This window comes from Saccopteryx leptura, chromosome 1 (genome assembly GCF_036850995.1).
Source record: "Saccopteryx leptura isolate mSacLep1 chromosome 1, mSacLep1_pri_phased_curated, whole genome shotgun sequence".
Lineage (NCBI taxonomy): Eukaryota > Metazoa > Chordata > Mammalia > Chiroptera > Emballonuridae > Saccopteryx > Saccopteryx leptura.
This window is the reverse complement of record NC_089503.1, coordinates 143,673,261-143,745,349: the sequence shown is the minus strand read 5'-3', so window position 1 is coordinate 143,745,349 and position 72,089 is coordinate 143,673,261. Positions and strand designations below refer to the sequence as shown.

Genomic DNA, 72,089 nt, shown 5'->3' with positions numbered 1-72,089 from the left:
ACAGCACTCTGGAGGAACTGAAGCCCTGAGAAGCTTTAGGTGACTATCGCAAGATCACAAATTAGTTACATGGGGACTAAATATACTTTTATTATTATTTTTTTTTTGAGGGGGGTGGTTGAGATCCGTGGTTTTTCTACAACAATATATCATAAAAATATTGTCTATTTCTTCCCCCCCCCTTTTTTTTTTTGTATTTTTCCTAAATGAGAAGCAGAGGAGAGGCAGACAGACTCCACATGCGCCCGACCGGGTCCACCCGGCATGCCCACCAGGGGGCGATGCTCTGCTCATCTGGGGCGTTGCTCTGTTGCAACCAGAGCCATTCTAGCGCCTGAGGCAGAGGCCACAGAGCCATCCTCAGTGCCTGGGCCAACTTTTGCTCCAGTGGAGCCTTGGCTGCGGGAGGGGAAGAGAGAAAGGAGAGTGGGAAGGATGGAGAAGCAGATGGGTGCTTCTCCTGTGTGCCCTGGCCGGGAATCGATCCCAGGACTTCCATATGCCGGGCTGATGCTCTACCACTGAGCCAACCCACCAGGGCCTTGTCTATTTCTTAACCTGGCAGGTTACCTCAGTCAAATTTGTTTTTTTCAAATCCAACCTTTTTGTTTTTAGCTTTTTGAGAATCATTTCAAACTGGTAAAAAAGAGCAAACAAAAAAATATATAAACACATGTATACCCTTTACCCAGATTCAACTATCCTTACCATTTTACCCCATTTACTTCATCATTTACTTAATCTCTATGTAGAAACTGTATTAAAAATTAAAACGAGAGAGAGAGAAACATTGATGTTCCATTTATTTATGCATTCATTGGATGATTCTTGTATGTGCCCAGACTGGGGATCAAACCTGCAACCTTGCATTTTGGGAGGACACTAACTGAGCAACCTAGCCAGGGCTATATATATTTTTACCAGGAACATTTGAGGATAAGATATATATGTATATATATTGTGGCCTTTTATCCTTTAATTCTGCAATGTGTATTTCCTAAGAAAAAGAGATGTTCTGTTAATATCTTCAAAATTTTACTATATTTTATTCAACTTAGTTTATATTCCATTTTATCAGTTGACCTAATAATATTTTTTAGAGCATTTCCCCTTCTCCGCACATGATCCAGTTAAGGGTCAGATGTTATATTTAGTTATCTTGTCTCTTTAGCCTCCTTTAATCTGGAACAGTTGCAAAGCTTTTCTTTGTCTTTTGTAACATTGATGATTTCAAAGAATACAGTACCCCCTGCTACTTTTCAAAAATAGACCTTTTTTTTTTTTTTTTAATTTAAGTAGAGGTTTGTGTCCTGACCTGTGGTGGTGCAGTAGATAAAGTGCCAATCAGGAATGCTGAGGTCACTGGTTTGAAACCCCTGTGACTTTGCTGGGTCAAGGGACATTCAGGAAGCAACTACTACAAGTTGGTGCTTCCTGTTCCTCCCCACTGCCTTTCTCTCTCTCTCTCTCTCTCTCTCTCTCTCTCTTTCTCTATTCATTTTCTAAAATAAATTTAAAAAATAAACAAATAGAGGGTGTGTGTTCTTAGCTGTTATACTGTGACACAGGTGACAGCATGTTCTTGTTAGGGGATCAACTCTGCAGACATCTGATGTTCATCTGTTCACCATAAATTAGATTAAATTTGGTCACTTGGTTAAGATGTCTGATTTCTTCACTGTACATTTACTGTTTATTTAATTGCAGCTAATTAATTGTCTGCTAATAAATTTAAGACCATGCTCCTCATCAAATCTCTCTCTGGATTTCACATTCCCTCACATAGCACTTGCTTAGGAGTTGTTGAAACTGGTGTTTCATTGCCATGGGATCCAACTAGGTGAAGCTGATAAAAAAACAAAATTTGAATGACCCTAGGATTTCATGCCTTTACCAGAGTAAGTTGAAGACCCCTTCCTGACCATTGCACAGTGGATATTCTTTTAACCTAGTAATTCTCAACTGTGGGACATTTGGCAGTCTGGAGGCACTTTTGATTGTCACAGCTGGGAAGGTGCTAGTGCATCGACTGGGAAAATTCCAGAGATGCTGCTAAACATCCTACGGTGCACAAGACAGCCCCCCACCCCTAAAGAATTCTCCAGCCCATGGAGAATATTAATAGTTTGATAATGTGTAGCTTAAGAAATCTTGCCAACTATGTACAACTATATACATAGACTCATTTCTATTCAGAATGCTAGTTATGCTTAACTAGCATAAGTATCATGGATCATCTTTTAAAAAAATTTTATTGATTTTTAAATAGAGAAACATGGATTGTTGTTCCACTTATTTATGCATTCATTTGTTGATTATTGTATGTGCCTTCATGCGGGATTGAACTGGCAACCTTAGCATGTCAGGTCAGTGCTCTAACCAACTGAGCTATGCAGCCAGGGCCACCTCCTTTCTTTATAACATTTAAAAACTTCTGACTTTTCTCCTCAGTGAGCTACTCAGTGTTATCTCCCTTAGCCAAGTTAGTAGTGTCAACAGTATGTACCAGGCGCTATTTTAGGAGCTAGGATTACAGCTCTGAACAAAACAGACAAGATTCCTGTTCTCATAAAGCTTATATTCCAGTAAGAGTAAGAGAAAGAGAGACTAAACAAGTAAATAAGTAAAGTGGAAAAAAAAATCAGCCTCCTAAGTGGTAGGCAGAGAATGAAAAGTGATAAAGTAGAGTAACTTGGTAGCTACTTTAGATGTGGTCGTGAGGGATAGTCTGGGAAGGTAATATTTAAGCTTATGCTTAAATGACAAAAAGAACATTTCAGAGAGAGAAAATAGCCTGTGAAAACCCAATGATAGGAATGAGCTTGTCATGTTCAGAAAAGCCAGTGTGGCTAGAGTTTGAGGGAGGGGCAGAGCACAGGAGATTAAAGAATTTGGAAGGGGTAAAATTATATAGCTCTTTTAACTAAGATAAAGAGTCTGGGCTATATGTGAAGTGGAAGCCTTTGGAGCAGGGTTCCCCAAACTTTTTACACAGGGGGCCAGTTCACTGTCCTTCAGACCGTTGGAGGGCCAGACTATAAAAAAAACTATGAACAAATCCCTATGCACACTGCACATATCTTATTTTAAAGTAAAAAAACAAAACAGGAAAAAATACAATATTTAAAATAAATAACAAGTAAATTTAAATCAAGAAACTGACCAATATTTCAATGGGAACTATGCTCCTCTCACTGACCACCAATGAAAGAGGTGCCCCTTCTGGAAGTGCAGTGGGGGCCGGATAAATGGCCTCAGGGGGCTGCATGCAGCCCGTGGGCCATAGTTTGGGGACCCCTGCTTTGGAGGGTTTTAAACCAAGGTATGGCATAATCTATCTTTCAAAGAAATAATCTTGCCTGACCTGTGGTGGAACACTGAGGCCATTGGTATAAAACCCTGTGCTTGCCCAGTCAACCCACATACAACAAGCAAGCAATGAACAAGTAGAGTGAAACAACTATGAGTTGCTACTTCTTGCTGCCTGCCCCTTTGTAAAATCAATAAATCAAATCTTTAAAAAATTTTTTTTAAGTGAAAGAAGGAGAGAGATGAGACTCAATTATGAGAAGCCTCAACTCATAGTTGTGGTACCTAGTTGTTCATTGGTTGCCTTTTCCTAAGTTCCTTAACTTGGATGCTCCAGCTGAGTTAGACTCCTTGCTCAAGCCAGCGACCGGCTTCAAGCCAGTGACCTTTGGGCTCAAGCCAGCGACCCTGGGGTCATGTCTATGATCCCACGCTCAAGCCAGCGACCCTGGGGTCATGTCTATGATCCCACACTCAAGCCTGCAACCCTGTGCTCAAGCTGGATGAGCCTGCACTCAATCCAGCCACCTCGGGGTTTTTGACCTGGGTCCTATGCATCCCAGGCAGATGCTCTATCCACTGCACCACTGCCTGGTCAGTCATAAAGATAATCTAAATCTCTGTGGAGATTATGCATGTATGTGAGAAGGAGGAGGGGGAAATAGAGGGGAAAATGAAGCAAGGGGAGCCATGAAGAGGCTATTACAGGAGGCCAGGCAAAAGATGATGGTTTGGATGGTTCTGGTAGTGATAGACAGAAAGGGGTGGGTTCTAGAAATATTTTGGAAGTAGACTTGCTGGGTCTTGATAGATAGCATGTTTAGAGTGAAGAGAAAAGGAATCAAGGATGACTCAGGGTTTGGCTTGAGAAACTGAAACGGAGAAGACAAAGTGATGAGGACTTTTAAGGGGTAGGAGATCAAGAATTCTGCTATACTTGGAATGCTTAGAGATACATAAGAGATGAGGCCCACTAGGCAGAGGTCAGGGTAGGAGCTAAAGTCCCCCTTGCTGTAGATACCATTTAAACCCTGACAGGTGAGGTCATCAGAGAAGGAATATAAAGAGTAGATGCCCAGGAGCAAATCCCAGGTCCCTCTTCATTTAAACATTGAACAGAGGGAGAGAAGTCAGTGAAGAAAACTGGGCAGGAACACCAGAGAGGTAGGAGACCAAATAGTAGTGGGTGGGAAGGGAAGGGAGGAGGGGTTTAACATGGCAGATGAATATACACATTTAATTGTTTCTTCCTGAAGTAGTAAAGGGATTATTTTATTAAATGCATAAATTCTCAAAGATGGGTGAGGGGACAATAATGACACCACTTTGGAAGCAGGAAAGCACATTGAAGAGTAGTAATGGAAGTATCAAACTAAGATAGTTGCAATCTAAGCTGACAGTGGAAAGCCAAGAAGCAAACTGGTTCATGCTACAGACTTCAGCAAGTCTCAGGAATTGGAGCCACCAGGAGCCCATAAAATAAGTGGTATAGGTGGAGCTGAAAACAGGGTTGGTTGATTCCCTTTTGTAAACCTGAGCACAGTGAGAGCACAACCTCTACCTGATCCTGGTGGATAATTGGAGGTTTATGTTCTGGAGAGGCTGAACTAAAGGAACTCTGGACTTCATACACCAGGCAAGCATACGGAGATGAAGTGAAATTCTTCATACCAAATGGTGGGACCTTTAGTTCTCTTTTTCTACTCAGTCCCCTAAATGCAGGCAGCTGGGCTTGTACCCTCATAAATGAGGTTAAAGCATGCTTCTCTGGCAAATGGACCAGCCCAAGAGAAATGTCATAAAAATATAGATGGTTAGGAAGAGTGCCCAATGAAATGGCTGGGTCATCTTAAAGTTTTGCTTACTGGCCTGGGCTGGTGTCTCAGTGGATAGAGCATTGGCCTGGCATATGGATGTTCCAGGTTTCTTCCTATCAGGGCACACAGGAGGAGTGACCATCTGCTTCTCTCCTGTCCCTCTCACCCTTCTCTCCTTCTTGTCCCTCAGCCAGTGGCTCAGTTGGTTTGAGCATTGGGTGGGCGCTGAGGATAGCTTGGTTGATCTGAGCATATTGACCTCAGGTGCTAAATAAAGCTTGGTTGATTTGAACATCGGCCCCAGAGGGGTTGCTGGGTGGATCCTGGTTGGGAAGCATTGGGAGTCTGTCTCACTATCTTCCCCCCTCACTCAAAAAAAAGTTTTGCTTACCACTTGATGTGCTTGCACACTAACACATAGCTTCTAATCAATATTTTAATGTCCTATTATTTTTTCTTTTTACTGTTTTTCTTTTTATTAAAGTTTATTTATTTATTCATTTTAGAGAGGAGAGAGAGAGAGAGAGAGAGAGAGAGAGAAAGAGAAAAGAGGAGGAGCAGGAAGCATCAACTCCCATATGTGCCTTGACCAGACAAGTGCAGGGTTTTGAACCGGTGACCTCAGCGTTCCAGGTCGACGCTTTATCCACTATGCCACCACAGGTCAGGCTAATGTCCTATTCTTTAAAAAAATTTTATTTGTTGATTTTAGAGGGAGAGGAAGGGAGAGAGAGAGAGAGAGAGAAACAGAAACATCAATCTGTTTCTGTATGTGCCCTGACTGGGAGTTGAACCAGCAACCTTTGCATATTGGGACAATGCTCAACCAAGCTACCCAGCTAGGACATAATGTCCTATTCTTAACTATTAATAGCCATCCAAAGAGCACCAGATATTTGAGGAAATCACCAACTTGAAAAAAAAATAGACCTACAAAAACAAACATAAAAAGGAAGCTCCAAGTGAATAGGCAATTCAAGTAGAAGAAAGCTAACAATTAAAAAAAAAATTATTTAGCCTGACCAGGTGGTGGCGCAGTGGATAGAGCATCACACTGGGATGCGGAAGGACCCAGGTTTGAGACCCCGAGGTCGCCAGCTTGAGCGCGGGCTCATCTGGCTTGAGCAAAATGCTCACCAGCTTGGACCCAAGGTTGCTGGCTTGAGCATGGGGTTACTTGGTCTGCTGAAGGCCCACGGTCAAGGCACATATGAGAAAGCAATCAATGAACAACTAAGGTGTTGCAACAAAAAACTGATGATTGATGCTTCTCATCTCTCTCCATTCCTGTCTGTCCCTATCTATCCCTCTCTCTGTCCCTGTAAAAAAAAAAAAAAGTATTTATATCATCAGTGACATAAAAAATAATGCATCCACAGGCAGGTTTTTAAAAAAATTTGTGTATGTGTGTGTATGAAAGAGAGACAGACAGACAGGGACAGGAAGGGAGAGAGATGAGAAGCATCAACTCATAGTTCCGGCAACTTTGTTGTTCACTGATTGCTTTTTCATGTGTGCCTTGAATGGGGACTCCAGCTAAGCCAGTAGACCCTTGCTCAAGCTAGCAACCTTGGGCTCAAGCCAGTGACCATGAGGTCATCATGTCTATGATCCTATGATCCCACATTCAAGCCGGCAACCCCACGCTCAAGTCGGTGAGCCTGCGCTTAGACCGGATGAGCTTGCACTCAAGCAGTTGACCTTGGGTTTTGAAACTGGGTCCTCAGTGTCCCAGGACGACGCTCTATTTACTGTGCCACTGCCTGGTCAGGCTCCACAGCAGGTTTAGAAAAGTTTTTTGGAGCCCTTTGCAGGGTAGCTTAGTTGGTTCAAGTGTTGTACAAATGGGCCAAGGTTGCAGGGTTGATGCTGGATCAGTGCACATACAAGAATCAACCGAAGAGGCATCAGCCTCAGGTGCTAAAAATAGCTCAGTTGATTTGAGCATCGGCCCCAGATGGGGGTTACTGGGTGGGTCCCAGTCCGGGTGCATGCAGGAGTCTGTCTCACTATCTCTTCTCCTCTCACTTAAATAAAAATTTTATTTATTGATTTTAAAGAGGGGAGGAGGAGCAAGAAATATCAACTCATAGTTGCTTCACTTTAGTTGTTCATTGCTGGCTTGTTGCTTGTTGGATGTGCATTGACCCAGCAAGCCCAGGGCTTTTTTAAAATTTTATTTATTTTTAAAATTAATTTTAATGGGGTGACATTGATAAATCAGGGTACATATATTCAGAGAAAACATCTCCAGATTATTTTGACATTTGATTATGTTGCAGCAAGCCCAGGGCTTTGAACTGGCAACCTCAGCATTCCAGGTTGAAGCTCTACCCACTGCACTACCACAGGCCAGGTATTATATTTGTAAATTAAAAAAGTTTTTTTTTACTGTTTTATTTTTTTAGTGAGAGTGAGAAATAGGCAGACAGACAGGAAGGGAGATGAGAAGCATCAAGTTGTTGCATCACCTTTGTTCACTGATTGCTTCTCATATGTGTCTTGGGCTTCAAACCAGTGATCATGGGATCATATCAATGACTCTACACTCAAGCTGGTGACCCCATGCTCAAGCTGGCAAGCTTGCACGCAAGCCAGATGAGCCTGTGCTCAAGCTAGTGACCTCAGGGTTTTGAACCTGGGGCCTCAAGTTCCAGGTTAATGCTCTATCCACTGCACCATCACTGGTCAGGTCGTTGGTTGATTCTTGTATGTGCCCTGACTGGGGATTAAACTTGCAACCTTATTGTACTGGACGATGCTCTAACCAACTGAATGAGCTACCTGTCCAGAATAATAATTACTTAAAATGTAAATGGATTAGTTGCTCCAATCAAAAGTCATAGGGTGGTTGAATGAATAAGAAATCAAGACCCATACATATGCTGCCTTCAAGAGACTCATTTCGGCTAGAAAGACACACATAGACTGAAAGTAAAGGAATGGAAAAAGATATTTCATGCAAATGGTAACAATAACAACAAAAAAAGCAATACTTATATCATCAAAAAACTTTAAAACAAAAACTATAACAAGAGACAAAGAAGGTCCCAGCAATTCCACTTCTGTGTATTTATCTGAAGAAACCCAAAACACTCACTCAAAAAGCCATATGCATCCCTGTGTTCATTGAAGCATAATTTACAATAGCTAAGATATGGAAGCAACCCAAGGGTCCATCTTCCATTGATAGTCAAATGGATAAAGAAGATGTATTATATATGTGTACATACATAATGGAATATTAAAAATCCATAAAAAGAATGGAATCTTGCCATCTGTGACAAGATGGATGGACCTAGAGGGTATTTTGCTAAGTGAAATAAATCAGGTAGAGAAAGACAAATACCATATGCTTTCATTTATATGTGGAATCTAAAAAAACCCCCACAACACCACAAAATAAATGAACAAACAAAATAGGAACAAATTTACAGGTGTAGTGAACAAACTGATGGTTGCCAGATGGGGGGCGGAGTTGATGGGAAGTGAAATAGGGGAAGGGATTAAGAGGTACAAGTTGCCAGTTATAAAAATGTCATGGAGCTGCAAAATGCAGAATAGGGAATATAGTCAATAATATTTTAATAATTATGTATGGTGTCAGATGGGTAATTACTTTGCAAGTATATAAATGTCTAGTCACTATGTGTGCAACTGAAACTAATATAGTATTGTATGTCAGCTGTAGTTGAAAAAAAGTTAAGGAAAAAAAAAAGAAAAAGAAAAAAATACCAGAGAAAATGCAAGGAGAAATTATTATAGAAATAATACAAGTTTCATGAATTCATGTCTGCGTGCCCTGTATAATAAGTGAACAAAGACATCCAACCACACTATGCTGGCATATAAAATTAAGAATAAAGGGAAGACCCTAAAAGGAACCCAAAACACATAGCATACAAAGAATTAAGAATCAGATTGGAATTGGCCTTTCAACAGCAGTGTTGAAATCTAAAAGATTATCAGGAAAATGATTTTCAACCTACAATTCTGTACATAGGCTGGCACTTTTCAGTAGGCCTAGAGAGCAGTCAGTGGGATAGTAATTATATACATATTTATATACTGCTTATAACAGTACCTATTTGACACATGGTAAGGGTTCAATAAGTTTTTTTCTTAAGTGAGAAGTGGGGAGGCAGAGAGACAAACTCCCACATGTTCCCCAACCAGGATCCAGCTGGCAAGTCCCCTATGGGGCCAGGGTTCAATAAGTTATTTTCAGGTTGTCATAAGACATTTTTACATGTCAGCCTGTCTTGTTCCCTAGAAAGTAAGCTCCATTAGAGCAGGACTTTATTGATGACTTTATCGCTAGCTCCTGAGGTAGTGTCTTGGTATAAAAGACTTCAATAAATTTTTTTTTTTTTTTAACAGAGACAGAGTCAGAAAGAGGGATAGATAGGGACAGACAGGAATGGTGAGAGATGAGAAGCATCAATCATCAGTTTTTTCGTTGCGACACCTTAGTTGTCCATTGATTGCTTTCTCATGTGTGCCTTGAACGTGGGCTTTCAGCCACTGCGCCACTGCCTGATCAGGCCCATATGGATTTCTGACCCCCAGAACTGTAAGACGTTTGTGTTAGGACACTAAGTTTGTGGTAATTTGTTATGACAGCAACAGAAAATTATAAACCACTTTCTGTGCTGTCACTCTAGTCTTCTCTGTTCTTGGATTTCATATACATGGAATCATACAGTAGGAATTCTTATGTCTGGCTTCTTTCACTTAACATAGTTTTTGAGATTCACCTATCTTGTTGGTAACAGTAATTTTTAAAACTGCTGAGTAGCATTCCATTATGAAAATACCACAATTTATCCATTCCCCCAGTGGCCATTTTGGTTGTTTTCAGTTTTGGGCCATCATGAATACATACATTCTTGTACATGTGTTTTATGGACACACTTTTCCATTTCTCTTGGGAGGGGAACTGCTAGGTCACCAAGTGGATGTATGTGTAACTTTAAAAGAAATTGCCAAACAGTTCTCCAAAGTGGCTGTGCTATTTTACACTCTAATACTTTGTGAATTCTAGTTGCTTCAAACTCCCACTTTGAACTAAGCATGTCATATCTGTGTATTTTATTGTATGTTAAGCATACCTCAATAAAAATATCACAAAAGAGGCCCTGGCTGGGTGGCTCAATGGATAAACCATTGTAGTTGCATGCCAGAGATGATGGGTTCCACACCCAGTCAGGGCATGTACCATAAGTGACCAATGAATACGCAATTAAGTGGGACAATGAAGTGAAATGAGTTGATACTTCTCACTCACGCTCTCTCTCTCTTCCCTACTCCTCAAATGAAAGAAAAAATTTCTTTTTACTTATTTATTTACTTATTTTTTTTACAGAGACAGAGAGAGGGATAGACAGGGACAGACAGACAGGAACGGAGAGATGGGAAGCATGAATCATTAGTTTTTTGTTGCACGTTGTGACACCTTAGTTCATTGATTGCTTTCTCATATGTGCCTTGACCGCGGGCCTTCAGCAGACCAAGTAGCCCCTTGCTCGAGCCAGCAACTTTGGGTCCAAGCTGGTGAGCTTTTGCTCAAACCAGATGAGCCAGCGCTCAAGTTGGCGACCTTGGGGTCTCGAACCTAGGTCCTTCTGCATCCCAGTCCGACGCTCTATCCACTGCGCCACTGCCTGGTCAGGCAGAAAAAATTTTCTTAAAAAAATCACAATATAAAAAAAATGTAATTGTTAAAAAAAGACACTGTTAGTATATGTATAAAATATAATAACCATCTTTGACTATCTTTGTCAAACTGGACTGTGAATAGAAGGAACAAGATGTAGGAAAACTGGTGATTAAAAAATCCAACTTTACTCTTCTGTTTCATACATTATTTACTAAAACATTTTACTTTTGAAAAACCACTCTAAAATGTAATAATCATTAGTAGTTTTAAAATTGAACTCAGTTTGGCATCTGTATATAAACCTCTCTGCACATTTAACTTTCGTACAAATTAAGGCCATAAGAAATGTTCACCTTAAAGTTTCTATTTTAAGACATCTAACATTGCTGATGGGATGGTAAACTGTGACAATCTCTATGGAGTGCATTTTTAGCAGTATTTTTGAGATTTGTAAATGCTATAAACTTGTTTCCTCTGAAATCCTGCTTGTCAGAAATTATTCCACATATTTATTTGCATATATGCAAAATAATGTTTGTACAAAGCTATTTGTATCAGCATCATAATAGCAAAAGATTGGAGCCAACCTAAAGAAATCCAGCAATAGGGTTACTCTACAGCTGAAAAAGAGAATGAGGATGCTTTTCAATGTTTCAACTATGGAATAATTTCTAAGTGAAATGTAATACATGTGTATTTGCTTGTATATTCATAAAATATACATATGTATACTAAGAAACTAACAAATGTGATAATTTTTAGAGAGGAGAGTTGTGTATCTGAGTGACAGAATTGGCTTTTGCTATTTACTCTTTTGAATTTGACTATGTGACCATTAACTAGTTTTTTTTTTAATTTTTTGTTTTCTTTTTTTACAGAGACAGAGAGAGAGTCAGAGAGAGGGATAGATAGGGACAGACAGGAACTGAGAGAGAGATGAGAAGCATCAATCATCAGTTTTTCGTTGTGACACTTTAGTTGTTCATTGATTGCTTTCTCATATGTGCCTTGACTGTGGGGCTACAGCAGACCGAGTAACCCCTTATCAGCGACCTTGGGTCCAAGCTGGTGAGCTTTTTGCTCAAGCCAGATGAACCTGCGCTCAAACTGGCGACCTCGGGGTCTCGAACCTCAGTCCTCCGCATCCCATTCCGACGCTCTATCCACTGCACCACCGCCTGGTCAGGCTGACCATTAACTAGTTACCATGCATCTCTGCATTAATATAGTGGGTATTTTAGGGGACAATCATAGTCTAAATTTAAAATAAAATCAGAATCCTTTAGAGATATCTAATTATATATAGCTTCATTATTCTGCTGTAATTAGAAAAGTTTAAAGTTTGATCAATTATCATGTAATAAGAACAATAAATCTGTATCATAAAATATGTAAAGTTTATTCTAAGAGGAAATTATGAGCGGCTGATTGGTAATAAGAGAAAACAATAGTTGGAAATAAAGGGAAGGAAGAGAAATTAATAGGTGTGTTAAGCAACCACTACCACCCTTCTTGGGCAAATGAACTATAGTCTTCTGTTTTGGGTATTATTTTAAGCTTATTTGTTCACTTAATACCTAATTAATCTTAGATGCTGATTACAATAAAAAGAAGAGAGACAAATAAAAGCTACCCCTGAAGTCAAGTTTAAAATAGCAATTCTTTAACATTATTTAGCTCTTTCCAACTTTCAAATCATTTTTACATGTGTTATTCCTTTTGCTCCTCATAACCCTGTGAATTTGAGATTTTATTGATTTTTTTTGGGGGGGGTTGTTTTATTATTCTGATTTTATGTATGAGAAAAAAAAATTACTCAGAGTGGCTGATTTGTTTAAAGTCACATATGTATGAGCTGGAACCAGTACCCAGGTGCTCTTGAATGCTGGAGTTTCCCTACTTTCCATCTGCAATCACATTAATTTCATTTTCCTGTTGTTTATATGTCTTCTAAGAGAAATAATGTTTTAATAATGGTGCTATATTCATTATACCTATCTACTTAAACTTTTTAATGTACAAAAATTGCATTGAAACATAAAATATGCATTTATTTTCCCACCACTCAAAAAATTTTAATATGTATTGAAGATTCTGGACCAGATAATGTGTCAAGAGAAGACAAGGAATACCCAAATAACTTATAACAAATTTCTAAACTTATCACAAATTAGTAAGACAAAAATATGATTTACAGTTCACATTCGCCATTATGTTATAGATAAGAAAACAGTACCCATACTAAAATTAATTCATCCTACTTATCAAAATTTCTAGTATAAGAATGAAAATATTCAGATTCTTATAAATAGACAGGTATTCAAAAATTTCTTTTGGACAACATTCTTTGGTGTTTATAAAACTGCATATATTATATATCTATCATACAGTCTTTTCAGACTGTACATTTAGTTTAAATTGGAAACTAAAAAATATAAATTACATATTACTATAGAAAATAGTTATAGGGTATTTGATTTTATAGTGCCTCAGTATTTACGGGCAAGATTTACTTATTAAACTTTAAAATAACAACCTATTCTTTGATACTTCTTACACAGCTCATGTACCAGAAATTAAAAAAAATATATATACATTTATAGACAGGAAATTCAACTGAATTGCCAATTTTATGATTCTTTCAAACTGGCTATTCCACAACATATGGAGCTAAATGAAAAGATGAAAAGCCTAGCACTGCTTGGATACCAGCTTGATAAGCAACGAGGACTGCCAGATGCATAAAAAGAAATGGAATATTCTACTTTAGAGGCAGAAGACAAGTGAATGAATAACATAGACACAATTTAGTGTAAGTTCTTTACCCTAATAATTATTCATCTGCAAATATTAACAAAAGTAAAAAAATTTATTTTACAGAGTGGTTGTTCTTTTTTTAATACATCAAAAACTATAACGCTATACTTCTCTATTCTCACTGCTTGTCTCATATCAGTGGTTGAAGTTTCTCCCCCAAAATTTACATTTAAAGTGGCAATACAGATTTTACTTAATGGATTTAAGTTATAATTAGAAACCAGTTTTATATACAGATAATCCATAAATATAGAACTTTTATTCCTACTTTACCATGGGGATATGCAAAAAAAAAAATAGACTAAAAAGTTTTTCATTTGGGTGTTTGTAATAAACCTGTAAATACATTATTTACAATGGAGATGCTTTCTGACAGAAAGTAAATACAGAAGAAATTTTGATCTTCACTTGATTCCATCATATGTACATTTTCAAAGATGTGATACATCACATTTACTCAAATTTTAAGATTCTTGTTGTAGACATAATTCAAATAATGATTTCACATGAATAATGAAGGCTTCATTCTGTATTTATATTTAAGGAAGATTCCTTGAACCAAGAGTAGGGGACTTTAAACCTTTTTTCAAATATGGCAAAATGTTTCTGTACAGCCGTGCGCAATTTTCTTCCTTCTGGCAATATTAAAATAACTTAAGTCATTTAATCTTCATTGTTCACACCCCAGGAGTAATTCCCAGGTTATCTCACATGATATAAGTACCATCTTTGTAGTATTTCATGGACTCCATTTGTTTTGTTATAGCCAGGACATCATGAAATCCAGTACTTAGTCCAGACATATGTTGAAAATATGCCTCTTTTTCCACTTGAATTGTTAAATTGTTTACTCCAGCATCTTTAAGTATTCCCGTAACCTGTTATAAAAATCCATACATTTTAAAGCATATTAATGCATTTAATGCATACATGTCTTAAATAACTGATATACCATTTTTTTTACATCTACAGATAATCAAAGATAAATCCTCAAAATAATGTTTATTACTTATTTGGCTAAATGTTAGATAGGATTTTAGACAACCTAAATTCTGATCTCTTATTCAAAGTAGCAAAAGAAAACAGCTATTGTCTCCAATTCAGTATGTCTAGAATAGGGATACAGGAACTGTTTTGATCCCTATCTCCAACCATAGCACATGTATATACTCTGCCAAAGTTAATATTATTGATTTAGGGCTGCATTTTATTTTAAGTGAGAGGCAGGAAGGCAGAGAGACAGATTCCCGCATGTGCCCCAACTGGGTCCACCTGGCAAATTGGGTCTGGGGCTGATGTTCTGCCCATCTGGGACCATTGCTCCTTTGCTAGGCAACCGAGCTATTGTAGAGCCTGAGGTGAGGCCATGGAGCCATCCTTGGCACTCACAGCCAACTTGCTTGAACCATTCGAGCCACAGCTGTGCGAGGGGGTGAGAGAGAGAAAGAGAGTGAAAGAAAGAGAGGGAGAGAGAGAAGAGTGGGAAGGATGGAGAAGCAGATGGTCTCTTCTCCTGTGTGCCCTGACCAGAAATTGAACCCGGGACTGCCACACGCTGGGCCCATGTTCTACCTCTAAGCCAACCAGCCACCTTATTTTATTAAAAATTTATTTTATTTTAATTTTTTTAGATTTATTCATTTTTAGAGAGAGAGGAGAGAGGGGGAAAAAGAGAAAAAGAGAGAGAAGGAAGCATCAACTCCCATATGTGCCTTGACCAGGCAAGCCTGGGGTTTTGAACCAGCGACCTCAGTGTTCCAGGTCGACGCTTTATCCACTGCACCACCACAGGTCAGGCTACGGGTACATTTTTCACAACTTATTTCTTGATAATCTAATGGGAATCATGGTGGATCATAAATAAATTTTATTTTACATTAACTTAAAGCTGATCCTCTAAATACTAAAACTTGATTTTATTTTAACCAGTTTATGATATTAAAAAAAACCTAGATGTAAAAAAGTGTTATGTTATCTTTAACTGAAGGATTGATATTTTCTTTCTTTCTTTTTTTTTTTTTTTTTGTATTTTTCTGAAGCTGGAAATGGGGAGAGACAGTCAGACTCCCACATGCGCCCGACCGGGATCCACCCGGCACGCCCACCAGGGGGCGATGCTCTGCCCCTCCGGGGCATCGCTCTGTTGCGACCAGAGCCACTCTAGCGCCTGGGGCAGAGGCCAAGGAGCCATCCCCAGCGCCCGGGCCATCTTTGCTCCAATGGAGCCTCGCTGCAGGAGGGGAAGAGAGAGACAGAGAGGAAGGAGAGGGGGAGGGGTGGAGAAGCAGATGGGCGCTTCTCCTGTGTGCCCTGGCCAGAAATCGAACCCAGGACTTCTGCACACCAGGCCAACGCTCTACCACTGAGCAAACCGGCCAGGGCCTGATATTTTCTTTCTTTCTTTCTTTCTTTTTTTAGTGAGAGAGACAAAGGCAGAGAGGAACAGAAACAGGGACAGATAGGGACAGACAGGGACAGACAGGCAGGAAGGGAGAGAGATGAGAAGCTCATACATGCATTGACTGGGGGCTCCAGCAGAGCGAGTGACCCCTTGCTCAAGCCAGTGATTTGGGCTCAAGGCAGCAACCATGGTTTCATGTCTATGTTACTACGCTTAAGCCAGTGACCCAGTGCTCAAGCAGGTGAGTCTGTGCTCAAGTCAGCAACCTCGGGGTACTGAACCTGGGTCCTCTGCCTCCCAGTCCAATGCTCCATCTACTGAGTCACCGCCTAGTCAGTCTGAATGACGGATATTTTCAAACAGTTAAACTACTATTTACACATAAGTTATACATAACTTATACATAAGTTATAATGTATGCAATTTTATGCATGGATTATCTTAACTGAAATTACTTAAAAAAATAAAGATTATTACCTGCTGTACTATTCTTTGTTCCAGCACATCAGATGTCACCTGTATATGAATTGTTCCTGCCACAATACTGGCAGAATGACGCCAAAAATGAGGGTCTCGGTATGATATTAATCCTTCAATTTTCTGTATCTGTCAAATAAAAGGGGAGGTGAAGTTATAATTTACTTAACACAAAGCAATCTTTTTGGTCTAGGAACCACTATTAAACTATTAAAAAAAAAAGATAATAAGGAGAGCCCAGAAGTGAGAAAGGAATAGAACATCAATTAGCTTAAAGCAAAGGTATCCAAAATATTTTAACCTAGGAGTGATACTATGGAAGGCAGCTCTGAAAAGGAAGTGAATGAGGTACAGGTGTCTTAATACCTAACAGTTGCACACCAATTTTCACCTATGTAGGATGTACTTACTCCACCTGTTATAAAAAGTAGATTATGTTTGATAAACTACAAGGTTTCCTTTAAATTCATATACACATTTGCATATTTTTTATTATACATTCAAAAGGTATCTTCCATGTTCAACTGATGATTGGTTAATAAATCACAGACTACCCACACATATAAACTATATTGTCATTAAAAATGTATTAAAGTATTTATCAACATGACATAATTAAATGGGGAAAAATTTAAAAAAGCAGTACAAAATAGTTTTTGCTACTTTTATTTAAAAAAATGTTTTAAAATATTTTTCTAAAGTTAGAAGCGGGGAGGCAGAGAGAGACAGACTACTGCATGTGCCCGACCAGGATCCACCCAGCATGCCACTAGGGGGCAATGCTCTACCAATCTGGGGTGTTGCTCCATTGCAACTGGAGCCTGAGACAGAGGCCATGGAGCCATCCTCAGCGCCCGGGCCAACTCTTTGCTCTAATGAAGCTCTGGCTGTAGGAGGGGAAGAGAGAAAGGAGAGGGGGAAGGGGGAAGGCTTAAAATATTTTTATAAGGCCCTGGCCAGCTGGCTTAGTGGTAGAACATCAGCCCGGCATGTGGAACCTGGCTTTGATTCCCAGCCAAGGCACACAGGAGAAGTGCCCATCTGCTTCTCTACCCTTCCCCCTCTCCTTTCTCTCTATCTCTCTTTTCCCTTCCCACAGCCAAGGCTCCCTTGGAGCAAAGTTGGCCTGGGTGCTGAGGATGGCTCCATGGCCTCCACCTCAGGCGCTAGAATGGCTCTGGTTGCAATGGAGCAATGGCCCAGATGGGCGGAGCATCGCCCCCTAGTGGGCATCCCAGGTGGATCCTGGTTGGGTGTATGCGGGAGTCTCCCTGCCTCCCCACTTCTCACTTCAGAAAAATTAAAAAAAAAAAATTTATTTATTTAATTTATAAAGAAAAACAACTTTATCCAAATGGGCAGCAGCAGGCTCCGGGCTGCCTCTCAACAGTCATGTTGCTCTTCTGGTTTGAAACTAGATTTAGCTCTGAGAGGGCTGATCTTAGAGTTGATCCATTTAACTATTCCTGAGTTCAGTGGTACATGGCTGCCTTCTCTAGTTCCCCATCAGTAAAATATGGCTGAGGGATCTCCCTTTGCCCAGGGATATGTAAGACTTCAAAAGTGGGGATACTCACAAAACCATGACAGGCTGTTGTTGAGAATTTGACTGTTCCCTTCAAAGAACAAAGGCACTGGGAAAACAAAGTCTGGGAGACATCCTATGGCAAGCATCTAGGAGCAGGTCTAATTTCTACTAAGGTAAAGATGGTGTCAGAACCATGTGTCACCTCATGAAACAGAGCAGTGCCTGAAAGAGGTAGAAACATTCTTCTTCCATTTTCTGTTTCATTCTAGGTGATACACAGAATTTTATGAACTGGATAATTATGTCTCCACCTGTTATGGACTGCAAGTTAGTATCCCTCTCTCTTGACCCCTAAATTCATGAATTGAAATCTTAACCCTAATGTGATGGAGTTAGGAAAGGGGGCCTTTGGATTGTAATGGTCATGAGAATGGAGCCCTCATGAATGGATTAATGTGCCTTAATAAGAAGAGTATTGAGACACAAGAGCTTATCCCAGTGGTTCTCAAAGTGTGCGCCAGGATGCACTGGTGTACCTTACATTTCCAGGTGCGCCCTATGGTATTCCAGAGAAATATATGCCTGTTGGGGACCAGAAAACAAACAGGGTTTTTGGAGTTTAGATTTTTGGGGGGCAGAGGTGTGGGGAATTGGCTGTAAGCTGACAGTCTGCCCCAACCCCCATCTCACGTGCCTGATTAGGTTGCAGAAGGCTGTTAAGCTGTGGTGCTGGATTGTTTACACTACCCCGTGTTCCCAGGAAAGACTAAAGGCAAGTTTCTTCAATACTTTGTTTGGTGTAAAGTTAAGATGATATGTATGGTGGGGGTTTTAGATTGATGATTAAACATAAGGAATTGTCTCTTGAAACCTTTTGGATTTCTATAAAAGAAGAATATGTGGCAATATCTAAGAAAAGCTTTGAACTTTTTACTACAATTTTCAACATCCTATTTATGTGAATTAGGATTTTCTACCCTCAACACAATTAAGAGTAAAAAGAGAGAAATTCTTAAATGTATTGACGAGGAAATGAGAGTTTGCCTTTCAAATATATGCCCAAACATTGATGAAATCACTAGGACACATCAGGCTCATGTTTCTCATAAACACAAGAAAGAAAAAAACACATTTGCATCGGGACCTGCTGAATTTACTAAATCTTACTAAGAATGTATCTCTCTATATAATAAAAAGATAACTTTTTTGTTTGTTTTCATTTTTAACCCTTTTTTACAAATTCTAAAATGCATAACTCAAAAAATGTAACATAAAAATGTTTTTAATGTCAGAATAAATTTAATTTGGTTGTATTTATTTTAATTACTGTAATAGCACGCTTGGATTTTATTTTATTTTTTAATATTTGACTTAATTATTATGACATATTTCTCAGAAATTTGTATATAGTGCGCCTACAATTATTTGTAGGATTTTAAATGCGCCCTGACTTCAAAAAGTTTGAGAACCACTGGCTTATCTTCTTTGTCTCCTAGTGAAGAAACAGAGAAGATAGCACCTGCAAACCAAGGAAGGGAACCTTGGTTTTGGTCCTTTTGATATCAACAATTGTGAAAAAGGGAAAAATTTAAAAACTTTTAAAAGTATTTCATTCCAAGTGGTAATGTTATATGTGACCCTACCTCATTGGTACTTTTCTGTATTTCACTATTTTCTTTAATAGACATTTATTATTTTGAAATGAAATACTATTTTTTATTTTTGGGGGGGAAGAGATGAAAAGCATCAACTTGTAGTTGTGTCACTTTAGTTGTTCACTGATTGCTTCTCATACATCCTTGATGGGGGTGCTCAAGGTAGGCCAGTGACCCTTTGCTCAAGCCAGTGACCATGGATCATTTCGATGATTCCATGCTCAAGCTGGAGACCCAGCACTCAAGTTGGCAAGCCTGTGCTCAAGCTGGTGATCTTGGGGTTTTGAACCTGGGACCTTAGTGTTCCAGGTCAACCCTTTATCCACTGCACTACCACAGGATGTAATATTCACTAATTATAAGATGAGAAAACAGTACTAATTTTATTTATGAAATTGTGGGTTAAGATACTATACCAGTGGTCGGCAAACTCATTAGTCAACAGAGCCAAATATCAACAGTACAATGATTGAAATTTCTTTTGAGAGCCAATTTTTTTAAACTTAAACTATATAGGTGGGTACATTGTTATTAGTTTAATTAGGGTGCTCCTAAGCTGGCCTTTGCTAAAAACTCAAGGGGCCAAAGAGTCACATGTGGCTCATGAGCCGCGGTTTGCCGATCACTGTGCTCTACCATAAATCAGTGGTACTCAAACTTTTTGAAGTCAAGGTGCACTCAAAATCCTGCAATTGTAGGCGCACTATATACAAATTTCTGAGAAATATGTTATAATAATTAAGTCAAATATTAAAGAAATAAAGCCCAAGCATGCTTTTATGGTAATTAAACAAAATAAATATGACAAAATTAAATTTATTCTGACATTAAAAACAATTTTGTTACATTTTTTGAGTTATGCTTTTTAGAATTCGTAAAAAGGGGTTAAAAAATAAAAAGACAAAAAAGTTATCTTTTTATATCTATATCGATATCGATATCTATATAGATATCGATATCGATATAGATATATTCTTAGTAAGATTTAGTAAATTTGGCAGGTCCTGGCACGAATTTGTTAAGTTTTTTCTTTCTTGTGTTTATGAGAAACATGAGCCTGATGTGTTCTAGCAATTTCTTCAATGTTTGGGTATATGTTTGAAAGGCAACCTCTCATTTCCTTTTCAATACATTGAGGAATTCCTCTCTTTTTACTCTTAATTGTGTTGAAGGTAGAAAATTCTAATTCACATAAATAGGATGTTGAAAATTGTAGTAAAATGTTCAAAGCTTTTTTAGATATTGCCACATATTCTCTTAAAGAAATCCAAAAGGCTTCAAGAGACAATTCCTTATGTTTAATCATCAATCCACAATCAGTGGATATAGCTGCCAGTTCTTCCTCTTCTGTTAATGTTAAACCAAAATCACTTGGAGCTTCCATGAATGGGTTTCTAATCCAATTGTATTGTTCAGTGGTAAGTGATGGAAAATGCTATAAATTAAATTCTACCCATCAGCCTTCAAGTCCTATTTTATTTACACTAAACTTTTGCTCACTTCCAGAATCGGATTCTTCAATATCATGCTTCTTTTTGAGAAATCTATCCATTTTATTTGGGTGTATTTATCTAAAAATAATATAATGATGTGTTAATAATAAATATAATAATGATGTGTTAACAAAAAGAGCAGTATTTCCATAATGAAATGGTATAACAGAGTAACTGTTTATTTATTTTTACATCTGGGTACATGCTGTGAACCAGCGCAGCTAGTAATTCCAGGTCCCGAGTGAGAACGGTGTGGAATTAAGAAAATATGGGGTTGAGAGGGCCCTGAAATTGCTGCTGGCAAGAACAAAGCGTGCCCAAAAACCGCATCTTGCTTTATTTATAGGGCAAAGTGAGCCATTAGCAAATCAATGAGATCTTTGATCATGTTTCCAAGGCAACCCAAGAATTTTACCAAGTGCAGAAAACCCCCACCATACATATCATCTTAACTTTACACTAAACAAAGGATAGAAGAAACTTGCCTTCAGTCTTTCCGGGGAACATGGGGGGTGATGTAAACAATCCAGCACCACAGCTTAACAGCCTTTTGCAACCTAATCAGGCAAGTGAGGTGGGGGTTGGGCAGACTATCAGCTTACAGCCAATTCCCCACATCTCTGTCCCCCAAAAATCTAAACTCCAAAAACCCTGTTGGTTTTTTGGTCCCCAAAAGGCACATATTTCTCTAGAATACCATAGGGCGCACCTGGAAATCTTCTAGGGCACATCAGTGCGCCCTAGCACACACTTTGAGAACTATTGCCATAAATATTGAAAATGCTAAGTTTTCATCAGTAGATCCTAATTGGTTTAATGATATGGCAAACCACAAACTAGAAGACATCCTATTTTTCTAACTCATACAAAAAACGATGAACTGCCTGTTTATATTCTCAAAGACTGTTTTTCTTGATTTAAAGGATTATAAATAGTAAGCCTTTGCCTGTCTGTATGTGCTGCAAATATTTTCTCCTGGTCTAACTTTTATATTTCATATTTGTTATGGAATCTTTTACAAATGGACAATTTTCAATTGATCCAATCTGTAGATTTTTTTCCCCTCCCTTTTTGGCTTCTGGTTTCACTTCTATCATATTAAGAAGGCTTTGCTTATTTCAGTGCTATTTTATTCTATTTTACTTTAGTAGTCTTGTAATTTTACCCTAATATTTAGTCTACTGAAAAAATATTTTTATATGGATTGGGATAGATACAGATAGATTTTCTTTTCCACCAGTGAACATGTTAATTAGGTCAACTCTTTCTTCCCCACTGATCTGAAATATCATCTTTGGCATATATTGAACTTCATAAATTTCTAGGTCTGTATCTGACCTTTTTTTTTTGTGACAGAGACAGACAGGAAGGGAGAGAGATGAGAAGCATCAATTCCTTGTTGCGGCACCTTAGTTTTCATTGATTGCTTTCTCATATGTGCCTTGACCAGGGGCTATAGCAGACAGAGTAACCCCGTGCTCAAGCCAGTGACCTTGGGCTCAAGCTAGTGAGCCTTCCTCAAACCAGATGAGCCTGCACTCAAGCCAGCGACCTCGGGGTTTTGAACCTGGGTCCTTGGTGTCCCAGTCTGATGCTCTATCCATTGTGCCACCACCTGGTCAGGCTGTTTCTGACTTTTAAAATTGGAATTTGTGTGTTTATTCCTGTGCAAGAACAAAACTATTAGTGTTGTTAGTTAATTTGGTAACTTTCTAATTAAAGGACCAGATCCTTTTAATTAATTAGTTAATTCTGTAAATTTATGCATTTTAAAATTTATTTTCAAATATTAACTCTTCCAAATAAGCTTCCAAGTAATACTGGATTATCTATCCTCCCCCAACAAAAAAGTCCAAATGAAAGGCAACCACAGTGGGATTTAAATGAAAAAATTCAGCATCTTTACAATACAGTTTCCCATCCCAGAAAATAACTCTCCATTTATGCAGTCCTTATTTTATGTCCTTTAATTAAAACTGTACTTTCTTCTTTCATATCTTGCACATTTCTTGTTAAGTCAACTTAATTTCAAATTCAGTTGAAAAGCTGTTTTAAAAGGAAAAAAAATAGTGAAGAAACTACACACAGTACCTTTTCTAAAGCAAGATGTAATTCTTTTTCATATTCTGGTGGCAGTCTCAGAAGTAGAACCTGACAGGCATCTTTAATCAGTGGAATAACACTGAGAAATATTAATATAGCAATAAAAAGAGAACAGAGGGGATCAGCAATGAACCACCCAAACTGCTCTATAAGAATTGTGGATACGATCACACCAATACTGCCAAGTGTGTCTGCCAAAACATGTAGAAATACACCTATAAGTAAAATATATAAAAACATTAAAAATTAAATCACATCAAATTTAGTTCTTTTATACATTCTATAAATATTATTGGGTACCTAACTATGCACCTGTCACTCTGCTAGGGGCTGGTACTTAAAAAATGACTAAAATATGGTCATTACTCTCAAGGAATTCAGTCTAGTAGAAAAAAAGTAAGGGTGTGGGCCATTACACCACAGTGTGGTTAGTTTTATGATGGTGTGGTTTATCTGGGAAGGCTTCCTAGAAATCATGTGAGCCAAGTCTTAACATTAACCAAAAACTTTTATTAAACATTCAGAATAAATCATTCAATAAAGTAAGTGATAACTACTTCCATTTTTTTACAATACAATAGAAATCTTTTTTTTGTAGTGAAAATTCCTAATGGCATACTCAAGTGTTTCCCTTACAAATAACATTTATGCAACTGTCAGTACGGAAAGGACTGTATACGTAAAATAATTAACATTTATGAATAAACATGAGCATTTTCTACAGCAGATGACTTCAGACCTTTTTTTAGCCACATATGGTTTTTCCAAAATAAAATTGCACCAGAAGCCTAATATTTAATATATTGTAAATAAAGTGTCAATTTACAACATGGTTGAAAGGTAGGGCAATATTTGGCAAGAACTCACCCCTCATGTTAGCATTCATGCCTCTGGCTGCAGATCCATGGCTGTGACCATGCCCATGGTCACTGTGTCCATGCATATGGTGTGAATGGCCGTGATCAGATGAGTGACAGCTTCCATGAGAAGATCCATGGCTATGGTTATGGGCATGGCTAAAGGCACAGATACCAATAAGGTTTACTATCAGTCCTCCAACTGAGACTGGCTAGCAAAAGAGAGAAAAGAAAAACCTTTAAATTTGTAATTTAAAAAATAAATTTGTTGCTTAAACGTTAGTATACAGCTATATTTGTTTTTCTGTTTACAGTTTAGAAAGTCTTCATAGTATAATCTCATTAGGTTCATAAGGAAATCCAAACTTAAATTTTTTTTTAGAGTATTTTAAAAATATCAAAGTGTTGACAAATAGAGGGATTTTGAATTGCTTTAAGTGATTAAGAATATGTACTTGGCTCATGACTTATGAATAAATAAATGATGCTAATGTTTTCTTTTATTTAAATAAAGAGTTTGAAAATACTACTTAATAGAGCAAGTATATGCTATATCTGAAATCTTGTTTTATTACTAAATTTCAATAGTTTATAAGGTAATGATTATAATTTACTAATGGATTCCAAATAAATATAGTCTACTGTGTCTTTTTTTTTTTTAATTAACTTATGTCCTCTTTTTTTTTTTTTAATTATTTTTATTTATTCATTTTAGAGGAGAGAGAGAGAGAGAGAGAGAGAGAGAGAGAAGGGGGGGGGAGCAGGAAGCATCAACTCCCATATGTGCCTTGACCGGGCAAGCCCAGGGTTTCGAACCGGCGACCTCAGCATTCCAGGTCGACGCTTTATCCCACTGAGCCACCACAGGTCAGGCCTGGTCTACTGTGTCTTACAGTAAAATTTCCCGAAGTAAAAAAGGTACAATGACAAAGCAAGCATATAATAGTAATCTCTCATCTTTTTGAACAACAAAGTAAATGGAAGTATCTTGATTAAATGGTTCCAGAATAATACCCCAAAGGGTAAACAAGTTACTTACCCTTGATTATCCTCTTACAAAATGATTTTGAATAGTAGCTCAGGGTGTTATTTAATTTAGATATGTCTACAGTTTCTCCTTTAGAAAAATCCATTTGTTTTATAAAAAGAACATAAAAATAAGGGGGACAGATGGTTTTAATTAACTTTCTTTTCTTTTCTTTTTTAATTACATGGGAGGCAGGGAGACAGAGGCAGACTCTCACTAGAGCCCCAACTGGGATCCACCCAGCAAGCCCTCTATGGGGCAATGCTCTGCCCATCTGGGGCTTGTTCTCATGCTTGGCAACTGAGCTATTTTATATTTTAGCACCTGGGGTGAGGCCATGGAGCCATCCTCAGCACCTGGGGATGATGCTCTTCTGCTGAACCAACTGGCCAGGGCCTTAATTAATTTTCTTTTTATTTTATTTATTTATTTATTTATTTATTTATTTATTTATTTATTTTTTGCATTTTTCTGAAGCTGGAAACGGGGAGAGACAGTCAGATAGACTCCCGCATGTGCCCGACCAGGATCCACCCGGCACGCCCACCAGGGGCGAAGCTCTGCCCACCAGGGGGCAATGCTCTGCCCCTCCCAGGCGTCGCTCTGTTGCGACCAGAGCCACTCTAGTGCCTGGGGCAGAGGCCAAGGAGCCATCCCCAGTGCCTGGGCCATCCTTGCTCCAATGGAGCCTCGCTGCGGGAGGGGAAGAGAGAGACAGAGAGGAAGGAGAGGGGGAGGGGTGGAGAAGCCGATGGGCGCTTCTCCTGTGTGCCCTGGCCGGGAATCGAACCCGGGACTTCTGCACGCCAGGCTGACGCTCTACCACTGAGCCAACCGGCCAGGGCCCTTAATTAATTTTCAAATGTAGTAAGAGAAGGGATTTACTTTAGTAAAGATGTGTGTTGCTTATTTACTTCTTCCTGCAACTCAGACCATTTGTCCGTCAGATTTAAAAATTTCAGTTAGCTTTATAAGCTTGAAGAGGGTTAATAAATTAAAAAAAATTTTTTTTAAAGATTTTATTTATCCATTTAGAGAGGAGAGAGAGAGAGGGAGAGGGAGAGGGAGAGGGAGAGCGAAAGAGAAGAAAGAGAGAAGGGAGGAGGAGCAGGAAGCATCAACTCCCATATGTGCCTTGACCAGGCAAGCCCAGGGTTTTGAACTGGCAACCTTAGTGTTCCAGGTCGATGCTTTATCCATTGAACCACCACAGGTCAGGTGAGGGTTAGTGAATTTTGAATGAAACAAATACTGCTTATAGAGATCCCATCACCTCATACATACTTCTCTGAGAAATACTTCATCTTTATATATTTCATCATAAAAAATAAAATACTGTAGAAAATGAAAGCCCCCTATTACTGTACTCCCAAAAGTTAATCACTCCTAAGAGCACAGTGTATTTCTATGTACATACCATTGTCCCTCGCCATATCGTGGTTCACTTTTCCCGGTCTCACTGTATCGCGGATGTTTAAATTGTATATATCTAATTTTGTATCACAGATTTTTGCTATATCGTAGGATTTTGAGGTATATAGGTATTTTTAATACTTATTATTTTAATTATTTTTGCAGTAAAATAAGCATTTTCTAGCTTAAAAATTGAAAATATAAAAATATTAATTAAAACATATTAAAAGAATATTAAATCATCATTACCTTCATCATTCAAGTTGTAGTATATTCACTGGTGAGTACCCACATAGAATTTTATATGTTGTTAAAATTACATATGTTTAAGAGTGTAGAAAGTAAGAGCATAGGAAGTGTTTATAAGAGTATGGGAAAGGTTAATAACAGCGTGGGAAAGGTTTATAAGAGTGTGGGGAGGGTTTATAAAGCCTTAAAAATAGATATAAATAATAAAATAAATATAAGGTCTCTACTTTGCAGATTTTCACCTACCGCAGGGGGTTCTGGAATCTAATCCCCATGATAGACGAGGGACCACTGTACATACAGGTATATCTTTTTTGTTTTTTAAATTTTTAAAAAAATTTTTTAAAATTTTATTTATTCATTTTTTTTTTAGAGAGGAGAGAGAGAGGGAGAGGGAAAGACAGAGAGGGAGAGAGAGGAGAGACAGAGAGAGAAGGGGGGAGGAGCTGGAAGCATCAACTCTCATATGTGCCTTGACCAGGCAAGCCCAGGGTTTCGAACCGGCGACCTCAGCATTTCCAGGTCCACGCTTTATCCACTGCGCCACCACAGGTCAGCAGGTATATCTTTTTAAACCAAGGATAGCATTATTTTATAACACTGCTTTGTCATTTTTTCCATTTAGTACATCTTGTTTTTTGGGGGCAGAAGAGAGAGAGACAGACAGACAGACAGGGACAGACAGGAAGGGAGAGAGAAGCATCAATTCTTTGTTGTGGCATCTTAGTTGTTGATTATTTTCTCATATGTGCCTCAACTTGGGGGCTCCAGCAGAGCGAGTGATCCCTTGCTCAAGCCAGGGATCTTGGACACAAGTCAGCGACCTTGGGCTTCAAGCCAGTGACTATGGGATGTCTATGATCCCACGCTTAAGCCAGTGACCCACGCTCAAGCTGGTGAGCCCATGCTCAAACCAGAGACCTCATGGTTTTGAACCTAGGTCCTGAGCATCCCAGGCCAATGCTTATCCACTGCACTACCAACTAGTCAGGCTCATTTAGTACATCTTGTAAATATTTTTCACACTAGTATTTATAGGTATACCTCACTTTTTTTTTTTCTGAAGTGAGAAGTGGGGAGGCAGAGAGACAGACTCCCACATGTGCCCAACGGGGATCCACCCAGCATGCACACTAGGGGGCGATGCCCTGCCCACCTGGGGCGTTGCTCTGTTGCAACTGGAGCCATTCTAGCGCCTGAGGTGAAGGCCATGGAGCCATCCTCAGTGCCCGGGAAAACTTTGCTCCAAGGGACCCTTGGCTGTGGGAGTGAAAGAGAGAGATAGAGAAAGAAGAGAGGGGGAAGGGTAGAGAAGCAGATGGGCGCTTCTCCTGTATGCCCTGGCTGGGAATTGAACCTGGGACTTCCACCCACTACCTCACTCTTTTTAATAGCTGCACAGTATTCTATAAGTGACAAATTTATTTAACTAGTTCTTTCATTGGTGGCCATTGTTTTATTTTCCCTCTATTATAAATAGTGGTATAATGAATCATGCACCACTACACACTTGAGTGGATATTTCTGTATTAAATATTAAAGGTCAAAGAATATGAGCATTTAAAATTCAAAATGTTTCTAAAGTGTAATCCAAAAACACTTTACTAATAAATACTTCCACTAACAAGACATATAACTAACTGCTTTTAGTCATTTTTCCAGGTATTAAAAGCACACCATCAAACAAAAACATTTAATAAGCCAGAGAGATCTGTATGTTTTACAATGTCATCTAATTTTTTTTTTTTTTTTTTTTGTATTTTTCTGAAGCTGGAAACAGGGATAGACAGACAGACTCCCGCATGCGCCTGACCGGATCCACCCAGCACGCCCACCAGAGGGCGACGCTCTGCCCACCAGGGGGCAATGCTCTGCCCCTCCGGGGCGTCACTCTGTCAGGACCAGAACCACTCTAGCGCCTGGGGCAGAAGCCAAGGAGCCATCCCCAGCGCCCGGGCCATCTTTGCTCCAATGGAGCCTCGCTGCGGGAGGGGAAGAGAGAGACAGAGAGGAAGGAGAGGGGGAGGGGTGGAGAAGCAGATGGGCGCCTCTCCTGTGTGCCCTGGCTGGGAATCGAACCTGGGACTTCTGCACGCCAGGCTGACGCTCTACCACTGAGCCAACCGGCCAGGGCCTAGCTCATATTTTAACTTCTAAAATATTAGAGAAAAGGATTAATTAGTTCTGAGAGTCTGGAAAAATAAAAAGAAATTAAAAAAAAATTTTGCCTAAATACCAGCGAGGCTCTGAGCACTGGAGGGTAGTATGTGTGTGGGGGCGCAGCCTGCATTCCCAAAGGGACAGAGCTCAGAAGAGTATCTTCATGGCCCAGTGGTTCCTTCCGTCTTCCCTAGGGCAGTGGACGGAAGGGCAGCAGGGTGTTTATCAGGAAATGGTGTAATTTGCTAAGGATACTACCAGGCTCCCAGAGCCCCAGCACAGAAAATTTTTTTTCCCTAAGAGTCAGCAGTGTAAATAACAAGATAGGAAATTATGTTGATTTAAATAAAAAATGAATTAAAACCTTCCTAGATCAGTAACTACAAATAGATATACCTTAGCACAAAGAAAACTGTATGAGTACGAGCAGAAAGTCAAATAGAAAAATAAAGACTTACTGTTAACATGTGTGTGTCTAATTCCGGAGGATCAATTAATCTGGCCACTGACTCCATAAACACAAAAAAAGCTATTACCATTAGAAAAATTCCATTAATAAATCCAGAGAGAATTTCTATTCGGCCATACCTAAAAATGTAGAATATATTTTTAGAAAAGAAAAATGGCAAGTATTTTGAAAGTATAACATTACAAATGAGGAAACAAGTCCAAATTTTCAACTTCATAAATACTAAGATTAGAAAATTACCAAGATTTTAATCATCATACTAGTACGTTCCAAGGCACTTTCTAGACACATATTTGTTTGTTGAAAAAAAATTTTTTTTTTTTTTGTATTTTTCTGAAGCTGGAAATGGGGAGAGACAGTTAGACAGACTCCCGCATGCGCCCGACCGGGATCCACCCGGCACGCCCACCAGGGGCGGAACGCTCTGCCCACTAGGGGGCGATGCTCTGCCCCTCCGGGGGGTCGCTCTGCCGCTACCAGAGCCACTCTAGCGCCTGGGGCAGAGGCCAAGGAGCCATCCCCAGCGCCTGGGCCATCTTCGCTCCAATGGAGCCTTGGCTGCGGGAGGGGAAGAGAGAGACAGAGAGGAAGGAGGGGGGGGGGGTGGAGAAGCAAATGGGCGCTTCTCTTATGTGCCCTGGCCGGGAATCGAACCCGGGTCCCCCGCACGCCAGGCCGACACTCTACCGCTGAGCCAACCGGCCAGGGCCTTGTTTGTTGAAATTTTATGTGCCGTATTTCCCCATGTATAAGATGCTCCCATGTATAAGATACACCTTAATTTTAGGGCCCAAAATTTAAAAAGAAATGTATCACATAGTTACTGAACTCAAGTTTTTTTAAATTAATTAATTTATTTTATTTATTTATTCAATTTTTTAGAGAGGAGAGAGAGAGACAGAGAGAAAGAGAGAGGAGAGACAGAGAGAGAGAAGGGGGGAGGAGCTGGAAGCATCAACTCCCATATGTGCCTTGACCAGGTAAGCCCAGGGTTCCGAACCGGCGACCTCAGCATTTCCAGGTCGACGCTTTTATCCACTGCACCACCACAGGTCAGGCAACTCAAGTTTTATTCATTATAAAGTTCATATGACTCCTCATCACTGTCTTCAACAATGAGTACAAAAACAAGCACGAAAAAGCGGGAAATGCAAGTAAAAAGATCTACAACCATTGTATAAGATATACTGTACTCAGTTTTTAGACCCCAAATTTTTCGAAAAAGGGGCATCTTACACATGGGGAAATAGAGTATTTATGAATATATAAAAATATCCCCTCTTTTACACAAAGCCTTTCCTAATTTCTTAGCAAGAAGTTATTTCTCTCTCAACCCCTTCATGTGCTCTGTATCTCTGTCACAGCTCAGAGGTTATGCTGTACACAAGAATCATTTGTATTTTTGGCTCACTGATCTTTCAAAATATAAACAGTTGAAAATAAGAGCTGAATTTGTTAGAGTAGGTCTTATCAAAAACCCTGTACAAATAGAGGATTCTAATATTTGTTGAACTGAATTATTCATTTAATGACAGGATATTTCATGCATAGCCCCTTGATTTTTAAATACTCTAAGAGCACAGATGTGAATGATCATGTACATTTCATTGTCTCAAAGAAACATGTTGAGCAGAGCTTAATATCTGAGATAGAGAGTGAGAGTCAGAGAGAGAGAGACAGATAGGGACAGACAGGAAGGGAGAGAGATGAGAAGCATCAATTTTTCGTTGTGGCTCCTTAGTTGTTCATTAATAACTTTCTCATATGTGCCTTGACCGAGGGGGTGAAGGGCCTCCAGCTGAGCCAGTGATCCCTTGCTCAAGCCAGCGACCTTTAGGGTCAGGCCAGTGACCATGGGATCACAGACGTGTCTATGATCCCATGCTCAAGCCAGCAAACTTGTGCTCAAGCTGATGAGCCTGTGCTCAAGCCAGCGATCTTGGGGTTTCTAACCTGCGTCCTCTGCATCCCTGGCCAACACTCTATCCACTGCACCACAGCCTGGTCAGGCAAAGAGCTTAATAATTAACTGATATTTACTCTCTGTCTATAAAAGGGATTTCAGAGAATATAATTTTGAGCTACTGCCAATCAGTATTTATTAAATGTTTGGTTTTCTCTTATCTAGTTAAAAGAAAAAACAACTGAAAATTATTTGTATTAAGCATAATAAAGTTTTATTATCTAAGGTGGAATTTGCACATAAGACTTTTTCACGTGCTACATCACCTTGACAGTCAGTATACCTACCCATAGGAGAAGATCCGAGTTGCTTTCCATCTACTCATCAGGGCAGCAAAAAGGCCCATGACCAAAGCAGAGCAGTCGAAGAGCATGTGAAATCCATCTGAGATCAGACCCAGACTATTGGTTAGCACGCCGTAGAATAATTCCACAAAGGTAAAAAGCTAAAATATGTTAAAAAAAATAAGGAAGTGTGTTGGGAGATACTGTTTCAAGAAAAACTGACCAGAATTTTAGTCATGAGGATTTTAACTCAATTAATTCAAATTATAACCTTAATTGTACCCAAACCTTACTTAAAGATATAACTGCCTCTTTAACTGGCACATCTACTAAAACTGCATTTCATATAAATTGTAAGAAACTAGGCTAATCAGATATGTCCATCTCATAATTATTTAAAAGGAGACAGTTTTATTTATATATCTGTAGAACTCAATAAACTAAGCCATACCATGTTAGCAATCTGGTCTGTAGTGAGATCCTATAAGGAGTAGATAAAATCTTTCAAAACCACTATATGTATTGATATGAAATACCATAGTAGACCGACATTTCCAAAATGCCTCAAAGATTGTTTGCTTAATTAGTCTGAATATGATCCTGTAATCTTTCTACTACTTAGAGAAATTGTAATTTTAGTCCAGTTGTAGTTACCGGAAATATGAAAATTACTAAAATTACACCAGAGTTGTCAGAATTAAAAGATTAAGCTTTTAAGATATGGTACTAATATTTAAAAATCTTACCAGATTCAAACACAAGAAGTAAAAGATCTGCCTAGAGTCATTCTCCTCAAGTATCTGTTTTAGTGATTCCTTAATAAACTTAGGGATGGATTGGGAGCTGTGCTGAAAAGCATCACCCATGAAGTTATAAAGAGGTGTTCCTTCAGGAGAATATCCAATTAGTGTACCTTTCTTTCCTTTCTTAGAGGGAGATGATAAGATGTTAGCAGCTAAAGGAAGAGGGAAAAAAAAAAGGATATCACAGAAGTTTAAAAGTTTAAGCTACCAACACAGTATCAGTAAGCACTAAATGCATGAAGTCAATACTTTCCCAAATTAAGTAAATGACGTAAACATCAGAATCCATAAGAAGAAATTTGCTGAGAAAAATGCTTACACAAAATGAAGAATATAGCGCTCACTACCACTCCTCCAGACAGGACGTGTTCAGTGCTGTCCTGGTGCGCTGCTTTGTTCATAGCCCGAAGCTGGTCTGTTATTGGATGTGTCCAAAAATTTCCAAAAAGTAGAGCACTAATAAAAATGGGGAAGGATCCATAGCGGGCACATTTGGAAACATCCATTTTGACTGAACAAATGGACTCGACATAGAAATCCAGGATCGTGACAAAAAAGATAACCGTTGTGAAAGGCATAATGAGAGAAAACCAAGACTCGACTTTACTCTAGAAATTAAAAAAAAAATTTTGTCACTATTATACAGGTATAAAGTTCACATCGTTTAAGATGTTTAAGATAATCCCTTTACGTATAAATAGTCCCATGATTCAATATGATTTGTCAAATGCCAAAATAAAAAATTGATAAAATATTGGTACATTTCCTCAACAGTCCTCAAAATATTACAAAAAAACCCACTAGTGTTTGATAATTTTAGAAACACTATGTGACTCATAATCCTTGTGCCTAACACATGTTGGGTATTAAATTGTTTCAACTGATTCCTTTGGGCCATTGGCATAGGAGGGATATATAAATGTAATGGTACTTGATTTGATTTTTCTATAAACAAAAAATTAACTAAAAAAAAAATGATAATTTAAGCCACTTTTAACCTCAAATTGAAATAAAATATAATGTTATGAACTAAAATTTATAAGTAATAGCAATTGATTTTACTTATTAACAATAAATTCTTGATCTTACCTCAGTTGTCACAGAAAGAACAATGACCCATGGACATAAAAGAAGCACAGAAACAAGATGGGATAAAGCTTGAAGACGTTTGGCTCCACCAACATCTACAGAGAGCTTTCTGGAAGCTGTATGAAAACCAACTTTGCAACACAAAGCCAGTACTAGCAACAACACTCCACCCTATGAATAAAATTAGGTAAGTCTCATTAGAAATATACACAGTCAAAAAGAAAAAAAAAGAGTAATAAACATAGTCCAACATTTAATCCTTAAATATATAATATTTGAAGAAATGAACTAGTATATTTTTCCATATCCCAAATTTCTGAACTACTTAAATGGCCGGTAGTATTGTAAATTATTGATAACTAATTTTAAATGCACTTTTAAAGTTACAGTTGCTGTAACTTTTCATAATCTTTTGATCACATTAGCAAGAAAAGAAAAGAACATACCTTGTGATCTGCTACACCTAAGAAGGCAATGGCTGTGTAAAGCATGTGAGTTAGAGCACTGTCATGATGTCCTTCAGCTAAGTGAGGTGCAGTAAAGGAAAAAATTACAAAACTCACTGAACTCTGAAGTCCTCCTGGAATTTTTGGTACATTATTTTAGGTTGACTACAGACTAGTCTGGGTGCCCCAAACCTGACTACTTTCAATAAAGTTCTCCTTAAAAGCAAAACATGGCCCTGGCCAGGTGGCGCAGTGGATAAAGTATCATCCTGGAGCGCCAGAGGTCCCAGGTTTGACTCCTAAGTCAGGGCACATAGGAGAAGCCATCAATGAGTACACAACGAAGTGAAACAAGTTGATGCTTCTCTTCCCCTCCCCTCCCCTTCCTTTTTCTCTCAAATCAATGGAAAAATTAAAAAAATATAATTTAAAATTTAATTTTGGGATATGATTTATAAATTGGATGGGTTGTATTCCTTTTGTTGTCTCCAAAACAATTATAATAGTATTTAAAATGTAGTTGTTAAATTTTAGTATTTATCCTCCAAAAGACATATCCATGCCTACTATGAGTAGGACAAAGGGGCAAAGACAAGGACCCTCCTTGGACCACTCCTATCCAATGGAATTAAGGTTGCTCTTTAGAATGACATTTAAAACTAGTCCTATATCTTTTTCTAAGTCATTGATCATTTAACCCTCCACAAAGCAAGTAAAAAACAAATGACGGTGTGTGTGTGTGCTTTTTGGGGGTGGGGTGGGGATAGATATATGACAAGCAATCTGGAGTTTTAAAGTCATGGCACCCTCTTTAACTGTAACAAAATAAACTGATATTAGATAACTAAGAAGTTTTTATGCAGTGAGTATTTATAACCAGAAAAATCTGGTTCTGATGTTCTGAGTTCTGCTAAATGGAGTTGGCAAAGAAAGATGTATGGATAAAAATGAACACATATTTGACTTGAAAGTTGGGGTTACATAAGAGTGGGAGTTGAGTTGAAAACAATCATTTAGAGCAGGGGTCCCCAAACTATGGCCCGTGGGCTGCATGCGGCCCCCTGAGGCCATTTTTCCGCCCCCGCTGCACTTCTGGAAGAAGCACCTCTTTCATTGGTGGTCATTGAGAGGAGCACATTGACCATCTCATTAGCCAAAAGCAAACCCATAGTTCCCACTGAAATACTGGTCAGTTTGTTGATTTAAATTTACTTGTTCTTTATTTTAAATATTGTATTTGTTCCCGTTTTGTTTCTTTTACTTTAAAATAAGATATATGCAGTGTGCATAGGGATTTGTTCATAGTTTTTTTTAGAGTCCGGCCCTCCAATGGTCTGAGGGACAGTGAACTGGCCCCCTGTGTAAAAAGTTTGGGGACCCCTGATTTAGAGCAAGAAAATGAATACCAAATTAAAAAATTTGAACATTTTTTTTTCTGGCAAGAAGATGCCAAATGTTTTTCATTTAATCTCAAAAGAGTTTATATTTAATAATTGCCAATGACATCTAAGACAACCATTTTAATTGTTAAATGACAAAGGAGCAAATGGATTGATTTTGTTGAGCGGCAAATAATTTTTTTTTTAACATGAGGACAATCTATATTTACTGTCCCTAAATTTATTTATTTATTTCTCTCTCTCTCTTTCTTTCTTTCGTTGACAGATAGAGTCAGAGAGAAGAACAGATAGGGACAGACAGACAGGAAGGGAGAGAGATGAGAAGCATCAGGTCTTTGTTGTGGCACCTTAGCTATTCAATGATTGCTTTCTCATATGTGCCTGACTGGGGGCTACAGCAGAGTGAGTGACCACTTGCTCAAGCCAGTGACCTTGGGCTCAAGCCAGTGACCTTGGGCTTCAAGCCAGCGACCTTTGGGCTCAAGCCAGCATTCATGGGGTCATTTCTATGATCCAATACTCAAGCCAGTGACCCTGCACTCAAGCCAGTGAGCCCGTGCTCAAGCCAGTGACCTTGGGTTTGGAACCTGGGTCCTCAACGTCCCAGTCCGATGCTCTATCCACTGTGCCACTGCCTGGTCAGGCCTGTCCCTAAATTTCTGACAGTTTAATTCAGTCACCCCATTTCCCATTCTTCCAGTCTATTATTTTTCTAGAAGACTAAATAACTTGGCTCCATTGTAAAAGGATACGGTGTTCAGCCATTTTAGCCATGAGATCATCATTGTCGAAAAGCAAGAGGCAGATCACAGCAATAATGAAAAAAGCAGCTCCCCTTGTCTGAAAATGAAGAGAATAATCTAAAAATGGCTTTTTCAAGAGTTGATTTTTAAGACCACGATTATACAAATGCTATAGAAAACATTTTGCAAATAAACATTTAAAGTAAAATAACATCTATTAGAGTCCATATACAATATACCAGGGGTAGTCAACCGTTCACTTTTTATACCTACCGCCCACTTTTGTATCTCTGTTAGTAGTAAAATTTTCTAACCGCCCACTGGTTCCACAGTAATGGTGATTTATAAAGTAGGGAAGTAACTTTACTTTATAAAATTTATAAAGCAGAGTTACAGCAAGTTAAAGTATATAATAATTACTTATGAAGTACTTTATGTTGGATTTTTGCCAAGTTTGGCAGAATAAATCTTTATAAAACAACTTACTATAGTTAAATCTATCTTTTTATTTATACTTTGGTTGCTCCACTACTGCCCACCATGAAAGCTGGAATGCCCACTAGTGGGCGGTAGGGACCAGGTTGACTACCACTGCTATATACAATATAAATATACAATATTAACAGTAAGAAAAAGGTAAAGAGCTCTAGTAAATTCTGCAGGCTATTTACTCTAAGGGTATTTCAGACACATACTAATGACAACTTCAATTGTCTACTTACTAACATGGCTAACCATGTTACCATGCACAAACTGTTTTTGTGTACAAAATTACTCTTTGCAAATGTTACTTTGCTTCTGGCTGAAAAGCCCAAGTGGGTAAATAATAAGTAATAAGGACTTATTTTATTCTACAACATGTAAGTGATAGAGAAGACAGTTAATTTACAATAATATCAGTATTCTAGTTACCACTCTTCTAGGGCAAAGAACTAAGAGGGCATGTTAAGAAAATTTAGCAAAGTTATTTCTAATATCTAGCAAAGGTTTAAGGCAGGGGTCCCCAAACTATGGCCCGCGGGCCGCATGCGGCCCCCTGAGGCCATTTATCCGGCCCCCGCCGCACTTCCGGAAGGGGCACCTCTTTCATTGGTGGTCAGTGAGAGGAGCATAGTTCCCATTGAAATATTGGTCAGTTTGTTGATTTAAATTTACTTGTTCTTTATTTTAAATATTGTATTTGTTCCTGTTTTGTTTTTTTTTTACTTTAAAATAAGATATGTGCAGTGTGCATAGGGATTTTGTTCATAGTTTTTTTTTATAGTCCGGCCCTCCAATGGTCTGAGGGACAGTAAACTGGCCCCCTGTGTAAAAAGTTTGGGGACCCCTGGTTTAAGGCACTTAAAAGCTGATAAACTTTCTATGTTCTCATTCAAGGGAAAGGATTTTGACAAAAGAATATTATAGAAAGGATATACTAGCTTAGTTTATGCAAATACTTCAGAATTTAGGGTACAAAAGCAATCTAAATAGGGTTATTATATATTCTATATTTACAAATATACAGGTATAAATACCAGATACTGTTCTTCCATTAAATAAAAATTTAAAATGAAAAGTGAGGATCCTATTTTACTTATTACATGATTACCATGACACTTGATAAATCATTACTGTGATATACTTAGACAAAAGTCAGTATTCAGAAATCACACAATTTAAAATTTCATAATTTTCACTGAATCAGGATATGACAACATCAACAACACTCAAATATGGAGAATGTAATCTTTTATTAACAAAGAGGGCAACTAGAATTTTGTAGTGTTAGTCAAACTAAGGAAAAATACTACTGAATCCTGGATAAATTCCGAGATTCATGACTGACACTGAGTGGATATGCAAGATCTATACTTTCATTTCTGATTATTGGTACAGCAAAATTTATTTTAAAAAATGTTTTGAGTCCTTTGTTTTTCTTTTGTGAGTTGTTTTTTCTTTCTTTCTTTCTTTCTTTTTTTTTGTATTTTTCTGAAGCTGGAAACGGGGAGAGACAGTCAGACAGACTCCCGCATGTGCCTGACCAGGATCCACCCGGCACGCCCACCAGGGGGCGACGCTCTGCCCACCAGGGGGCGTCACTCTGTTGAGACCAGAGCCACTCTAGCGCCTGGGGCAGAGGCCAAGGAGCCATCCCCAGCTCCCGGGCCATCTTTTGCTCCAATGGAGCCTCGCTGCGGAAGGGGAAGAGAGAGACAGAGAGGAAGGAGAGGGGGAGGGGTGGAGAAGCAGATGGGCGCTTCTCCTGTGTGCCCTGGCTGGGAATCGAACCCGGGACTCCTGCATGCCAGGCCGACGCTCTACCACTGAGCCAACCGGCCAGGGCTGAGTTGTTTTTTCTTGTTTGCTTACTTTTGTTGAGGGTCTTACGCATTTTTTTGAACTGATTTAGATTTTATTTTATTATTTTTTTTTTAGTGAGAGAAAGAGAAAGAGAGAGAGAGAGAAGAGGGATAGGCAGGGGCAGACAGGAAGGGAGAGAGATGAGAAGCATCAACTTGTTGCAGCATTTTAGTTGTTCACTGACTGCCTTCTCATACCTGTCTTGACGTGAGGGGAGAGTGCTTCAGCTGAGCAAGTAACCTCTTGCTATAGCCAGTAACCTTGGGCTCAAATCAGTGACCTTAGGTTTCAAGCCATTGACTTTTGGGCTCAAGGCAGTGAGCATGGGGTCATGTCTATGATCCCATGCTTGAGGCAGCGACTCCACACTCAAGCTGGATGAGCCCGCGCTCAAGCTGGTGACCTCAGGGTTTCAAACCTGGGTCCTCAGCATCTCAGGTCAACACTCTATCCCAGGGTCCCCAAACTACGGCCTGCGGGCCGCATGCAGCCCTCTGAGGCCATTTATCCACCCCCTGCCACATTTCCGGAAGGGGCACCTCTTTCTTTGATGGTCAGTGAGAGGAGCATCCGCATCCTGTGCTCCTGGAGTACTGCCCTCCAACGGTCTGAGGGACAGTGAACTGGCCCCCTGTGTAAAAAGTTTGGGGACCCCTGCTCTATCCATTGCATCACCACCTCGTCAGGCTGATTTATATTTTATTAAAACTTTCGTTTGAACAACTAAGGTGCCGCAACAAAGAATTAATGCTTCTCATTTCTCTCCCTTCCTGTCTGTCCCTATCTGTCCCTCTCTGTCTCTCTCTCTATGTCACAAAAAAAACTTTTGTTTGTGGCAATTTGTTGCTGTTTGTTGTTTGCATAATGATTTCTGTTGTGTAGAAGCTTGTAATCATTATGAAGTCAAATGTTCTGAATTTTCCTTTTGTGATTTAAAAAATTACTTATTTTAAAATTTATTTTTCAACTACTGTTGACAAAGTATTATATTAGTTTCAGGTGTACAACATAATGATTAGACATTTATATACCTTACAAAGTGACTTTGAGATTTTTTTCTCAACTGCCTTTATCCTTTGAAAGTTCTTCTCTGCCCACATATTAATTATCAATCTATATTCTATGTTTTTATAAATATCTTCCACCAAACTCTTCAATCACTTGACATTTATTTTGGAGTACTCTCTGAGTAGGGGGAAAGTTTAAACAGTGGTACATTTTTAATACTAATGATCCAATGTGCAAGGTACAGTCTCTCACTCTGCTCTACTTGGCGTGTTACTTTGTTCACTTTATTTTATTCATCTGTGTCCATTACTTAGCCTGAAGTTCTAGGGAACTATTATACTTTGTCTTTATTTTTTCTTTCCCCTATAACTAGAACAATGCACCACGTACAATAAACATTTAATATGGGAAATAAAAATACTGTAATTGTAAGAACTTGAAATTACAGACTGATGACTTGTTTACCAAAAAGCAATAATATGTAAGATGAACAGGGATGCCTTGTTGGCAAAATGTTATGAAACTATTTATCAAAAAACAAAAACAAAATCAAGAGAGGGAATAGATGGTGATGGAGGGAGACCTGACTTGGGGTAGTGAACACACAATGCAATATACAGAGATGATGTATTATAGATCGTACACCTGAAACCTGTATAATTTTATTAACCAATGTCACCCTAATAAATTCAGTAAAAAATTTAAAAAAAAGTTCATCAGACTTTAAATATAACAAATTTTTTGGTATTTTCCAAAACTGATGTATGGGGATTAAAAATGAGGTGGGTTCAGATGCAGCAGGAAGGAGATGTTTGTGGTGATCAATCAGTTCTGTATTATGATTGTGGTGGTGGTTACATATACATACACACATGCACACATACACAGTGTATTTAAAATTGGTGAAGTCTGAATAAGGTCTATGGATTGTACGAAAGTCAATTTCCTGTTTTTTTTTTTTTTTTTTTTAAATTCCTGGTTTAACAGTATAAATGAGTTGAGTAAGAAGTTACTACTGAAACTGAGTGAAGGGCACAAAGACCACTCTACTATTTATGCAACTTCCTAGGAATATATAATGTAAAAAAGTAAAAAACAAAAATGTTGTAAGAAAAATTAAAATTAGTAGAAAAAGCCCCTGTATTCTTTTCAATGGTAAAAAATACTATTTTATTGATTTGGATAACATTTCACATGCATACTTCCAATTTTCAAGTTGCTAATAATGGAAAATGCTACCTTTGCTGGTCCTCCTCCCGAACTAGTGAACAAAACACTGAGTAGTGAGATGACAACAATATCACTGTGTTCAAATAGCAGCAAGGTCCTACAAAAGTAAAATATTATCATTCATGAAATATATCTGATATTTATCAAAAAGCATTAATTCAAATAGAGTAAAAAAAAATAAATTCCTTGATTTCATAAAAACATGAAAAAATAATAGGTACAACTGCTCCAGAAAATATTTTGGCATTATCTTCTTTAGAAAGGCTGAAACTATAAATACCTAACAATATTACTCATAGAATTGTATCATACAGATTTCTTGCCCCTGTATGCCAGGAAACACAAGATAACAACATTGTTGCAGTAGTAGCCCCAAACTGGAAACAACCTAAATGCTCACTGGTAAGATACTGGATGATGTAAATTAGAATATATCCTTTTACTGGACTATTATACAGTATTAAGAATTAAGTTAATGAATACACTAAGAAATACAGAAATGTACACTTTAAAAGTGCTATAGACTGAATGTTTGTGTGTCTCTCACCCCCATTCATATGTTGCTCCCAATCCTTAATGTATCTGGAGGTAGAGAGCCTTTGGGAGGTGTTTAAGGCATGACGGCAGAGCCCTCGTGAATAGAATTAGAGCCTTATAAAAGAGACCACAGAGAGCCTCCCTCCTCCTTCCACCATGTGGGGTTACAGCAAAAAGGCAGCTGTCTTTGAATGAGGAAGCAATCCCTCACCAGACACTGAATCTGCCTCATCTTGATATTGAACTTCTCAGCCTCCAGAACTGTGGGAAATAAATGTGTTGTTTATAAGACCCTCAATCTATGGCATTTTGTGATAGCAGTCCAAATGGACTAGAACAAAAAGAATGAATTTCATGGTATGTGAATTATATTTTAAAAACTAACATAAAAAACGAAAGAACCATATATATATACATACACACTAAACAGATAAAAATGGTTAAATATCAAGCATAATACTGAATAAAAAATATAAAAATTATACTGCAGCCTTGGCTGGTTTGCTCAGTGGATAGAGCATCAGTACAGCCTGTGGATATCCCTGGTTCAATCCCTGGTCAGGGCACACATGAGAAGTGACCATCTGCTTCTCTTCCCTTCCCTCTCTCCCTTCTCTCTCTTTTTTTCCTCTTTCTATAGCCAGTGGTTCACCTGGTAGGAGTGTAGGCCCCAGATGCTGAGGATAGCTTGGTTGGTCTGAGCATGGCCTCAGGCACTAAAGATAGCTCAGCTGATTCAAGCATCGGCCCCAGCTGGGAGTTGCCAGGTGGATCCTGGTTGGGGTGCATGTGGGAATCTGTCTATCTCTCCTCCTCTCTCTTAAAAAAGAAGTATGCTGTAGAAAAATACATGCAATGTATTTATATAAAGTAAAAAACTTGCAAAGTTCAACATTAAAAAAATATGTACATATATGGTAAAACTATAAAGAAAACAAGGAGAATAAAAAAACTTAATATGCTGGTTACATAAGGGAGATAGGGAGATACAATCAGGAGGGCTTCAAAGGTACTGACTGGTAAGGCTTTATTTTGGGGCCTGGGTATCAGATACATGAATGTTCATTTTATTATTTAAACATTTATTTATATTTACTCTTTTATAAGTAAAAAAAGTATAAAACATTTTTTTTAAATTTAAAAAATATTATCACCAGCCAAATGAAGCTTATAGGATCTAAATAGTAACAAATTTTCAGCTGCTCATTAAAATTTTTTTCACTTTTCCTCTTTACCCCAAAGCCTATAATGAGAACACAGCAGTAATAATTTAAGTCCTATTAATATTTGGGAGATTATAACTTAAGAATGTAAATATGTCGGTAGAATAACATTAAACTAAATTAAGACAGTCTATGAAACACCAAAGGAGTCTTTCTAACCAAGAAATTGTGATGGTTTTAGTAAAAAAATGAGAGGGGCAATGTTGTCAGAGGAGCTAGTGGTGTGAGAGGTTTTAAGAGCAGGAAGTAGATGACTCAATAAGGAGCCAAATAAGAATTTAAGAATTTTCCCCTTTCCTTTCTTATCCTAACGCATAGGGACAGTGACTTAGTAACATATAGACTAAAACATAATGAATAAGAAATGCAAACTATTAGAGAAGATAAGCAATACTACCAATCATATAAACTAAAAAAGCACTCCCCAAGCTGAGAAGTTTCAGCCAGCTTTCCCACCACTGCGGGATGCTGTGCTATCATGGACAGGGATACGACATCTGGAACTATGCATACTCTGCATCTGACAAAGTATAGGGTAAACAAGCCAAAGGGACCCAAACCCACAAACTGTTCTATTGGCTAGCAGGAGAGGGGAAAGGGCGTTTCACAAAATATTTTCCACCTATCACTTTCTACTCTGTCCATGCCACTATTCTGAGAGAGGTTGTTCAGAACATCCTACATCTTACTCCTTACCTCTCATCCTTATATTCCCCCCTCATAAATGGCAAGGTACTTTTTCTTAAACTTTTACTCAATAAGTAAATCCTTTAGAAATGAAGAAAATATTGAAAGAATGCTTATGCAGTTGCCCATGTTACAATTCTTATTAAGTTAAGTGACCCTTAAGCATTTTCCCTCCTGAACAGGCCTATTTACATAAAGACTAGGGGAATATGAAATGAGAGTTAATTCATCTTAAATCTGATTATGGACACACTAATCACAGACATTTGTTTACAACCATATCTTTCAAAGATTTTCTGTGAGCACTAAAGTACTTTCAGAGTTGTGTTGAAAAAGTCTTTAAAGATTTTGTTCTCTTCCTTATTGTTTGATTTTATCAGCTGCTAGAAGGGATCATCCATGAAAAATTAAAAAAACCCACTTACGCTAAATATTTCCTGAAACTGTCTGGAGTCCTAACTATTAAAATACCTATGACAGATCATAAATAATATGTTAATGGAATTCACAAGAACTAGCCCACACACTAAAGAGTTACTCAATATATTCATATATATTTGTTGAGTTGTACCCAATACGATAGAAGTTATAGAAGCATCTGTACATAACTTTTTAAAAAATTTTATTGGTTCATTTTAGAAAGAGACAGAAACATCAATCTGTTCTCGTATGTGCTGTGACTAGGGATTGAACCCACAGCCTTTGTATATCATCACAATGACGCTCTATCCAACTGAGCATCTGGCCAGGGCAGCATTTGTACATAATCTTAGATAAATATTTTATATAAAATCTAATGGAACAAAACTAATATTCAAAATGAAGAAATATAAATATTCAAAATATGCATTTTTATTTACCTTAGTGGTCCACAAAGAGTGAGGCCAAAAAACCACAAGAGTGAAATGATACACCCAGCAACTGCATGCTTAAATATTTTGATCCACTATAAATGGAAACAAAATATTAAAAATTTCAGTCATTTTTTTTTACTGAATATTTAAAAATTGTAAATAATATATACAGGAAAATATAATAACGGTAACAAATATTTTAAAGGCTAAATATTTACATATTTTGAAATTAAACAAGATAATTATGTAAAGTTCCCTTAAATAAATTTCAATTTTCAAGACAGTATTCTATTTCCTGTTTTCTGTCTGTTAGATCTTGAAAACTTTTCCTATATAGTATAATTTTCTGTTTTTTCCATTAATTTCTCACTGGTTTGCTAGGAATACTTAATGTCATAGTCTTTAAAGTCTCTTCTGTCAGAAATATTTAGTGCTTCAATTATTTGAAAAGAGAAAAAAATATTAAGGTAAAGTTTAAAATATTAATCCTGTTTTTTAATTTTTTTTTTTACAATTTATTTTTTACATTTTATTTATTGATTTTTTTAGAGAGAGGAGACACAGAAAGAGAAAGAGACAGAGAGAGGAAAGAGATAGAAAGAACAGAGGGGGAAAAAAAAAAAGAACAGAGGGAGAAGCAGGAAGCATCAACTCCCATTATGTGCCTTGACCAGGCAAGCCTGGGGTTTCGAACCGGTGACCTCAGCGTTCCAGGTCGACGCTTTTACCCACTGCGCCACCACAGGTCAGGCTTAATCATGTTTTTAAAAAGATCCTTGGTCTCTAAAACAGAGGCACTTAAATTTGTCATTCTAATAAAAAATCAAGGCACCGATTCCAAGTTGTGGCATAAAGCAAATATACTGTAAACCAGTGTTCCCCAACCCCTGGGCCGCAGACTGGTACCAGTCCGTGGGCCATTTGGTACCGGTCCGCAGAGAAAGAATAAATAACTTACATTATTTCCGTTTTATTTATATTTAAGTCTGAACGACATTTTATTTTTAAAAAATGACTAGATTCCCCCTGTTACATCCGTCTAAGACTCAGTCTTGATGCTTGATTCGGTCATGTGATACATTTATCCGTATCACCCTAAAGGTGAGTCCGTGAAAATATTTTTTGACATTAAACTGGTCCGTGGCCCAAAAAAGGTTGGGGACCACTGCTGTAAGGTATAACTACTATCCAAACAGGTAATAATGTGAGATGATTATGCAGAATAAAGGATATTTTTGGTATGATTTTGAACCTCAGATGTCTAAAAGGGGAATAATGATAATGATAATGAGGGTTATAGCTAATATGTATTACATACTCACTATATGCCAGACATTATTTTAAGAATTTTACATGTATTAATTCATTTATTCCTAAAAAAGGGAGGAATTATCTCCACTTAACAGGTGAGACAATTACGGTAGAGAAATTAAGTAACTTGCTCAAAATAAGATTTAGTAAGTAGGACAAACAGAGCATGAATTTGTCTGACCCCAGAGACCTTATTCTTTTTTTTTTCTTTGAGAGGAGGGGAGAGAGGGAGGGAGGGAGAGAGAGAGAGAGAAGCACCAACTCTAATTGCTTAATTTAGCTGTGCATTGTTTCTCATATGTGCTCTGACTGGGGATCAGACTAGCAACTTCGAGCCAGCAACCCCTTGCTTGTCAAGCCAGTGACCTTTGCATTGTGTCGAGGATCCCACACTCAAGCCTGCGCCAGCAACTTCAGGCTTTGAACCAATGACCTCAGTGATCTGGGTCAATGCTCAGGTTCAGAGTCCTCCTTCTTTTTTATTTTTAGAGAGAGAGAGGCAGACAGACACAGGAAGGGAAAGAGATGAGAAGCATGAACTTGTAGTTGCATCACTTTAGTTGTTCATTGATGGCTTCTCATATGTGCCTTGACTGGGGGGGGGGGGTAGTGTCCAACTAAGCCAGTGACCCCTTGCGCAAAAGGGCTCAAGCCAATGACTATGGGATCATGTTGATGACTCCACGCTCGAGCCAGATGAACCAGTGCTCAAGCTGGTGAACTTGGGGCTCTGACCCTGGAACTTCAGTGTCCCAGGTCGATGCTCTATCTACCATGACCAGTCAGGCAGAGGCCTCATTCTTAACTCCTATGGTTTATCTGCCTCCCAATGACATTTGTACTAGGCTCATGCCCGATTTGTAAATCCTTCAGAATAAGAATCCTGTACTAAAGAAAATAATTATATGTGTGCTTTAAAAAGTTTCTATTCTCTTCTGCATTTTTGAACATTCTATTATCTTAGCACTTTATAGTTCATTCTTGAAGCTCCAATTCTGAACAGACAAGCTAACTATGGAAATGTTCTGCTTTGCACTTAAATTATTCATTAAGTAACCCTGATCAAGGAAAGAGCATTGTCATCTGGCCCAATAAATGGGAAGCAGCTAGGAAAAAATGATTCTGCAAAAAACTCACCTGGTGTTTGGTAATACTTTTTCCAGAAGAAAATGGCTTTTGAAACAAAACCATAAGAAATGTAGTCCTGTGAATATTAAAACATTAATATATTAATCAATCTTACATACAAGGTATGGTTTTAAGACACTTATTTTAGTCAAATATTCTAGAATTTGAAAGTTATGTTAACCTCTAAAGAAATTAAACTGGAGAACAACACTTATTTTAGTCCGGCTTCCACTGCAACCTTTTGGGAACTCTTCCTTTGTAACTGCCTTCTGAACCAGTTCACAAGCCACAAAAGAAAAGAAATCTCTTATTTTTTCATGCTTTGGAATACCAAAGAAAATAATTCTAATTTTCTCCAAAATTTAGTAGTAACAAATCTTGAAATAATAAAAATGAAGAAAGTTATATATCCTTACCTTTCACAGTGCCAAAATTGTTACATAAAAATATACTGCTCACAAAAATTAGGGGATATTTCAAAATAAATATGAAGTGATAAAATATCCCCTAATTTTTGTGACATACAAATAGTGCTTAAAATGTCCTACTTAACTATCACTTTCCATAATTATTACTAAAATTATACTCCCAGGAGTCATTAACAGAGAGGGTGATCACTATCAATTGCAAGGTCCTGAAAAATCTTTATTTAGAGAGAATGTGTTATATACAGAATAATGTAAAATTTATACTTTGAGGACCCTGTACTGTAAAGTGAACATATAGTGAACACAGCCCAGTATGGTTTAACTTAGAAAATAAGGAATGTCCACACCAAGACACGTCTCAGGTAACATTCTATGCCTGCTGGAAGGCTGGACTACACCAGTGGTATGGGCTGGGAATCCTTAGGGTCCCTGAGTCCCTGTTAGGGAGTCTGTGAGGTCAAACAAAACTAGTTTTATAAAAAACTAAGACATCATTTGCTTGCTTCTTATTCCCTCAGGAGTACATAGTGGAGCTTCTCAGAGGCTGGCTGACAAGAGATATAACTGCAACAGATTGTTGCTGAAGCAGAGTAAGAATCTAGCTTGTCTTCAATTAAACCAGAAATGTGCAAAAACCTCATTATCATAAATTAAGGCAAAAGTCTTTGTTTTGGCAAGCTATCACAGTATAACAATCCTTTTCTTCTTTTTTTTTTAAATGAATCTCTTTGTACTGCTAACTGTAGGGATTCTATTTTAAATATTACACGTAAAGTTTCCTAAAGATACTCAGTTAAAACAGGATTTTCAAAGAAATAAAAAACATTAAGGAAAAGAGAACCATATACACTCACCCAAGTTTTAATATAAAAATGAACTGAACAACATGAACTGCTTTTAAGAGATCATATGATTCAAAAAGTCCCACTGCCTTCAAAATTTTTGTGAAACACAGTAAAACAATGTATTTCATTAATCTGAAAAATAAAAACAGAAACAAATTTCAGTATCATTGAAATCACAAGAACTCTGTAATCTTTGTTTTTTATATTAAGTAGTAGGGTTTTTCTGCATTATAAAAACCATAAACATATATAAACCAAAAATGAAACAAACAAAAACCCAAATAAGGAAAGTTGAGGCCACTGAGTAAGCTAGTGTCAAGCCCATGTCTCTTAAATATGCTCTTTTCAATATGTCACACAGGAAATCACAGTTTATCCAAAAGGCTTTGATAGTTCCCATCTTCAAACTGTTTCCAACTCATATCAGCACGCATTAACAGTAAAATCATCTCAGATAAGAAGGACAAAATGTATACTAAAATCTAGGATTAATTTGGATATTGGCCCATTTAAGTAATAGAAAAGTAATATAGACATAAGTAAACTGTATTAATGCTAATTGAATACTCTGGTCATAGTAGCAATTCATAATTAGCCAATAAAAATAACAGTTGAGCTAGAAAGCCTTTGTTTATTCAGCTTCCAATTCAGGGACTTGCATAATGTGTTCAGCAAACATTTACCAAATGAATGAATGCTAACTCTACAATTATACTTACGTAATACAGTAATACCTACTACAGTAATATATTTAGTACAGTAATATATGGTAGAACATAAAAGGCAGTCACGCTTCAGGCAACTTAAATACCAGCAACTCAGCCATAAATTCTAAATAAAGAAAAGAAATCAAGTAGAGGAAAGCTTAAACCTCCTTTAGCTCTTAACTAGGTGTAAAAATAAAGCAGCAGGATAGAAACACAGACACAAGGAACAACACTGTGGACAAGGCAGGGAAGCAAAAAACAGATGGGAAAAATAGTGGTACATTAAACATCACAGCAGTCTGGGAAATCTTAATATCAGCAAAGAGCCTTGTACATCCCTCATGGGGCTATTTAGCCATTCTTCAAATATCCTTTCACACTTTACTTAATATGCTAGATGCCATATGTGGCCAGTGAGACCCAAGGGAGGGCTGACTGGGTGGCTTCAGGTACAGCCTTTTCCTGATGAAAGGGCAAGATGTAGCTAGTACTACTTCTTTTACCTTTTTTTTCTGCCTTCAAGGGAGAACTTTTGTCTAAGACTCATCTAAAAAAAAGTTATCCATTTTATGAACCTGAATATGAAAGCCACACTTACGATGGCAGAGAGCAAAGATAAGAAACTAGTCCCGGATGGTATTACTAGGGAGCGGAACAAATACCAGCAACTCCTGGTTTCTTTGATGTAAGGATATGTTCCAATTTGTTTAAAGCTTTTTTAGTTTGGTTACGTCAGCTAAACACATTTCTAGGTGCTATCCAAGACACTAAATACATAGATCCTGACTTCAGCAGTTGAGGTTTTAGAAAGATAGGCAGAAAACATGTGATCTAGGTAAGTAACAGTTCTAAAGGACTAGATGTGGAAGCAGCTATGTAATTGTTAACTAGGGAAGCAACAATCATCTTTAGAGTTTGAGATGTGCAAGTGTGCATACAAGGACTAAGTAGGAAGTCTTAAGCAAGGAAGGGGAAAGGGTATTTCAAAGTACAGAGAGCAACATATGCAAAACGCTAGCACCAGGAAGGAACTGTTGAACAAATGACTGTATTTTAACCTCAGTTCACCAGATTATGCTCAAAATGAGCAGAAGTCATTAAGGAAACAGTAAATTATATTTAATGTACTTGTTTTAAGAAGATAGGAGCAATATGGAAAAATAGTTTTTGTTTAAAATATTAAAAAAACTATAAATTTGGCACTTTAATGGCAAGATTTAGTCATATGGAACATTAAGTAAAACAGTTCTTGGTAATATGTTACTTTATGATTTTTTTTTAATGGGAGGGAGGAAAGGAGGGGCATAGGAAGAGAGAGAGAGAGAGAGAGAGGTAGAGACAGACAGACGGGCAGGAAGGGAGAGATATGAGAAGCACCAACTCATAGTTATGTCACTTTAGTTGTTCACTGATTGCTTCTTATACATGCCTTGATGGGGTGAGGGTGGGGCGGAACTCAGGCTGAGCCAGTGACCCCTTGCTCAAGCCAGCAACCCTAGGATTATTTCAGTGATCCCATACTCAAGCTGGTGACCCAGTGCTTTAGCTGGTGAACCTGTGCTCAAGCCAGATGAGCCCGTACTCAAGCCAGTGACCTTGGGGTTTTGAACTTGGGTCCTCAGCATCCCAGGTCTACTCTATCCACTGCAGCACCACCAGTCAGGCTACTTTATGATCTTTCTGACACTAATTTCCTTTATTCCTCTTTTCATTAGAAAAAGAGATTACAAAACTAATTCTTGAGTAGCTGGTTGTTTAAAAAGTTTTAAATAAAATCATTCCCAATTTTTTCCTCATAGGTGAGCAACTGGGTACATACATCCTTCTAAACCTTTTCCTTTGCATCTCCAAGAATGGACACATATATTTTAGATACATCCACATATTCATTATTGAACACATTTTTTATATGGCTTTGTGACTTTTTTTTTTTTGGACAGAGACAGAGATAGACAGGGACAGACAGGAAGGGAGAGAGATAAGAAGCATTAATTCTTCATTGAGGCACCTTTGTTGTTCAATGACGGCTTTCTTATATATGCCTTGATTGGGGGGGCGCTCCAGTAGAGCTAGTGACCCCTTGCTCAAGCCAGCAACCTTGGGCTCAAGCCAGGGACCTTGGGCGTCAAGCCTGTGACCTTTAGGCTCAAACTAGTGACCATGGGGTCATGTCTATGATTCCATGCTCAAGCCAGCGACCACAAAGGTTTGAACCTGAGTCCACTGCTCCACCACCTGGTCAGGCAGTTTTGTGACTTTTTTTTGTATTTTTCTGAAGTGAAAAGTGGGGAGGCAGACAGACTCCTGCATATGCTGGACTGGGATCCACCTGGCATACCCACCAGGGGGCGATGCTCGGCCCCTCTGAGGCATTGTTCCACAGCAGCTGGAGCCATTCTAGTACCTGAGGCGGAGGCCATGGAGCCATCCTCAGCGCCTGGGCCAACTTTGCTCCAATGGAAGCTTGGCTGTGGGAGGGGAAGAGATAGAGAGGAAGGAGAGGGGGAAGGGTGGAGAAGCAGATGGGCACTTCTCCTGTGTGCCCTGGCTGGGAATTGAACCCTGGACTTCCACATGCTGGGCCAACGCTCTACCACTGAGCCAACCGGCCAGGACGGCTTTGTGACTTTTAACATAATACATATTGAAGATCTTTTGTTACCATATTAAATTAGAAAACTTATTTCCTGATTTCAAAAGTTGTATACTTTGATTTTTCAAGTCTTAATTAATGAAGTCTTTCTGTTGGGCTAAAGATGACTTACTAAGGCTAAGTAACCATATATATATATTACTAAGTAGACCTTCCTAATTCATATTACAGAGGGAAACAACTTTATTTACAGAAAGGAAAGATGAGGGGAGAGTAAAAAGAGGCTCTTCAGTGGTCCTTGAGCCACTGATGGACTCTCTGAGCAACTGAAGGGGAGCAAAACCACACCCCCAACTTAAAAATCATTATTTGCCATTAACTGTCTCATCAGAGGTATCACTGGTCTTTTCTGTCAAGGGTGAGAAAAGTCTCTGGTCTGTAAACCTGGAATTACTGAAATTTGGGTTTGGGTTCAAACCAGTTTCTTGGGTTTTCCCCACTGCAACAGCTCACATTTCTCCAGTTTAAAACAAACAAACAAACAAACAAACAAAACCTGTGTAATTCAAATACGACTTATTCAATAAATATTCAGGTGTTTACTATGTAGAAGGCACTATGCATGGGGTTTGGGATATCTGACCCCCAGTTCAGTGATTAGGTTTGTGACCTTGGAAAATTTGCTTAACTTTTCTATATCTGTTTCCTCATTTGTGAAACAAGAACAACACTACTTAGTCTGTATGTAGCACTGTGGTAAAGGTTAAGTGAGATGCTGTATTCAAAGCATTTGGAACATAGGAGTTGCTCAATAAATGCTGGATGTCACCCTCTGCCCTTTTCTGCAGAGGACTTATTGATCCCAAAATAGAAACATTTAGAACAATTCATATTAGTGAATCACACATAAAAAAGCCCCCAATTAAAGGATTTGTCAATTAGTTTTTCTTGCAGATTATACCAGTATTTGATTTTTAGTCTTTTCTTTTTCTTTTTTTTCTGAATTTGGAAACAGGGAGGCAGTCAGACAGACTCCCACACGTGCCCGACCGGGATCCACCCGGCATGCCCACCAAGGGGCGATGCTCTCTGCTCATCTGGGGCATCGCTCTGCCGCAATCAGAGACATTCTAGAGCCTGAGGCAGAGGCCACAGAGCCATCCTCAGCGCCTGGGGCAACTTTGCTCCAATGGAGCCTTGGCTGCGGGAGGGGAAGAGAGAGACAGAGAGGAAGGAGAGAGGGAGAGGTGGAGAAGCAGATGGGTGCTTCTCCTGTGTGCCCTGGCCAGGAATCGAACCCGGGACTCCCGCACGCCAAGCCGATGCTCTACCACTGAGCCAACTGGCCGGGGCCGATTTTTAGTCTTTATAAAGGAAAACTCTTACAACCTAGAATCTATTCAAAATTCAATCAGTCCTGAGTTGAATTTGATTCTGAAATGAACTATAATAGAAGGGCAGCTATGCTAAGTAAATAATGCAAATTAGATGGCAAAGGACTGTTTCCCACATCCACCCAAGATCAGTGGTCCCCAACATTTTTTGGGTCACGGACCAGTTTAATGTCAGAAAATATTTTCACGGGCTGGCTTTAGGGTGGGACGGATAAATGTATCACGTGACCGAATCAAGCATCAAGACTGAGTCTTAGACGGATGGAACAGAGGGAATCGTTCAAACTTAAATATAAATAAAATGGAAATAATATAAGTTATTTATTCTTATATAATCTGGGGGTTGGGGACCATTGCCCAAGATGATAAGCTCTTGAGTGAATAACAATTTTAAACTGCTTAGTTAGAAATAACTTCAAGTTTACAGAAAAGTTGCAATAGTATACCCTTTAACTAGATTCCCTCATTGTCAATGTATTGTTCCATTTGCCTTATCTCTCTCTCTCTAAATACAGTGATTTTGTTTTTTTCAAACTATTTATTTAAGACACATACATTATGTTTCTTTACCCCTAAATACCTGTATTTCCTAAGCATATAGACCTTCTGGTATAATATCAGCAGTTACCTTCTTCAGGAAATTTAAGATTAATATAATATTTTAATCTATCATCCATAGTTCATTTTTGTCAACTGACCTAGTACTATCATTTATAGCATCCCTCCCTCCCCCCAGTACCAAATCCAGGCCAGAATTGTCTATTGCATTTAGTTATGTTGCAGTCAATATGTGAAATGCTGTTATTTACAAAAGGAGTTGCTTAAAATAGATGAGAAAATTAAACTTGTACTACAAAAATGGAGTTGATTTAAGTTCTGTTCCAGCACTCTGTATTCCTTTCTTTTCACCAAAACTAGTTGCTAGTAATGCTATTTCTATTGTTTTAAAGACTTTATCAAAGCAACCTTTAAGTCTCAATGCAAGTAATTCCAGAACGATAAAACCTTCATTGAAACTGAAGGCAATGAATATCAGTTCCAACTATATTGCTGGGCCGTATTTCATGCATCTTCGACACGACCTCAAAACTCAGAACAGGTCAAGGACACTTAAACGCTGTCACTGTATTTACCTCTTGGGGGTCAGTGGGGACTTTGGCGGGAGGGTAAAGAGGAATTTTCGCTTTTTACTTTGAATTTTTGTACTGTCTGAATTTTTTTTTTTTTTTTTTACAATGGGAACACATTTCTTATTTAACAATAAAATGACCAAACGAAAAGAAAATTAGATGACGGGCTGGATTCTTGATGTGCGTGCGGAGTTAACCTGAACGTTGAAGTTCATCTGGGCTCTGGTTTCCTCGCCTGAAGATACGATGGTGACTTTCCCCTAATTTATGCGGGAAGATGTCAGGAAAGTTAAGTACTCACTAAACTACTATGTTAGGGAGAAACAGCCAAGAGAAACACTCCTCTTGGCTCAGAAAAACCTCTCACGTGAAATGAGTGAGTGGCAGTTCTAAGGTTAACGGGGTGTCCTGAAAACCACAGGTTCAAGCAGAACCTTCCTGAGTAGGAGGGCATTCATTCTGCAGCGGGGAACGGAGGAGCCAATGAAAGCTAGAAGCAGCCTGGAAGCAGAGGGAGAGGACGGAGGGCATTTGGGTCTGTCAGGGGTGGAGAAGGGCGCTGGTCCCCGCGCCACCCGGGTGGAGTCCAGGGCAGCGGCTGGGGAAGGTGTGTCTGGAGCGGCCACTCCGCCGTCCATGTCCACCAGCGAGCGAGCCCGCGAGCGCAGGCACCGGTGGCAGAGGCTCCCGAGGTCCCTTACCGAGCGCTGGGCATGTCCACCGGCCCGAGGCCGCCGCCAGCGCCGCCGCCGCCGCCGCCGGGGCCGGCAAGCACGTCCCCGCTGTATTTCTCCTCCATCCCGGGGCTCAGGAGCCGCCGCCGCTGCCCCGGCCGCGGGGTCTCCTCATGTCTTGCCGCTGCCGCGGAACAGCGGGCGCATGCACATCACTCTCCCATGGCAGTGGCCCCGTTCGATTCCCGTAGGCCGGGTCACCGCCGCCGCCACCGCTGCCCCCAGAACCGGCTCACGAGCACAATCACGTCGGACTAGGCCGGGGACAGTTCCGGCAGCACCGGGTTCCCGGGAGGCGCACTGTAGCGGACGTTGCCAGGCCACGTCATCGGGCCCAGCAGCCCTCACTCCCGGGGTACTGCCCAGGCCCGCGCCTGCGTACTACAGAACTCTCGCTTTCCCCGGCCCTTCCTTAGGCTCCTCCCAATGTGGGGTGAAGAATCTAATCCGCGTTCCCTATCCACCTCTCCCATTGACTGGGCCTGCGCGTTTGCCTGTCCTTGCAGCGCCACCTATGGGCCTTGGGGACACAGCGGATTCTCGTAGCGCAAAGGGAGGATTAGTCCTCATTAGAATTGCTTTTCTGTTGCTAAAAGCTTAGGAACGTGAGTTCCAGTGCCTGTCTTGGTTTGAATCTCAAGCCTGCCACTTACTAATTGTGTCATTTGGGGTTTCTGTACCTCAATTTTTTTTATCTGTAAAATAGAGTAATATCTGTAACATAGGTTTATAGGGAAGATTGCGTTAATATGTGAAAACTGCCTAGAGCAGTGAATGGTAATCCATGAATTATTATTACTCATAGAGAAATTGGGGGACTTGGATTTGGGAAAGAAAATAGGGTTTGGAACAGTATAATTATGATTAGTAGGGGTAAGGGATGGGGAACTGGGGTGAAAAAGGTGAAGGGATTAAACAAACAAAAACCCCTCATTCAATAGTATGGTGATTAACAGGGAAACGGGGGTGCTGGGATGTAGGAGAGGATAAACGGATAAATGGTGATGAAAGAGACTTGACAGGGTGGTGAAACCAATCTAATACACAGATGCTGTATTATAGAATTGTACCCCTGACCTATATAATTTTATTAACCAGTGTCATCCCACACTAAGGTTTCCCAAATTAGGTGTGATCTGGGTAAAACTAGGAAAGACTCACTGATAGAACTTAACCTGGCACTCAGCTAACGTTTTCGATATGGGAGAAAGACATTGTGGGAAGATGAATCCTATGTGTAGAACACAGAAGACCTGAACTTAAAAGCTAAAGATGCATATTTTCCATTTTGAGGCAAGGGGGAGAGAGCAAATATACAATATGTCTCATCTATATTGAGATTTTAAATCCAGAATATTTCATAGCATTATGTCTATGTATTGAATTTGTACAAAAATATCCATATCTTTTGCCTGTATCAGGTGATACTCATCGACCCAGAGTGGGATAGATCAAGTAAAGCCCACTGAAGATTGACATTTTTGCTTCACTGTCTCCCAGGGACGTTTTTGTAGCAAATTTTGTGTAGCAATTTCGTTGCAGAATTCTTATTTTCTAATTGGAGTGACAGTGGCAACAACTATTATGTTTTTTCTAGAGCTAATGCCATTCCTAGCTCTAGAGAGACTAGGTAAAATGACATATGTAAATTGAAGTTAAATATCCTTCTAAGTTGGTGCTTGAATTCATTTAATGTTTCTGATTTAGTTAGAATTATGACACTTTTTTAAAGGTAAATATAAGTACAATTTCTACAACTGTGGGTTTTTGTTGTGGTGGTGGTGGTGGAAGGAAAAGTGTTTCTGTTTTCTTCACTCCTGCTCTCTTATCAGCCCATTCCAGCTTAGCTTCTGCATTCATCACTCCTTGGAAGCAGCTCTCTTATGGATATTTTTCAGCAGTATGTTAGTTACTTCACCTTTCTATAGCTTTCACATAGTTGATTTTTCTCCCCTTCTTGAAGCATTCTCTTTCCATGGTCCCCAGAACTCCATATATACCTGTCTCAAAGGAAGCTCAAATTCTTTATGTCCAAAAAATATATTCATGATCTTTTCCCTAAACCTGATACTCTGTTAATGTTCTCTACTTCATTGTTTGGTGTAATGCAGGAATTCCAGACCTGGAAAATGGAGCTGATGTTGTTGCGAGATCCCAAAGAAACCACAAGGACCAGATAGAGCAGACATAGCCTTTATTATTTACACTACAGAGGCAGTATTGAAAGCGGCTAGTTGGTGAAAGTTTCATGCACCGGTGGGTGGGGTTGCAGTTTGGATAACTAAGCCCTAGGCAGTCACTCAAGTGAAACTTTCCATCTACATGCAAGCAAGCAGGTGAGCAGGGAGTAGGGGGAAGGATATGCACTGTTCTGTATTATCCCTCCTTGATACATATCTGGTGACTCAGTTCCATTGTTCTTAGTGATACCTTAATTACAGTTTTACTACCCTTTATCTCATGGCCTGCAGTTAGGATCCATGACCATGGTGCCATGTGCCTGGAGAGGGGGAAGAACAATGTCCTGCATCAGTCCTACAGTTGGCCCCATTTATTCAGTTAAGCAAACCAAACACTCAGGCATCATTCTTAACACCTTCCCTTCCTTATGTTATATATCTAGTTCATCACCAAGTTGTATCAATTTTTTACCTTTTCAATATTCTTAAATCAATCCAAAATTTTCCATTTTCATCACCACCAGAAAGTCCAGGTTACCATAATCTTTTGTTTAGACCACTACAGTAACCTCCTTACTAGTTTTTCCAAGTTTACTTTCCCCTTCTCTAATCTGTTTTTTACATGTGCCACAGTAATAGTGATATTTTCCAGATGCAAACCTCATATTGCATACACTCCATACTCCAGCCTTCCAGCAGCTTTCAGTTATGCTTAAGACAAACTCAAATCATTAATATGGTCAACAACATCCCATATGTGCTTGTCTCATCCTATCTTTTCAGTTTCATCTCACATTAAGCTGCCTCCTGCTCTCTGGGTTCCAGTACCTGTTTCCCCCCTTCAATTGTTCTGTTTATCTTCTAATAAAAGACTTTGCCCAGACTATTTTCCATGCCCAACTCTCTACTTCAATCTTCACTTGTTAAAATCCTATTTACTATTTTCGTTACAGGTTGAGTTCTCCAAGAGACAGATTCAGAGGTGAAGGTTAGTATGCAGGATATTTTTAAAGGAGTGCTTTTGAGACCAACCACCATGAAAGGGAAGGAAAGAAAACATAATTGGGCAGAGGGAGAAATTAAGAAGTGGTGTAGTCCAACAAAAGCCTCTGTGGGGCTCACAGAGATCTCTGGAGCTACAATGGTCCTTGAGAAATATCTTACATATTCTTCCAATAAAGTTCTTTATAGCTCTAGGATGCAATACAGGATGATGTATTGCATTTATTTTTTTTAGAGATTTTATTTATTGATTTTAGAGAGAGGAGAGATGGGGGGGGGGAGAGAGAGAGGAAGGGGAAGGAGCAGGAAGCATCAACTCATAGTTACTTCTTGTGTGTGCCTTGACCAGGCGAGCCTAGGGTTTTGAATTGGCGACTGGGACTGCGTTTGACTGGGACATGGAGGATCCAGGTTCGAAACCCCGAGGTCGCCAGCTTGAGCGCGGGCTCATCTGGTTTGAGCAAGGCTCACTAGCTTGAGCCCAAGGTCACTGGCTTGAGCAAGGGGTCACTCAGTCTGCTGAAGCCCCCCCGCCCATCAAGGCACCTATGAGAAAGCAATCAATGAGCATCTAAGGTGCCGCAACAAAGAATAGATACTTCTCATCCCTCTCCCTTTCTGTCTGTCTGTTCCTCTTTCTGTCTCCGTCACAAAAAAAAAAAAAAAAAGATTATTTTCCTGATTATACTTAAACTCATTTATATTAGTATCTATTTTGTACCTTGACCAAAACAATTTCTTTTTAAAGTGAGAGTAGGGGAGATACAGAGATAGACTCCTGCATGTGACCCAGCTGGGATCCACCTGGCAACCCTGTCTGAAGCAAATGCTCTGCCCACTTGCGGCCATGCTTGCAACTGAGCTATTTTTAGCACCTGAGGTGGAGGCTCAACAGCACCATCCTCAGTACCTGGGCCTACATGCTCAAATCAATCAAGCCATGGCTATGGAAGGGGAAAAGAGAGAGAGGAGAGGGGGTAAGGGGAGAAGCAGTTGGTCACTTCTCCTGTGTGCCTTGACTGGGAATCAAACCCAGGACTTTTACATGCCAGGTTGATGCTCTACCATTGAGCAAACTGGCCAGGGCCCACCAAAACAATTTTACTATAAAGGTTTCCAAATGGTAATTATCCCTTTTACAATTATAGTTGACCTACTGTCAGGTAAAACTTTCCTGTTCTCCCATTTATTTATCTACTTATTTATATCAGTATGAGCTCATGGGTTCCTATTTTATTAAATGGATTATAATTAATTGCTGTCATTATTTTGATGCCCAAATTCTTCCAGATTTAGCCATTGGGAACAACTTGGCTGGCTCCTGTGTCATTTTGACATATTCTTATTATTCTTTGAGAATTTCCATACTTTCTGGTACAAGATGTTCCAGATTCATTATATACTTTCCCTGCCTTATTTCTGGAATTAGCCATTCCTGCAAGGAGCTGCTGTGTGCAGGTGCTGGGTGTTGGGTATGTTCATGGCTGCTGGTCTGCTCACTGCTTCTTTGCCCTCTCACTAGACAGAGTTAGGAATTCTGTTTGCACACAAACACACATCTAAGTGTGTGTGTATACATATACAGTATATATGTAGATATGTAGATATAGCTTTCTATTTATCATTTATCAGAAACTAAAAGTTCATACTGTTATTTTCAATTATGATCCAACCTTTATGTTTTATCCCACCCTTTCCCATTTCTATATTTCCCCCCTCTTCCCTGATAGTGAGAAACCTGGCTCCCGTTATCCTCAATGTATTGACCTATTTGCTTAGTCCTCTTGTGTGTAACCAATCCCTGGCCATGTGGGCCATCTTTTTCTCTTCAGCACTGCCAAATCATACTGGCCTGTGCTGACTGAGCCTTCTCTTCCATCCCAGATATTACTTTTTTCAAATCTAGTTTTGACTTATTTGCACACAGTGATATGTATAGAGACAAAACATTTTCTCTCAATTTAAATCTCAGGTAGCTAGAAGGAGCAAGGAAAGGGACTAACGTTTTGGGGATGCTACTGTGTACCAGGAACTCTTGTTTCATTTAATTTTTAGAATACACTTTCAAGATTGGTCTTATTTTTGGTTACAGAGTTTAACTCCCAAAAGGTTTATATATTATATTATATTATATTTTATTATATTATAGATATTATATTATTATATAACTAGTAAGGCAAGAGTACCTTCTAGATGGGCAAAGTGCACTTCAGCGTCAGCTGTTTTGTGACTTTTCTTCCTGATTACATACATAATAGCTGATTCCAATGAGGTAAGAGAACCAGATTGGGAAGGCTTGTTTTTTAAGCCACCTCCAGCAATTTGGATCAGAGAATATGGTGGACATTGTCATGAGTGGCAACTTAGTGCTGGCTTCCTTCCTCCCAATGAATATTTATTGAGTGCTTACCACGTGCTATGTCGAATTCTAGGTACTTGTTGGGTTTCCTAGAAGGAAAATCTGAGATAAGGATTTGTGTGAGAGTGATTTATTAATAAATGTTCCCAGGACAATCTTGTAGGAGGGGGGGGGGGAAATGGGACAGGAAAGAGAGATAAGCAAGGTTGTGGTAAGGTGTCATAGTCCATGTGGGCTTCTATATAAAAATACCATAAACTGGTGGTTTATAAACAACACACATTTATTTCTCACAGTTATGGAAGCTGGGAAGTCTAAGACAAAGGTGACCCCAGATTTGGTGTTTGGTGAAGACCTACTTCCAGGTTTTCCCACCTTTTCACAGTGGAAGGGGCAAGCTAGCGCTTGGGGGTCTTCTTTATAAGGGCACAAATCCTGATCATGTGGGCTCTGTCTGCATGACCTAATAATCTCCTAAGGCCCATCCCATCACTTAATACCATCACTTTGGGGGATAAGATCTCAAAATATGAATCTTGGGTTGGGGGAACAATTATTTAGACCATAGCACAAAATAATTTGGATATTTTGGGAGCAGTTCTCTGTCCAAGAGAAGAATGTGCTGTCTGTTAGGAGTGCTCCTGGCATATGTAAAAATAGGAAAGGGATGCAAGGGGCTATGGACGAAGGACTTAGTGTCCATTACAAGGCTATCTATATTTTGGTCATTTTTCACATTATGTATCCTAACTCTTCAAGGTTGCAAACAGAAAGCTCACATTCCCAGAGTTCCTTGTAGCTAGAGTTCAGACATGTGACCTGGGTTTCACCAATCAGACATAGCCTGGTGTGACTCAGCTAAGGAGGCAGCAAGTGGAGACACTGATTTTCTGTGATGTGATGTGAAGGAGACATCCAGACTTTGGAATTAGCAGTGGCTGAGCTTCTGGTGTCCATTCCTGAGTATCGTTGGTGCCGCATGGCAGTGGTAGCTGTAGTTTTTGGCAGAGGGGCCTCAACTCTGTGTTTGGGCCTTGTTTCTGACTATCTAGCTTCAGAGCCTGGCTCTCTTGTCCTCCAGAGGTTCTGTGAATTACCCAATACACCTTAATAAATTTCTGCATGAACCAGTCAGAGTGAAGATTGTTTGTAATTATGAACACTGACTGCGACTGGTGATATGGTACCAAACCTTGAATAACAGTAAGTGGCCTATAGATTTTGTAAATGTATTTTATTTCAGACTAAGGAGCAGTACACTACTTATAAAAATCATCTAATATGTTGCACGTTAGTAGAGAAAGCCACTCCAAACTCATCATGTTACAGCACAGAAAGACTCTGTCCAATCAGAGCCAGCAGAGTGGAAAAATATTGACTATTTTATTATAAATGGTGCCATCCAGAAGAATGGAAAGCTGACTATAAAAAGTTCAAACTCCCTGATGGTGTGTAGGTTACAGATTATGTAGGACAAGATCACAAGACAGCGTGGGTAGGGGTTTGGGGTTGTATTGAGAGTTGATTGGTTAGAGGTGAGATAAGGGTTAATAAATCATTTCTTCAGGCATTGAGGACAGCTTTGAGGTCTGCTCTGGTGTTTGAGGTCTCCACTGTTTGCTTTCATGGAAAAGTAGCCAGGAGGCCATTCCACTGTAGGGCGTAGGACTTGAGACATAACTTAGGTCAAGATCTTATCTTTAGCTTGCAGAAGTATGGATGGAGTGACCATTAGTCAGGTATGGGCTACTGTCTTCTGCTGCCTCTGGGGTTGCTGATTATCTGAGGAAAAGGCTAGGCCTCCCTCTAGAACAAAGGTCGGGCAGGTTTGTTAGCAGCCTCTGAAAACACTGGAGTCTTCCAAACTCAGTTGCATGCTTAGCATCTACCTAGGCTGCTATCATCATGGGAAGCATGATTAGGGGTTGGGGAAGCAAGGCTAAGTGATGCAAACATGAGGTTCATGCTGCCTGATGAGTGACAGTCTTTTTTCTCTGACCCAGGAGTCTTGGGTTTTCTGTCAGCTTCCCGGAAATTGTAGCAGGCTAACTGTGAGCTTGCAAGCAGGGAGAAATCTGATCCTTTCACAGTTCTTGACACATCTACCCACAAAAATACTATCACTTACTTAATTAGATGTATGATAAAACTCGTGATAGACTTTGGTCAGGGGTGTGGGAAAACAGGGATTCTTGCATTGTTGGTAGAATTACAAATTCATGTTATCTCTTTCAAGAACTTGGCCTGACCTGTGGTGGTGCAGTGGGTAAAGTGTCGATCTGGAATGCTGAGGTCACTGGTTTGAAACCCTGGGCTTGCCTGGTCAAGGCACATATGGGAGTTGATGCTTCCTGTTCCCTCCCTCATCTTTCTTTCTTTCTTTCTTTCTTTTTTTCTTTCTTTCTTTCTTTCTTTCTTTCTTTCTTTCTTTCTTTCTTTCTTTCTTTCTTTCTTTCTTTCTTTCTTTCTTTCTTTCTTTCTTTCTTTCTTTCCTTCCTTCCTTCCTTCCTTCCTTCCTTCCTTTCTTTCTCTCTTTCTCTCTCTCTTTCTTTTCTTTCTTTCTTTCTTTCTTTCTTTCTTTCTTTCTTTCTTTCTTTCTTTCTTTCTTTCTTTCTTTCCTTCCTTCCTTCCTTCCTTCCTTCCTTCCTTCCTTCCTTCCTTCCTTCCTTCCTTCCTTCCTTCCTTCCTTCCTTCCTTCCTTTCTTTCTCTCTTTCTCTCTCTCTTTCTTTTCTTTCTTTCTTTCTTTCTTTCTTTCTTTCTTTCTTTCTTTCTTTCTCTCTCTCTCTCTCTCTTTCTTTCTTTCTTTCTTTCTTTCTTTCTTTCTTTCTTTCTTTCTCTCTCTTTCTCTACCCATCCCACTTCTCTAAAATGAATAAATAAAAAATTAAAAAAGAATAACTTGGCAATATCTATCAAAATTTAATATGTATATGATCTAGCTATAGATAAATTGCACAAATGTGCAAAGACATAAATATAGGGATATCAATTGTGGCAATAATTGTTAGCAAAAGACTGTAATATGTATCAAAATAGTAAAATATTTATTTAGCTTTTGTAAGGCCTAAAAGCATTCTTTTAAACAATTTTTTATGTAACAATTCAATCCACACAACATCTCTGATAGCATTATTATTATCATCACTTCTTTACTGATAAGGAAACTGAGGCACAGAAAGTTTAAGCAACCTGCCCAGTGTTATACAGCTAGTGAGATTATTCCTAATAAATAGTAGTATATTCATTCAGAGGAATACTATGCAGTGAAATGAGGTACATCTACTTGTAGTTAATGAAATGCAAGAGGCAGAACATGTGTTGTTTTAAGCTTCTTTTTGTGTGAAAATGGGGATTTATTGATGTATGTGTAGATAGAGAATATGTCAGAGAGGATGAAAGGAAAGAAGCAGTAGTGAGAGAAAGTCAACGATGAAGGGGGTTTGATTTTCATTGTGCATGTTTCTGTAGCATTTATACCTTTTTCTGTGTTCAGGTACTATTAAAAGAATGCATGTACTCTGGTTTCTCCCTACACAGTAACAAATTTGAGAGTAAAGATATGTTTCCTTTGCATCTGCATCCCTCTTTCCCCACCATTCCCAAACTGACCATCAGGGTACCTTGCACATAGCAGAAGCAACAAACACTTGTTGAATGGATACATAGAAGAAAAAAGAAAAATCCCAATCCCTAACATGCAATGTATTAAACTAATACGAAAGAAAGACTAATGAACCATAAACTCACACAGTGTTCTTACTCTTTAAGTGAGGTGTTTGCATTTTGTACATAGCTGAGATTATGACTACTCAAATACTCTGGAATAAAGACCAGCTTAAACACTTCAACTTGCTGTATTTTCTTTATCAATAGAGAACTTGTAGTTAACATTTTTAGAACTTTTGTACTCACTGTTAGGTTATAGTACCCAAAATAATTACATTGGATTTCCTGATACTGTACAAGAGGCAATGGCAAACTATATTGCATTATATGCTTTAAAGGAAAGTCGATGATGGCATAAGTAGCCTGAGCCTAAAATAACTACTCATTCTCCCAGGGAAGCTGCGCTAGGTCTTCTTGTCTAGTCACAATCACCCCATAGGATTTCTGTCATTCACTCTAGACCCCTTCACAGGCATTTGTTAAGCACCATGTGTTTGTGTGGCCCTCTGAGGACTGCTTTGAAAAAAAGGAAGACGACATTTTTGAAACCACTAGAGGACGATATAATACAACACAATCCACCATGAATTTGGGCAGAACACGCGGCCAAAGCCAGTAAAGGGAAGGCAGAGTGCTGCAACCCAGGATGGCTGGGGAGGGAATAGGTTTGTAGCCTCTTCTTCTGAGGTTCTACAGTCAAAGAAAAAGAGTGCACTCTGTTCTTCACAGAACCCTCTTCACCGGCTGGTTATACATGACCTTTTCTACAGCCACTATATATTTGGCTTTTTCCTGCCTCCAGCAGATCTGCTGAACACCTCCTCCTTTTCAAATAAGTTTACTCCTTTGCTAGCAGCTGGATTTTGAGAGCACAGAGCCCTGTGTGTTTCATCGTAATATTCTTTTGGCTTACTCAGAGTTAGACATTCTGAGAAGTTCATTACTAATTCTTTTATACTAATTTTTTTTTGAATGTCCTTTTCTTGCTGACGTACTTCTCACTCTTCTCTTTCCATCACCATATGATTTGCGTGGAGACTTTTGAGAATTTCTGTAACTTTCTTTTATTGTGTCTTTATATTCAAAAGAGAACCAAAACATTTATCTTGATTTTCACAAGTTATTAAAATCATTTAGCTGAGTCCTTTATTATTACAAGTTAAAATTACCTGGTTTTGTATGTCCAGGATTTAATACATTGAAACTTTGGTACATGGTAGGCACTCAATGAAGGCTGTTGAACCTCACTTAGAAAAAGAGTGGACAGGGAAAATGTCCGAGTACGGCTTGCCTGTTCACAGTCCATATTAAAAGTTTTATGCAAAAAAAAAAAAAAAAAAAGTTTTATGCCTAGGGCCCCTCGCTGTGGGGAATGGCACCTGAGAGTTTCTTATTCATAAGTGGCCTTATTCTAAATCATAAAACATATTATCTTATCTAAAGACCATTATCCTAGAGCCATAGTGGTTGTTTTCCAAGTGTTATCTCAAAATCAAAAACATCAGAATCACCTGGGGATTTGTTAGAAATGCAAATTATTGGACCCTACTAGAGCTAAATACCGAATCAGAAACTCTGGGGTAGCTTGGAGCAATCTGTGTTTTAGTAAACCTTCCCAGTGGTTCCTTGTTGAGAACCGCTGGGCTGGAGGCTAAATGAGGAGTCCTATGGTTACTAGCTAAATCAGTCAGGGTTTTTTTCTCTCAATAATTTATAGTGGCAACAAAGAGAAAGAGACAGGCAATTGGTAATGGAAGCAGAGCTGGGTTCCACCGACAGAGGGTGGTACATAAACTCCAGGAGGATGACCATGAACATCAGGAGATAAACAGCATAATAATCACAAATTGGGGAACACTTCTGAGGCCTATTTGAATAGATTTTTGGAGAAACCTAGCACCCCTTGGTGCCCTAATGAGACACTAATTCTGGAGCATCTGTATATTGCTTTTGTTTGCTGATTGCTTTAAATTTCACTGCAAATTTTCTTGAAGCAAGTTTAGACTCAAAGTGTTTGTTTATTTATTTATTTTGCCTTTGAAACCAAATACTTGATGCCTTCTTAAACAACTCTTTCATCAGTTTTGAAAGTTTCTCTTTCACTCTGGTGTGACACAAGCTGCATCTATATATAAAATGCATGAATTACAGCCCTAGCCTGGTAGGTTGGTTAGAGCATTGTCCCGATACAACAAGGTTGTAGGTTTGATTCCTGGTCAGAGCACATACAAGAATCAACCAATGTATACATAAATGGATGGAACAAGAAACTGATGTTTCTTTCTCTTTCTCTCTCTCTCTCTCTCTCTCTCTCTCTCTCCCCCCTCCTTCCCTCCCTCCCTCTCTCTCTAAAACCAATAAATTAAAAAAAAAATACATGAATTACAAACATCGGTACTGATTTGTTTTATCCTTAGATTCTCCCAGCACACAGTTTCATCACAGCATTAATGAATTTGGCTTCAAGAGGGCCTTAAATGCTGAATTTGAATCCACAAAGTTTAATTTTTTTCCTTTTCAACAAATAAAATCTGTAATTTGCCTGATAGCTGTATATTACAAGGATCACTAGAGCACCACTTCCAGCTTTTATAAGCTAGTTAAGAAATTATGTGTTATGAATGTGATAAGAAAATTAAAATAAACATCAGAATTTATATGTCCTATTGCATAGCATTCCTTTGAAAGTTTTTCATTTGGTGATATAGAGTGGAAAGTGTGTTCACTTACATAAATGATGGAAATGCTGAGAACATTTTTGAAATCATAGAAATATTTTGCTGGAGGACTAACTAGCCAGGTGCTACCTTTTCTGTGGTGGGACAAATGATTTAAAGATGTTGCCATAAGCGCTTATTAATTATTTTAAAAATAAAATTACTTATTCTTGTTTTCTCCAAAGGACAGAAAGATCAAATCTAGGAAATTGGTATAAGAATGAGGGTAGATTCTGACCAGGCAGTGGCGCAGCGGATGGGGCGTTGGACTGGGATGTGGAGGACCCAGGTTTGAGACCCCGAGGTTGCCAGCTTGAGCGCGGGCTCATCTGGCTTGAGCAGAAAAAAAAAAAAAAAAAGCTCACCGGCTTGGACCCAAGGTCACTGGCTCTAGCAAGGGGTTGCTCGGTCTGCTGAGGGCCCATGGTCAGGGCACGTGTGAGGAAGCAATCGATGAACAACTGGGGTGTCGCAGCGAAAAACTGATGATTGATGCTTCTCATATCTCTGTGTTCCTGTCTATCCCTCTCTCTGATTCTTTCTCTGTCCCTGTAAAAAAATTAAAAAAAAAAAAAAAAAAAAAAAAAAAGAATGAGGGTAGATGGGAAATGTTGTGAGCTACCATATCATAGTCTTCAGTTCAGATCAAGTTAGTACAGAGCGTACTTCAGAAAAACTAACACAAGTAAACAAATCAGATATTGCAGGGCTTGTGTCTTGTTGATAAGAAATAGTAGACCCAAAACAGGAGTCACTTGTGCTAAGTCCCACCAAGACCCTAATACCTTACCTAAGTGGAGTTTCAGCCTCTTTTCAGGAGTGGAATTTTAAACCAATCAGCCTGGAATTTCCTGGTCAGCTTTAGTGAGGTAATCTGGTCCATAAGTCACCCTTCCTTCCCCTAAGGGGAGGTAATGTTGTCTGAAATAATTTTCTGGTCCCAGTTTCTGCCTATAAAGCCTCCCATTTTGTACAGTTCTGTGGAGCACCTCTTTACTAGATGGGATTCTGACCAATTTATGAATTGCTTAATAAGGCCAATTAAACCTTTAAATTTACCTGGTTGATTTTTTTGTTTCTTTGTTTTATAACAGCGTGTAATGGACTGAGTTAGAACATGTACTTGGGATCAGGTGCAAGCATGCCATCACTCTTGAAAATCTGGTCATTGGAAGAATGAGTGTGGGTTTTTTTCCACTCAACTCACATTTTTTTTTTTTTGTCAGCCAGACTTGACCCAACATAAAAAATGGTGTTTGGGTGGACTCATAGCATTAGGAGAAAAAAAAATCAGTGTGTTGGAAGAGGCAAGTTATGCCAAAAGTGAGTGGATCTGACAGTTTGATAGATTCTTGATGTTAGAAAGCTCTCCTGGAATTAAGACCTGAATGCAGAAGAAGCAGGGCTACCTAAATCTATGGAGTTGATGCAGGCGTTTGTTCCTTGGTGAGGAGCAAAAATTCCCTGTGGGCCTTGAAAATCTACAGCAGACAAGAGAAATAAAAAGGCCCAAAATTTACAGCTTTGATGAGTGGCAAAATTTGTCAGAAAGAGCAAAATATTAAGTAATTAACTTTTAAGAAGCAAAATATAAATCTCCTTTAGCTGTGGGAAAGAGAGGAGAGCCAGGGAAACTCGTATTTATGATGCTAAAGTGCAGAAAAAAGAAAAGGTTTTTGTTTTGTTTTGTTCTTATATATTATTTTTTAAATCAAGAAAGATAAAGCTTATAGAGCCCTATGCTTTCAGAAACCCTGAGGTAAAGGGCATGCATAATGAGGCAGGACACTCGGGATGTGAAGGAGTAGTTGCTTTGGCATATGACTTATTTTGCTGTCCAAGAATGACAGATATGTTGAAGAGAAGTGTCACGGCTGAGATGTGAATAAGGCAGAATGTCAGAGTTGACAAGGATGACAACTTAATGCATATAAAAGCTCATGCGTCACTAGAACTACAGTCCGTAGATATTCTGAATTTATGGGTCCAGGTTTCTGCTTTTAAAAATTTAGAAACATAGTTATTGTTACATGTTAACATTGACACTCTAGTATATAGCCCAGAAGGATCGGATAAGAGTAGCCCTTTGCAAACTTTGTCTCATTTTGTACCGCAGCACCACCTATAGAAAATTTGTAGGAACTACATGCAGAAATTACCATTTGTTGGGAGTAGGTTTGCACTGATGTAGTAAACTCAGGAGCTCTCTTATAATCCCTCCCCCAGTTTGGATTTGTAGGTCTCTCATCTGAATGCCTGGTCTTGGGAGTCCAGTGATTAGAATCACAGGTTTTCAGGAATGATGGGATTTTAAGAGTCATTTAAAAGCTAAGTTTCTGCCCAATCCTTGTATCACTTTTATAACATATTTGATTATTCGTTGTTTAACTTCTGTTGTGCCTTCTCAACAAATGGAAACACTCTTTTACTAAGCAGTTCGTTCTATTAATATTTTCACAGGTTTCTACTTTTCACTGTGCTTCACCACTCCCTTCTACAGAATCTGGCCCTCCAAACTTAGGCCTTTCCAGGATTCTTCCAGGTGAATTGGTTTCATTCTCACTGGTATCCCACTTTGCAGGCACTTTAGTGGTAGGGTCTGCCAAATCAAGTACTATTTGCTTTCCACCTTTCAAATTGCTCACATCTCCTATCTCCTATTTCTCCTCTCTTATTTCCTTTGTTTTTGTGGACTTATATATTTATTTAAAAAAAAACTCATCTACTGTCATTTTGGTAGATTTTGGAAGAGTGAAGTAATAAGTGTAGGGTTTTACATTTATTCCAATTTAAAATTTAGTAGTTCAATCTGGCTTGTTATGGCCTTTGGATCTTTACTCTGCCATTCAATATATTGGCTACCTCTCCTAGCCATTAAAGAAGAGAAAAAACAAGCCAGTTGTACACTCAGCTATTTACTCAATGAACAGAAGAAGTCTGAAGACAGAATCCCATGGCATTAGAGACTCTGAGCTGACATTGATTCATAATTAGCATCTATGTTTGTGATCATCTGGGCCGCATTTCTCCGTCTTGTTCACAAAGTGAGAGCCTCTGTCCAATACTGAGCTCCAGTGCTGAAGCCAAGTGTTGACAGCTTCTTCTGACTAACCAGTCTGGCAGGATATGGATGAAAGGGAAGTGCTGTTAATTCATTAAATAGTGACATGTCCTTCTTGACTGCTAGGCATGTTTAAGTGCTCCCTGTTATGCTCTGTGTTTAAGTAATGTTTGATAACCTGCCTGAAAATTACATTGCCCATTCCTGCCCCAGTTTCTAAGATTGTTTTTTGATAATAAATAACAGCTCATTTTATCACCAAGTTCTTCCAATAGTGGGGAGAGATGGAGTTTGTTGGGAGTAGGTTTGCACTGATGTAATAAACTCAGGAGCTCTCTTATAATCCCTCCCCCAGTTTGGATTTGTAGGTCTCTCATCTGAATGCCTGGTCTACTATTTTATCTCCAATCATCTTTCTCCTTGGCAGAGATGGAAGATGGAAAATTGGAGATGAAATGTTCCATGAACTATGTACCTGCCCCTATTATCAATCTTTCATCTCTTTGTTCTTATTTCTCTTACATAATTTCAAAAAGTTATCCTGAACATTTAAGTAAAAATAACAAGTAGAGAACTTAGGTTTACAAGGAATTATGAGTTATTTAACATTTGTAATCTTTACTAAATGGCATTGTATTGGGTTGCCTATGCTTTGTATAGGGTTTCAAGCGGCTCTCTTGGCTTAGCAACTCATGATTTAAACTCATATTCAGAAACGAATAAAAATGTTTCAAAATTGCACAGAGCTTCATTGAGCTCTGCCTTTCACACACCTGGGGTAGAATCTGAAGTGATTTAGCTGGGCAAGGGTGTTGCATTTCTTCAGTGTGCCCCTCTAGACCCATTCTCTGCCTTTCTTCATACCATTCTTTGGCTTGGGAGGCTATCCTGCATGGATTACATCATAAGTAACTATGTTCTCTCACTTTCTGCAGGAGATTGGAGGGAGGGAGAGGGGAATATAGGGTCAGCTTATTTATTTCCCTGGTTCTTCCAGTGAGGTTGCTTGAGGCTGCTCTGTCTCTCAATAGAAGGTCATCACTCTTGTCCAGGAAGCACACTATATACTACTCTCTTTTTCTAGGTCTGGCCAGTTCTTCCTGTGTCCCTTTGGGAACAGTGATAGCTCCACTGCTCCTCTCTTATGGCTTCCCAGTATCCACTCACCCAGTCACTCAAATTTTCTCATGTGAGTGTACCATATGTTTTTTATTTATTTATTGTATTTTTTACTGATACAGAAAGCTTAAAACAAGGGTGAGGAAATTTTCTTATATTGTATCAGACTTTATTGGACCATATGATAAAATATTCTTGGACATACTAGGAACAGGCCCTCTTTAGGATTTTTGGTGCAATATATATATATATATATATATATATTTGTATTTTTCTGAAGCTGGAAATGGGGAGAGACAGTCAGACAGACTCCCGCATGTGCCCGACCGGGATCCACCCACCAGGGGGCAATGCTCTGCCCATCAGGGCGTTGCTCTGCCGCGACCAGAGCCACTCCAGCGCCTGGGGCAGAGGCCAAGGAGCCATCCCCAGCGCCCGGGCCATCTTTGCTCCAATGGAGCCTTGGCTGTGGGAGGGGAAGAGAGAGACAGAGAGGAAGGAGGGGGGGGAGTGGAGAAGCAAATGGGCGTGTCTCCTATGTGTCCTGGCCGGGAATCGAACCCGGGTGCCCCACACGCCAGGCCCTGACCGCTGAGCCAACCGGCCAGGGCCGCAAAATATTTTTTTAGATCAGAAAATTAAGTGAGATTATTTTCTCATAAGAACACCCGTTAACTGAATTTTATACTATAGAACTAGTTACTGATATTTTGGTTTCCAAACTGTTGGGTAAAAAATAAAAAATCACTGGTTGGCTCAGTGGTAGAGCATCGGCCTGGTGTGCAGGAGTCCTAGGTTTGATTCCCGGCCAGGGCACACAGGAGAAGCACCCATCTGCTTCTCCACCCCTCCCCTCTCCTTCCTCTCTGTCTCTCTCTTCCCCTCCCGCAGCCAAGGCTCTATTGGAGCAAAGTTGGCCAGGGCCCTGAGGATGGCTCTGTGGCCTCTGCCTCAGGCGCTAGAATGACTCTGGTTGCAAAAGAGCGACGCCCCAGATGGGCAGAGCATCGCCCCCTGGTGGGCATGCCGGGTGGATCCCGGTCAGGTGCATGCGGGAATCTGTCTGACTGCCTTCCCGTTTCCAACTTTGGAAAAAAAAAAAGAAAAAAAAATCTGCTCAGCCATATCTATCTATATCTATCTATATCTATCTATCTATCTATCTATCTATCTATCTATCTATCTATCTATCATCTATCTAACATTTGCATCTATATCTATATCATTTATAGTTTCCAGAATATATAAGACTCCTATACATGAATGTGAAACAGATACAAACCAATAGAAAAATGGGCAAAGTCACAGATGGCAAATGCAAATAAAAAGGTGCCCAACCTCACTAATAATCTGATCATTGCAACTAAAACAAGAAAGTATTTCATATGCATTAGAATAGCAAAAGTGAAAAGAAAAAGAAAGTCATATAATATCCTATATAGAGTACGTATGAGGATACATTGGCATAACCACTTTGAAAAATTATTTAGTAAATAATTTGGTAAAGTCGAAAGTAAGCATACCATGGATTCCACCTCTCAATGAGAAAGTGCAATTCTAATTCACATTTGAAACCCCATCCTCCTTTTTCTCTGCACCATATTCCCTTGCTCTTGTCCCAGCCCATCATTTTTGGGGATGTATCCCTCACCCCCTCACCTTCCTTTCTG

The 72,089-nt window shown here is 39.0% G+C and overlaps 1 protein-coding gene across 1 annotated transcript; it reads right to left on the bottom strand.

The window, feature by feature from the left end:
* Positions 1-13,631: 13,631 nt before the first annotated feature.
* Positions 13,632-54,681, bottom strand: SLC30A5 (solute carrier family 30 member 5). The gene is made up of 16 exons (XM_066376409.1): positions 54,282-54,681; positions 47,766-47,888; positions 46,493-46,559; positions 44,051-44,136; positions 40,753-40,840; positions 36,172-36,259; positions 34,020-34,096; positions 33,574-33,744; positions 32,804-33,092; positions 32,428-32,636; positions 31,685-31,842; positions 29,424-29,553; positions 24,127-24,328; positions 23,248-23,474; positions 16,481-16,609; positions 13,632-14,480 (listed from the first exon to the last, which is right to left on the bottom strand). The coding sequence occupies exons 1-16, from the start codon at positions 54,377-54,379 to the stop codon at positions 14,310-14,312; spliced, it is 2,313 nt and encodes a 770-aa protein (XP_066232506.1). The 5' UTR covers positions 54,380-54,681; the 3' UTR covers positions 13,632-14,309.
* Positions 54,682-72,089: the final 17,408 nt, after the last annotated feature.

What these genes read in the sequence shown, in the direction of transcription:
- SLC30A5 (XM_066376409.1), bottom strand. Translation starts at nt 54,379, where the DNA reads ATGGAGGAGAAATACAGCGGGGACGTGCTTGCCGGCCCCGGCGGCGGC. An exon ending in AAAGTATTACCAAACACCAG is followed by an intron (nt 44,137 to 46,492) that starts GTGAGTTTTTTG and finishes TTCCATTTATAG; the next exon opens with TGGATCAAAATATTTAAGCA. An exon ending in TACATCTTGCTTTAGAAAAG is followed by an intron (nt 16,610 to 23,247) that starts GTACTGTGTGTA and finishes TTTATTTGACAG; the next exon opens with ATACAGAAAATTGAAGGATT.